This window comes from Homarus americanus, unplaced genomic scaffold (genome assembly GCF_018991925.1).
Source record: "Homarus americanus isolate GMGI-L3 unplaced genomic scaffold, GMGI_Hamer_2.0 scaffold9553, whole genome shotgun sequence".
In the NCBI taxonomy this organism is placed as follows: domain Eukaryota; kingdom Metazoa; phylum Arthropoda; class Malacostraca; order Decapoda; family Nephropidae; genus Homarus; species Homarus americanus.
Window position 1 is genome coordinate 69,321 of NW_024756809.1, and position 72,089 is coordinate 141,409.

The 72,089-nt window shown below is 43.8% G+C and overlaps 3 protein-coding genes across 3 annotated transcripts; all 3 read right to left on the reverse strand.

Annotated features, from left to right (window-relative positions):
• Nucleotides 1-47,836: 47,836 nt before the first annotated feature.
• On the reverse strand, nt 47,837-48,220 carry LOC121856904 (histidine-rich protein PFHRP-III-like). The gene has a single exon (XM_042352668.1). It carries the CDS (start codon nt 48,218-48,220, stop codon nt 47,837-47,839), a length of 384 nt encoding a protein of 127 aa, XP_042208602.1.
• Nucleotides 48,221-48,635: 415 nt separating this feature from the next.
• LOC121856906 (small histidine-alanine-rich protein-like) lies at nt 48,636-49,211 on the reverse strand. Its single transcript, XM_042352669.1, has one exon. It carries the CDS (start codon nt 49,209-49,211, stop codon nt 48,636-48,638), a length of 576 nt encoding a protein of 191 aa, XP_042208603.1.
• A 1,147-nt stretch (nt 49,212-50,358) lies between these two features.
• LOC121856907 (small histidine-alanine-rich protein-like) lies at nt 50,359-50,937 on the reverse strand. Its single transcript, XM_042352670.1, has one exon. The coding sequence runs from the start codon at nt 50,935-50,937 to the stop codon at nt 50,359-50,361; it is 579 nt and encodes a 192-aa protein (XP_042208604.1).
• Between the last annotated feature and the right edge of the window lie 21,152 nt (nt 50,938-72,089).

The following is a 72,089-nucleotide window of genomic DNA, read 5'->3' on the forward strand; positions in this document are numbered from 1 at the left end:
TACCTCCATCACCCTCCACCTCTCACACTACCTCCATCACCCTCCACCTCTCACACTACCTCCATCACCCTCCACCTCTCACACTACCTCCATCACCCTCCACCTCTCACACTACCTCCATCACCCTCCACCTCTCACACTACCTCCATCACCCTCCACCTCTCACACTACCTCCATCACCCTCCACCTCTCACACTACCTCCATCACCCTCCACCATACACTTTCATCCTGGAGGGAATTTAAAACACGTTAGTTATTTTCTTCATTTTATCGATGACATTTTACATATGTGAACTGTTCCATCTTACACCACCGCCACTGAATTACTTGCTGTTTGTTAGTGACTGATGTGAGTTGTATGAGATAGTGATGTATTCTGTGTGTTTGTTGATAATAGTGAAAGTGTTTGTTTGTTAGTGACATATTCTAAGGTTTAATGATACTGTTTCTTTGTTTTGATGATGGTGATATTCTGAGGTTTAATATTGCTGACAGTTTTAATGACAGATGTGGTGTTAATGTGTCATTGATATATTGTGAGGTTTGGTGTAATTGAGTATTAATGATAGAAGATATAGAGTGATGTATCGTGTCATGTACTGAAAATATGTAACTCTCTCTCTCTTGCGTGTGTGTGTGTGTGTGAGAGAGAGAGAGAGAGAGAGAAGGTGATAACACGATCAAACAGTAATGGGTTGTAAGCAAACTTTATATGTAGATGTATCACAAGATCTGGGACGAGTTCAATAGTCAGTATTTTCCGTCCTTATCGCCGGGGTTTATGGCTTCTTGGACCTTGGTGCCGCGTGACGGTGATTTTGGCCAACTTTAGCGACAAACTGAATTTATTTTCTGTATATAGATTAAGAAACACTATTTATCACAGGGAATGTGATTGGTGTTTGTGTGGTCTGAGACGTTAAGAAGAGAATAATGTAAATACAAGTATGCCTGCCGATTATATACACTAATGATTACTTGTATATTCAACAAAACACGACTTATCTTGTGACAAAATCTTTATGGCCGATCGTTCCCTTATATTACTGCTTGTTTAAGTGAGAGTTGTCACTTAACATGCAGCTGTGAGCACACCAGAGTTGTGTACCCTTGGCGGCCTCTGTGATTATGTAGATCTGTGATAGATAACTCCACTACTTGTCCATATGGATGACCTCCATGTGGCTGACTTAACAGGTGTTATCCATAACAAAGGTACACCGACCTGGCAGCTTGTGGTAGTGCTGTACTGTATACTACTGCATACGGCGGTCCTTGCGAAGCTGGTGTACACTTTGTGCACAATCCCGTGACTGGCGTGCACCGTGCACATAACCTGTGGTGTTAGGCAATATTTATTGCCTGGCCATAAAATATTATTTATATTAATGTGATTTGTATCAGAGGAAAAGATGCAGGAAAAGATGCAGCGCACATCTGTCATAAATGTCTTTGCCTCGTACCCAGTCCACCCTCAGTCTTCCCAGCTGTGAATGGGTACCCAACTTTACGGTTGGGGAGATGGAGGTAGTCGAGTCCAGTGCCTGACACTGTGTACGGAAGGTATAATAGACAGTGTGTTGTATTTGCACTACCCTATAACAGAACTGCTGCCCAGTGGATCCTCAGAAACTGTAGAATCGTTGAAAACATCTTTATCTGAATAGTAATTTCAGTGAGCATTAATAAGAAAATTGTTGTAGAGTATTCTAAAGAAGACACAGAACGCTACTTAAGGAAGATTGTAATAATTTACCGAGCAAAAGCCTTTAGTTGTTGTCTGGAATATAACCAATAATTGGAGGTTATAAATTGAAAGGATGGCCTCTGTCGGGTGTTGACTTCACCCAACCTTTCTTTGACAATAGATAAAGAGTGGGAGGTGGAGCTCAGAGCTTCTCCAGCATCACCAGGAACTTTATATGATCTTGACCACAATCAGACTGTTTCGTGATAAAACTCGGGGAAACTTACCGGAAGGTTTAAAGGCTGTTCTGTTGTGCTAAAATAACATCCCAAAAATTAAAATAGTAGACATATTAGCGATTTTCACCAAGGAGTAAGAGGGGGAGGGTGTGTGTTACAGCTTGTGTTTTGCGAGAGGGTCATTAGTGAACCGTGGAAGTGGGTCCCATGGAGACACGTGGACAAGGCTTCACAAGGAGGCAGTGTGGACGGCGTTGTACTCGACTGCCTTCAGCCTTTCTTGTAATATAGGTTCCCATTCTCAGCTCACCAATAGGATAGCAGGCGAGCTCTGTATCCACTCAGCCGCCGCATGCACTAATACACACCGTTTAAGGATCCACCCACCGCAGTTTAAGGATCCACCCACCTCACTAGCACTCACCGTTTAAGGATCCACCCACCGCACTGTTTAAGGATCCACCCACCGCACTGTTTAAGGATCCACCCACCGCACTGTTTAAGGATCCACCCACCGCACTGTTTAAGGATCCACCCACCGCACTGTTTAAGGATCCACCCACCGCACTGTTTAAGGATCCACCCACAGCACTGTTTAAGGATCCACCCACAGCACTGTTTAAGGATCCACCCACCGCACTGTTTAAGGATCCACCCACCGCACTGTTTAAGGATCCACCCACCTTACCGTTTAAGGATCCACCCACCGCACTGTTTAAGGATCCACCCACCGCACTGTTTAAGGATCCACCCACCTCACTGTTTAAGGATCCACCCACCTTACTGTTTAAGGATCCACCCACCGCAACTTTGAGTGGTACGTGGAGCCTTATCATGATCTCACGGTGTTTGTATGGGATTGGTCGGCGAATATTGACTGAGAAGACGACTGGCTGAGAATGCCTGAGCCAATATCAACACAAACAATGTCATTAGTGATGTATTTTGACTAATATTTGATACATCAGTCTTGGCTGTGTGGTCCACGACTTTCTGTCAGTCAAGTTAGTTGGTTAATACAGTAAATAACTTATTGTGTGTTCACTTTCACCCCGGGGAGTGTCAGAGGAGAGGAGACAGCTCTTTCATATATTGTTTTATAACTCAATATAGTATTTTAAATTGTCTATGAAGAATTATGAGCTATTTTAATTTACGTGCGAGAGTTAGAATAGATAATAGTTAGTTCTTATGTTTGTATGTCATAACTACAACACTACTAACGAGGCCTCTCCGTACACTGTGTCAGGTATTTGGTGTATCTACAAACCCCGCCTCTGTTGTTGTTGTTGTTGTTGTTGTATTTTAGTAGTTTATATAAGGAACATTCCCGAGAGGCTGTAAAAATTTTAATTGAAGGGTCGGAGTGTCACACGGTACCGAGGTGGAAGTGGTTTTGGCTCCACAGGTGAGGTTAATAGTGGAAGAGGGGAGGACCTTGGGTATGATAACAGGAGGTTGTCTTGACCACCAAGGTATGATAACAGGAGGTTGTCTTGACCACCAGGGTATGATAACAGGAGGTTGTCTTGACCACCAAGGAGACTGTAGGAGAAAGGACTACCATTACCTTTGTGACGACTCCCTGAGGCTCTCCTTCATGATCAACGCCTCCCTCTGTGTCAAGTGGTGCTTCTCCCTCTTTCCTGCTGTGTCAAGTGGTGCCTCTCTCTTTCCTGCTGTGTCAAGTGGTGCCTCTCTCTTTCCTGCTGTGTCAAGTGGTGCTTCTCTTTCCTGCTGTGTCAAGTGGTGCCTCTTTCCTGCTGTGTCAAGTGGTGCTTCTCCCTCTTTCCTGCTGTGTCAAGTGGTGCCTCTCTCTTTCCTGCTGTGTCAAGTGGTTCTTCCTCTTTCCTGCTGTGTCAAGTGGTGCTTTCTCCCTTCCCTGCTGTGTCATGGTGCTTCTCTTCCTGCTGTGTCGGCGGAAGCTCTCTTCCTGCTGTGTCATGGTGCTTCTTCCTGCTGTGTCAAGTGGCACCTCTCTTCCTGCTGTGTCAAGTGGTGCTTCTCTCTTCCTGCTGTGTCAAGTGGTGCCTCTCTTCCTGCTGTGTCAGTGGTGCTTCTCTTTCCTGCTGTGTCATGGTGCCTCTTCCTGCTGTGTCAAGTGGTGCCTCTCTTCCTGCTGTGTCATGGTGCTTTCTTCCTTGCTGTGTCAAGTGGAGGCCCCCCTTTCCTCTGCTGTGTCAAGTGGTGCTTCTTCCTGCTGTGGGTCAAGTGGTGCCTCTCTCTTTCCTGCTGTGTCAAGTGGTGCCTCTCTCTTTCCTGCTGTGTCAAGTGGTGCCTCTCTCTTTCCTGCTGTGTCAAGTGGTGCCTCTCTCTTTCCTGCTGTGTCAAGTGGTGCCTCTCTCTTTCCTGCTGTGTCAAGTGGTGCCTCTCTCTTTCCTGCTGTGTCAAGTGGTGCTTCTCTCTTTCCTGCTGTGTCAAGTGGTGCCTCTCTCTTTCCTGCTGTGTCAAGGGAAAAGGCCCTTCTTTCCCACTGTGTCAAGTGGTGCCTCTCTTCCTGCTGTGTCAAGTGGTGCGTCTCTCTTTTCCCACTGTGTCAAGTGGTGCTTCTCTTCCTGCTGTGTCAAGTGGTGCCTCCTCTCTCTTCCTGCTGTGTCAAGTGGTGCTCCCCCTCTTCCCTGCTGTGTCAAGTGTTGCCTCCTTCCCTGCTGTGTCAAGTGGTGCGTCTCTTTCCCACTGTGTCATGGTGCTTCTCTCTTCCCTGCTGTGTCATGGTGCTTCTCTCTTTCCTACTGTGTCAAGTGGTGCTTCTTCCTTGCTGTGTCAAGTGGTGCCTTCTTTTCCTGTTGTGTCAAGGGTGCTCTCTCTTTCCTGCTGTGTCAAGTGGTGCTTCTCTTTCCTGCTGTGTCAAGTGGTGCCTCTCTCTTCCTGCTGTGTCAAGTGGTGCCTCTCTTTCCTGCTGTGTCAAGTGGTGCCTCTCTCTCTTTCCCTGCTGTGTCAGTCAAGTGGTGCCTTCTTCCTGCTGTGTCAAGTGGTGCGTCTTTTCCCACTGTGTCAAGTGGTGCTTCTTCCTACTGTGTCAAGTGGTTTCTCTTTTCCTGTTGTGTCAAGGTGCTTTCTCTTTTCCTGCTGTGTCAAGTGGCGCCTCTCTTTCCTGCTGTGTCAAGTGGTGCTTCTCTCTTTCCTGCTGTGTCAAGTGGTGCCTCTCTCTTTCCTGCTGTGTCAAGTGGTGCCTCTCTCTTTCCTGCTGTGTCAAGTGGTGCCTCTCTCTTTCCTGCTGTGTCAAGTGTTGCCTCTCTTTCCTGCTGTGTCAAGTGTTGCCTCTCTTTCCTGCTGTGCCACATGGTGCTTTGCTCCTAGTGTGTCTTCTGCTCTTTATCCCTCGTGCTGTGCCCGCTGTTTCACTCTCCTGGTGTGGCCTCGAGTCTTTATTATAAGAGTACAATGAATCTCTTTTGTAATAACTCATCAGAACTTAATCTCCTGACTTGACCAAACTTAACGTGACCTGAACTAACCTAACGCGAGCTGGTTTAACTTAATTTAACGTAACCTAACCTAACCCCTGTGTACCTCCCACCTCTACACTGTCTCACCTGGAGGTACACTATAACCTCTGTGTACCTCACCCTGCCTCCTCGGTTCTATACACTAACATTCTCAGAATCCTTCTGCTTGATTTTGTGGAAACCAACTTTTATCATGGTCCCTCGTTCATGGAAGTCACATGATGCAGCAGTTGTCGTATACCGTAAAAATGTCCCATTAACAGCGCGATTTACAACAATTTACAAATCTATTTTTATTAACTTATTATTTTCGGGATATTTTTTATTGTTTGTTTTAATTGAGAACAAAATCAGGGACAATATATCGGGAAAAAATATATATTGTTTTCACATTCTGAAATACGTGGAAAACAATTGTGCGTTTTACTCGGAGAAGCTGTGAGTTGACACCTACCCATCACCCGGCCACCTACCACCACTACCAGCTGTTGACACCCACCCATCACCCGACCACCTGCCACCACTACCAGCTGTTGACACCCACCCATCACCCGACCACCTGCCACCACTACCAGCTGTTGACACCCACCCATGACACCCACCCATCAACCTGACCACCTGCCACCACTACCAGCTGCTGACACCTTAACGATCACCTGACCACCTGCCACCACTACCAGCTGTTGACACCCACCCATCACCCGACCACCACCACTACCAGCTGGGTTGACACCCACCCATCAACTCCGACACCTGCCACTACTCTACCAGCTGTTGACACCCACCCATCACCCGACCGCTTTCACCTACCACCACAACCAGCTGTTGACACTCCATCCATCACCTGACCACCTGCCACCACTACCAGCTGTTGACACCCACTATCACCTGACCACCTGCCACCACTACCAGCTGTTGACACCCACCCATCACCCGACCACCTGCCACCACTACCAGCTGTTGAAACCCACCCATCACCTGACCACCTGCCACCACTACCAGCTGTTGACACCCACCCATCACCTGACCACCTGCCACCACTACCAGCTGTTGACACCCACCCATCACCTGACCACCTGCCACCACTACCAGCTGTTGAAACCCACCCATCACCTGACCACCTGCCACCACTACCAGCTGCTGACACCCACTCATCACCCGGACCACCTGCCACCACTACCAGCTGTTGAAACCCACCCATCACCCGACCACCTGCCACCACTACCAGCTGTTGACACCTGACCCATCACCCGACCACCTGCCACTACTCACCAGCTGTTGACACCCACCCACCACCGGACCACCTGCCACCACAACCAGCTGTTGACACCCACCCATCACCTGACCACCTGCCACCACAACCAGCTGTTGACACCCACCCATCACCCGACCACCTGCTGCCAACCAGCTGTTGACACCACCCATCACCCGGACCACCTGCCACCACTACCAGCTGTTGAACCCACCCATCACCTGACCACCTGCCACCACTACCAGCTGTTGACACCCACCATCACCTGACCACCTGCCACCACTACCAGCTGTTGACACCTGACCCATCACCCGACCACCTGCCACCACTACCAGCTGTTGACACCCAATCTACTCCACCCGACCACCTGCCACCACAACCAGCTGTTGACACTTCACTCAACAATTCGACCACACTGCCACCACAACCAGCTGCTGACACCACCCATCACCCGACCACTGCCACCACTAACAGCTGCTGAAACCCACCCATCACCTGACCACCTGCCACCACTCACCAGCTGTTGAAACCCACCCATCACCTGACCACCTGCCACCACTACCAGCTGTTGACACCACCCATCACTCCGACCACCTGCCACCACTACCAGCTGTTGACACTCCATCCATCACCCGACCACCTGCCACCACTACCAGCTGTTGAAACCCACCCATCACCCGCGACCACCTGCCACCACTACCAGCTGTTGACACCCACCCATCACCCGACCACCTGCCACCACTACCACAGCTGTTGACACCCAATTCATCACCCGACCACCTGCCACCACTACCACAGCCGTTGACACCCACCCATCACCCGACCAACCTGCCACTCACTCAACAGCTGCTGAAACCCACCCATCACCCGACCACCTGCCACCACTACCAGCTGTTGAAACCCACCCATCACCCGACCACCTGCCACCACTACCAGCTGTTGACACCCACCCATCATCTGACCACCTGCCACCACTACCAGCTGTTGACACTCCATCCATCACCCGACCACCGCCACTCACTACCAGCTGTTGACACCAACTATCACCCGACCACCTGCCACCACTCTCACCAGCTGCTGACACCCAACCATCACCCGACCACCTGCCACCACTACCAGCTGTTGACACCCATCCATCGTTCGACCACCTGCCACCACTACCAGCTGTTGACACCCACCCATCACCCGACCACCTGCCACCACTACCAGCTGCTGACACTCACCCATCACCCTGACCACCTGCCACCACTTCACCAGCTGTTGAAACCCACCCATCACTCCGGACCACCTGCCACCACTACCAGCTGTTGACACCCACCCATCACCCGACCACCTGCCACCACTACCAGCTGTTGACACCCACCCATCACTCCGCTGACCACCTGCCACTCACTACCAGCTGCTGACACCCACCCATCACCTGACCACCTGCCACCACTCACTAGCTGTTGACACTCAATCTATCACTGACCACCTGCCACCACTACCAGCTGTTGACACCCACCCATCACCTGACCACCTGCCACCACTACCAGCTGTTGACACCCCACCCATCACCCGACCACCTGCCACCACTACCAGCTGTTGACGCCCACCCATCACCCGACCACCTGCCACCACTACCAGCTGCTGACGCCCACCCATCACCCGACCACACCTGCCACTCACTCACCAGCTGTTGACACCCGCACATCACCCGACCACCTGCCACCACTCACCAGCTGTTGACACCTATCCATCACCTGACCACCTGCCACCACTACCAGCTGTTGACACCATCCATCACCCGACCACCTGCCACCTACCACCAGCTGTTGACGCCCACCTGTCACTCCGACCACCTGCCACCACTCACCAGCTGTTGACGCCCACCCATCAATTCGACCACCTGCCACCACTACCAGCTGCTGACACCTGCACATCACCCGACCACCTGCCACTACCACCAGCTGTTGACACCCATCCATCACCCGACCACCTGCCACCACTACCAGCTGTTGACACCCATCCATCACCCGACCACCTGCCACCACTACCAGCTGTTGACGCCCACCCACTCCGCTGACCACACCTGCCACCACTACCAGCTGTTGACACCCATCCATCACCCGACCACCTGCCACACTACTCAATAGCTGCTGACACCACCCATCACCCGACCACCTGCCACCACTACCAGCTGACGCCCACCCATCACCCGACCACCTGCCACCACTACCAGCTGTTGACACCCACCCATCACCCACCTTCTGCCACCACTACCAGCTGTTGACACCCGCCATCACCGACCACCTGCCACACTACCAGCTGTTGAAACCCACCCATCACCCGACCACCTGCCACCACTACCAGCTGTTGACACCCATCCATCACCCGACCACCTGCCACCACTACCAGCTGTTGACACCCACCCATCACCCGACCACCTGCCACCACTACCAGCTGTTGACACCCACCCATCACCCGACCACCTGCCACCACTACCAGCTGTTGACACCTCCGCTCATGGCACCTCCCACCTTTAAATGGATTTCTGTACTATATGACATCACAAGTTTGGGAAGTGAAGGTGGTGGAGTGCAGTGCCAGCGACCACACTGCTTCATTGAGTGCCTATGATGTATTGTATGGTGTGCTGTATCAACACTCTCCCCCACGAGCAGTCATAGGTCCCACTGTCACTCCTGTCAGGGAATAGTGTAGGTCGCACTTTGTATAAAAAATTGACAATAGCGAAATTTCAGGTCGACGTACACTCATTAAAGTCATCTATTTCAGGTACTGTAGTTGAAATAAAACGTTTGTTGTTTTAATGAAGTTTAATGTCTCAGTTCGTCTTAATGCTGTGTCGTATTGTTTTAGTAAAAGGTTTAAAAGTCCGTCTGGGTAAAATTATCAGGCTTTTATTCTTAAGTAACATTAACCTTTTATGTCCTCGTCAGTAAATGTTGATGATTGTGCCGCAGTAAACACCACGCTGTCGTAACCAGGTTAAGTCGTCGTTCAGTAACCAGGTTAATGTTCTCTCGGCTATGAAGGAAATAGTGTTTGTGTTTACTGATTCACTTGTGACTCACGCTGACTATAACAAAATTAAGAGGAAATAGTGATGATGAAACCGAAGGACTGAACATTTTATTCCCCGATAGGAGAAGCGGAGGGCGGCGTGTGTCGGTGGACAGTTATCGTCCACATCTCACCTTTAATCGTAGGATGGAGGAGCCTGAAATTATTGCCTCCATCTCTCACCAAATTGATAATTACTACCCACAGGTTTCGGGTCTTCACCAGGTGGTAAATTCCACACAGGGAAGTAAATCACAGGAGACAATGGTGAGCATTTGTAGACGACCACCATGTTGGTATGTGGGGGACGACCACCATGTTGGTATGTGGGGGACGACCACCATGTTGGTATGTAGGGGACGACCACCATGTTGGTATGTAGGGGACGACCACCATGTTGGTATGTAGGGGACACAGCTTATGTTGTTTACTGTTTGTCAGAGGTGGTGTATCGTCTGCTGGTGGGGGAAGGAGGTTGATTCTTGACCACCCTGTCTCTGTGAACGTAATGAACACGGGTAAAAGTTTTGTAGTTTGAGAGTCGATCTGGGTAAAGAATCGTCGCCGTTGGCTCTGGGTTTTTATTTAGACAAACGCTTTGACTTTTACTGAAACCTTTTATTTGATTTTTACTTTATTTTTATTTATTCGTGAGGGAATTTTTCGAGCTAGTAAAGTAAAAGATGCAGCAGTATTTGTTATATTGACATAGTTCGCCCCATCTTTATTTTTAGTTTAATTATACTTATTTATGGGTAAGTCTATTGGTAGTTTGATAATGAGTTTGTATTTCTTGCATTAGAGAGAAACTGTGTTGTATTGACAGGTAAGTGGGCAGCTACCAAACAGGGAGGTAATACCGCCTGGGAAGATATTGGAAGCATAATGTGTTGTCTAATGGTAGACCCTGCTGCCATATGGCATCACAAAAATTGTGACCAAGTCCCAGGTTACTGATCTGTCTTTCTGCCTCATTTACACACAATTGCAGGGTCTCAATTGTTTCTCTTACTTTGACAACACAATATATAAAAAAAAATATATATATAAATATAAATATAAATATAAATATAAATAAATAAATAAATAAATAAATAAATAAATATATATATATATATATATATATATATATATATATATATATATATATATATATATATATATATATATATATATATATATATATATATATATCTCGTTTCTCACTATTTTTTCTTTATTTATGGTCTATTATTATTATTATATTTTTATATAATATTTTTTTTTAATTTCTATTTATTATTATTATTATTATTATTATTATTATTATTATTATTATTATTATTATTATTATTATTATTATTATTATTTTGACCCAGCCCTGACGTGGGTCATTGACCTGTGCCTTGGGAGGACTAATCCCGTAAAAAAAAAACCAGAAGAAAGTATAGGTTGTGAAAAACTTGGGAGTGTTGTGTTGTGTTGTGTTGCATTATGTTGTGCTGTGTTGTGTTGTTTGTGACGTGTTACTGAGTATGGGGAGAGTCAGAGTAGGTTGAGAGGGGGAAGTGGTAGACAGCAGGTGTGAGAGGGGGAAGTGTGAGAGGGGGAAGTGGTAGACAGCAGGTGTGAGAGGGGACAGCAGGTGTGGAGGGGAAGTGATAGACAGCAGAGAGGGGAAGTGGTAGACAGCAGGTGTGGGAGAGGGGGAAGTGGTAGCAGGTGGGAGAGGGAAGTGATAGACAGCAGGTGTGAGAGGGAAAGTGGTAGACAGCAGGTGTGAGGGGAAAGTAGACAGCAGGTGTGAGAGGGGGAAGTGGTAGACAGGGGAGAGGGGGGGAAGTGGTAGACAGGTGTGAGAGGGGAAAGGGTAGACAGCAGGAGAGGGGAAGTGGTAGACAGCAGGTGTGAGAGGGGAAAGTGGTAGACAGCAGGTGTGAGAGGGGGAAGTGGTAGACAGCAGGTGTGAGAGGGGAAAGTGGTAGACAGCAGGTGTGAGAGGGGAAAGTGGTAGACAGCAGGTGTGAGAGGGGAAAGTGGTAGACAGCAGGTGTGAGAGAGGGAAGTGGTACACAGCAGGCGTGAGAGGGGGAAGTGGTAGACGTGGCACCACCTCTCACGCACACATGTTGGCGAGGCACCAGTTATGTAATAAATAAAATGTTATATATTGAACATGACAAGAACATTATGCAAATGAGGTGAGGCACAAACAGGTATAAACCGTTATTAACATAATACACACACACACACACACACACACACACACACACACACACACACTCAGGTTGTATTGATGTTCAGTATCTCTGTTCAACACAATTTTAGATGAACAGCCGAAGCGAACACTGGCGTTGATAGCTTTAGTAAAATTTTATTTAGTTGAGAGTAAACTATTTGTATATTGTTGGCAGCATAACAAAAAGGACAAAATCACCGGCTATTCACATTCTCTCAGTTTTCATACACTGATGGACTCGGGTGTCACTTTTTTTTTTTTGTTGGGCTTTGGAGTTTTTATATTTTAGATGGTCACAGTATATTAATTTTTTGACGTATCACCATAATAATAAACGTACATTGTATTATAATTACTTTACATTTATACTTTATTTAATGAACTCATGTGGACACACCAGTCAGATGTCACGTCATGTAATTAAATGACTTCACGGGGACCGACCTCTGTGTTATGATTGGTGCCACCCGCCCACACACCCGCCCACACGACTCATGGTCCTTAAGGCGCTGTCAACGCCACTCACACCCACCCAGGAGCATTGAACTTTATGTATCCAGGATATTGATCACCTTGATGTTGATGTTTATATTTCTTAACTACTGTGTGTCTGGTATACCTATTCATCTAACACTAGTTTTCTCTCATTACAGGTAGGTGGTGGAGGCAGGTGGAAGCTACGGTGTGCATGGGTAAGTTGGTCCACACTCACCCTGTATCTCACCCTGTATCTCACGTTGACCTTTGAATTCTCACAAAAATTATTAAAGATTAGTGGTAGTTTATTTCGTGTATGTTTAAGTTTTTAGAGCAGATGCGTAAAAGTTCTGGTAAATCTTTGACTTATAAATGGATTGAATATTACCCCCTGGGTCCTGGTGGTTTCCTTAAGCTGAGAAAATTGTGTGATAGTCGGCGGGGAAGAATTATTTGCCTTTGGACCTTGAAAATACTGTACTGTCGTCTTTAGATGAGAAAAATAAATGAGACAGTTCAGGTTGATTACTTCGACTAGGAAGGGAGACAAGTGTTCGTTTTCAGTACATTTACACTCTTAACTCCCACGAGGCTCTCCACCCGCCCGTAACTCTCCAGTCCCAAACTGTGTAAGTCTGACTATGCGTCGTTAGCCCGGAGCTCACCTCCCCCCTCCCCGTTTTTTATAGTGGAGGAAAATCGCTAGTCCTCCGGCAGCAGCTGGAGATGAGGGTTGCCAAAGTCACCACTAGTGGCTATTATATGGCTCCTTAGAAACGATTAAGTCGTGCGGGTCACATACATACCTGTACTGTATACTTCACATCTAAAAATTCATGTAAAATAAAAGACTATATTTTCCCCAGTGTCGCTCGTGCTAGAAAATTGTCAAAAACCATTTGCTTTAAGAACACGTTTGCCGTATTAAACACAGTTGTCGATCTTGCCTAGCCCAGCTTGATCTAACTCCCTGTGGCCCAACACGAACTAAACCAACCCAAGTCACCAGAAGATACGGACGAGTTCATCATTTGTTAACAAGAAAAAGGCTGGTGGAGTCATCAGCTCAAGCCGGTAGTTAATATCGTGGTAGCACATCCTCCCTACACACAGCTGGGGCATCACCCTAGCCTGGAGACCATATCGGTGTCGGCAAGTCAGCAACACCCGCGTCTGATTTACAACTTATGGGCCGCTGCCGTCACCACCCTGTGTAGTGGGCGGGGAATTTTTTTTTACATTCCGCCATAAATGTGTTACGGCATAGTGAATCTCTTGTCCGTCTGTATGTGTTTCTTACTTCGTTAATTTATCTGTTTTAGGAAGTTTCTGAGATCTTATAGGACGGGGAGGCCATGTGTGAGGAGGTGGTTATCCAGGTCTTGTGGAGGTGTTTATTAACTTCATCATATAACTCATACACAGTCTATTTGAGGTCACCTTAACTACTGATTTATAACTCTTTAAAAGTTTATTAATAGTTAAAAGAGTCTACCAGTACTTGTAGTGTGAAAATTTGTATATTGTTATGGTGATGAAGAGTCTGCCCGCACTACCCCAACCCGCGACCCATCTACAGTATGTCTGCCACAGTGATCCACCTCAGATTAAAACTTAGATGATATAAGATCACATTTAACAAGTCACAATCTAGTGAGTCCATAACGTAATACATCATAAGATTTAAATAAACAGGTAATTGTAAAATCAAACTAGTCATTGTCAACCAAAGTAACCATGTGTGCAACCTCATCCTAAATCCTAGGTTAGCTTAGTTAGCCAACAAACTCTGTAATATGTAAAACAAGGGGTGTCGTCCCCCTCTGTTTAACTCATCAAACTTCTTTTCCAACCTTTACCCCCACGACTATATGTCATGACTTCTCTATCCCTCATGTCTGACTGTGTCTTGAGTCCCAGCATGCCTTCCATCCATTCCCCATCTTTACCCTAAAAAAAAAAGGGGGGGGGGTGTACAGTACTCGTTAGACTAGCCCTCACTGCCTCCAAAGATTTCATTCATTTAACCCCTTGAGTACGAGGACCTTACAGTCATCGTACTCAAGGGGTTAAAGTCATCGTTTTCAAGGGATTAACACCATCGTACTCCAGGGATTAACACCATCGTACTCAAGGGATTAACACCATCGTACTCAAGGGATTAACACCATCGTACTCAAGGGATTAACACCATCGTACTCAAGGGATTAACACCATCGTACTCAAGGGATTAACACCATCGTACTCAAGGGATTAACACCATCGTACTCAAGGGATTAACACCATCGTACTCAAGGGATTAACACCATCGTACTCAAGGGATTAACACCATCGTACTCAAGGGGGTAAATAATATGAAACATCCGCCAGAGGTTAATCGTTCGTTATAATTTCGTTGTGTAAGGGAGAAAGTGTGTGTATCTAACCACCACTTAAGAGTTATTAACTGCCATTACAGGTCGAATGGTTGTTATTATTAAACCCGGGAATTAATCTAGCTAATGGGTGACCAAATTCCATCTTTGTTCGTCTGTGTTTACGTGTTGCTGAGTGTACAGTATTGTCTTGTCTCCAGATTTAATTCACTTGTTAATTATGTGGCACTAATTATCTTACCTAATTAATTGTGTGGCATTAATTATATTCCTTAATTAATTGTGTGGTACTAATTAGCTTCCCCTAATTAAAATGTGTGGCACTAATTATCTTCCATTAATTATGTGGCATTAATTATCTTGCCTTAGTTAATTATGTGGCACTAATTATCTTGCCTTAGTTAATTATGTGGCATTAATTATCTTGCCTTAGTTTATTATGTGGCACTAATTATATTCCTTAATTAAAATGTGTGGCACTAATTACCTTACCCTAGTTAATTATGTGGTACTAATGAGCCTCCGTAAATTAATTGTGGTAATTATATTCCTTCATTGCGTGGTACTAATTGTCTTCTTAATTAATAGTGGTATTAATTATGTTCCTTTATTAATTGTGGTACTAATTATCTGTAATTAATTGTGTGGAACCAATATAATCTTATCTTTTCTCTTTCTTTTTTTGGTAATTATTATTCCTACTCTTAATTATATTAATTTTGATTTGCTTCCCCAGTTAAGTGTCTTCCCCCAGTTAAGTGTCTTCCCCTGTTAAGTGTCTTCCCCCAGTTAAGTGTCTTACCCCAGTTAAGTGTCTTCCCCCAGTTAAGTGTCTCCCCCCAGTTAAGTGTCTTACCCCAGTTAAGTGTCTTACCCCAGTTAAGTGTCTTCCCCCAGTTAAGTGTCTTACCCCAGTTAAGTGTCTTCCCCCAGTTAAGTGTCTCCCCCCAGTTAAGTGTCTTACCCCAGTTAAGTGTCTTACCCCAGTTAAGTGTCTTCCCCCAGTTAAGTGTCTCCCCCAGTTAAGTGTCTTACCCCAGTTAAGTGTCCCCAGTTAAGTGTCTTCCCCCAGTTAAGTGTCTTCCCCCAGTTAAGTGTCTTACCCCAGTTAAGTGTCTTCCCCCAGTGTCTTAAAGTGTCCCCCCCAGTTAAGTGTCTTCCCCCCAGTTAAGTGTCTGTCTCCCCCAGTTAAGTGTCTTACCCCAGTTAAGTGTCTTCCCCAGTTAAGTGTCTTCCCCCAGTTAAGTGTCTCCCCCCAGTTAAGTGTCTTACCCCAGTTAAGTGTCTTCCCCCAGTTAAGTGTCTTCCCCCAGTTAAGTGTCCCCCCAGTTAAGTGTCTTCCCTAGTTAGTGTCTTCCCCCAGTTAAGTGTCTTCCCCCAGTTAAGTGTCTCCCCCCAGTTAAGTGTCTTACCCCAGTTAAGTGTCTTCCCCCAGTTAAGTGTCTTCCCCCAGTTAAGTGTCCCCCCAGTTAAGTGTCTCCCCTCACGTCTGTACATCCTAAACTATTTAGTGAAACAGCTCATAAATATCATGTTATAAATTATTCTCCTGGCCAGATACAGGTACCATTTAGACAGGTGCTGACTATTTTTGGACAGGAACCATGGTGACGGTACCCCCTCCTATTGTGACAGGTGAAGGACGCGTGTTCTCTTATCCTTTTGTTGATGATTAATGAAAGATATTCTCTCTCTCTCTCTCTCTCTCTCTCTCTCTCTCTCTCTCTCTCTCTCTCTCTCTCTCTCTCTCTCTCTCTCTCTCTCTCTCAGGTGAGGTTTCGTTGTGTGAGTAAGTTTCGTTAGGTTAGCGTTTGGGTTCATCAAGATCAGTTGCGTTATCCTAAATAATAATAATAATAATAATAATAATAATTAACGGTTTATTGAAAGAGCTTGGCAGCCAGAAGGCTGAAAATATACAGTTACATATTTGGGGAATGGGTTACGAATTACAAATAATATACAAGTGACATAAGTGACACAAATAAGACATATAGTAACTTAGATGGGGATCAGCTCAAAATACAGTTCATTTCAACATAGTGACAGTGTAGGGAGCAGTGTTTACTGGGAGTGAATACACTGATTTATTACATGTTATTGATAATTTTACAATGGTTGGGACTGGGCTGTTCTTATAGCGATCAGTTCGTGCACGTATGGGCTGGATGCGGTTGTGGTGTCGAACAGCAATTCTCGGACAGGGGATCTCAGGTGGTAGTAGGGGCCGGTGTCGAGGATGGTGTAGAAGCTTCTTACCAAATTTGCAGATGAGGTCGTGGTGATGGTCGAGTGGAGAGCTCGAAAAGGTCAGTGTGTTGAGCGCTTCTTGATATGTGAGAAGGGGAGAGAATAATCTTGCATGCCCTCTTTTGCACTTTTTCTGGTGTTTACGTTGTGTGGCATTTAGGAGGAAGACCAGGTGGGGAGGCATAGTGAGCTTGGGAAGTATGAATGTTGTGTAAACACTGAGGAGCTCGGGTGCAGGAACCTGAGGGACTTGAGTCGGCGGAGGAGGTGGAGACGGAAACTGGAGGATTTGACAACTTCACTGACGTGTGGTTTCCATTTAGTTTGTTGTCTATGGTGACGCCGAGGAGCTTCGTGGAATCTACAACCTGGAGTGTGTTCGGACCTAGGGTAATGGAAGGAGGTGGGACAATGTCGGAGGAGAGGTTGATGTGCATAACCATTGTCTTGGTATGGTTGATGGTGACATGGTTGTTGGTGGCCCAGTTTTGGAGACTGTTCAATAAATCCTGAAGGGCGGTATAGTTGGGAGCGGAATTGTTGACGCTGATCCCAATGGTGGAGTCGTCGACATATTTCCATAGCCCAGGTTACCGTATGACATGTAGTCCCCTTCACTAGTGCGTTTACAGGGGATCGTCAGGTTTTGTGCAGTGTGGCAGCTCTGTGTTTGTTTACATTCGATATTCAACACTATGGAATCAAAGTGAAACAATATTAAAACAAATATCTCACTGTAATGATTTGTGGAATGTTTATATATGACGACCCCCTGTAAACGCACTAGTGAAGGGGACTGTACCGTATGCGAGTGAGTTTCATTTGGACATCTGGTTAGGTGGTAGCGAAGGGAACACAGGTTTGAGGGACAACAGTATTCCTGACGTCCTGGAAAAGGTTGTGTTTGTGACCTGTGTTACCTTGACTACCACTTAACCAGAGAGAGAGAGAGAGAGAGAGAGAGAGAGAGAGAGAGAGAGAGAGAGAGAGAGAGAGAGATAACAGCGGCGTTTACAGTAAAAATTGGTTGGAGTCTGTCATTTGAACGTTTAACTTTTATTTCATTGATACGTTTATAAATAAGGTAATTGTTTGTTAAATGATATTAATCCTTATTTATGGATGATATAAATGGTGGTTTATGCCCGGGTGTGGGTGTATGGTGCTGGTAACACATCACTGTACATGACACAACCATTACTCAGTCGTGACACAGTATGGTAAATAAATAAATGCTGTGCCAAATATCACCAGTATCTATCTCCCCCGAAAAACTGTATTCCGTTTGTTAAATTGAAACTCATAAACACGACATATTCACATTTTTGCCGGTTTATTTTTATATATTTCCTTTGTTAGTATTTGATATTTTCCTGTTTGTGTTAGGGCGTGTTTGGCTGATCCTCCTGGAGATACAGTCCATCATGCAGTTGTATCTATGTCGAGGTTCTATTTACTGCATCATTTTATCTTCATATGTAACTTTGTAAATATATGACGATAATTCCTCCAGCGTTTGTCAGTCCTGAGATATAAATCCTGTAAAGGTAAGACATCTTCTTGTCTTCATTTAGATAATAAACAAAAATCTTAGATGATGATCACTAGACCGACCATTGGAAATTTTTGTTTACATAGTCGTTTTGTGAATAATAACTAAATAGCTTTGTTCTTGATTATTTCTGCGTATATAAGTATTAATTTTCTGCTCAGTGGTGACGTCTACAAGAGCGTCTCGTCAGGTAATTCAAGTTGATGACATATCTGTTAACTAATTGTTCTTATTCTCGTAATGTAACTTTTTTGCGCGGTTTAATAATTATGTTACATGAGTGGTGAGTGAGGCAGGTGTGGTGGCGCCAGGTGAGACAGTTTATTAGTTTGTATTCTACTGCGACAACACGACTCACCTGGCCCGCCTGACTCGTGTGATACAATAAATGGATCTGCTTATCTCAATACTATATCATTACAGTGCCAGCCTAGGAGTGCCAGCTGGCTCACTGATGGCACCGCCTCGGCTCTACGGAAACTCACTATATTTTGTCCGTCTGTTTGTGCGATGATTTCTTGGTGGCTTTTATGCGTTTCGAATATTAAATGAACACCTACTAGGTACACTCACTAGGTACACCCACTAGGTACATCTACTAGGAGCACCAACTAGGTACACCCAACTAGGAACACCCACTAGGTACACCCTACTAGGAACACCTTACTAGGAACACCCTACTAGGAACACCCACTAGAAACACCCTACTAAGAGCACCCTACTAGGAACACCCAACTAGGTACACCCTACTAGGAAGATCTTACTAGGAACACCTACTAGGAACACCCACTAGAAACACCCTGCTAAGAACACCCACTAGAAACACCCTACTAGGTACACCTTACTAGGAACACCCACTAGAAACACCCTACTAGGAGCACCCTACTAGGAACACCTACTAGAAACACCCTACTAGGTACACCCACTAGGACAGTTTCCACAAGTTCCTTCATGAAAGATTAGTGAGCCAAACGACCTCTTACAAACGGACAGTGTCATCACGGGCAGGTTAAAACTTCTTCCCAATCCGTTAAAAAATTCCATTCATTAACCTGCTGACCCTAACGATGATATCACGTCTATTTTGTCTTAATGAAAACAAAAATCACTAAGAAATTCCAGTTTTTACAGACATTTCTGAATAACGTAGCGGAAATAGACGGAATTTAAAGAGAATTCTGCTGTTATTGATATTATGTGAAAGTCTCGCTAATGATTTTGGTGTTTTTGTTAATTTATAAAAAAAAATCGTCATTAGGCTACATACACACAATAATGAATGAGGCTTTATGATGTAGTCTCTGGTATAATAGGTAGTCGTGATGAGCTCTAAGCCTCATGCCTCAAGACTCTTATATATTCGATAACTTTTAGAATATGTACAGAGAAGTTGGTGAAAAATTTTTGAGCTGGATTTTCCGATCTGACGTTTGTGTCACAGCTGAGAGTTGTTGGAGCTGTCCAGGATAGTGTGTGTTATTTGAAGGGGAGGGGGTGTTATCTCTCTCTCTCTCTCTCTCTCTCTCTCTCTCTCTCTCTCGCATCAGGTAGGTCACGGCGGAGAACCACACCCCCCCCCCCACGCCGCCCTTCGACACAGTAACAAAAATAAGGCACAGCATACCATCACCAGATGTCTGCCAGAGTTTATGACATGCCTGGGACTGGAGCAAGAATGTTTAGAATGTTGGGGAAAAATGTCAAGATGCGTCCTGGATGGTGCAGGGATGACGAAAGAATGATATGACGGGAAGAATGTCCATGTTTGTGTATCTTGGTGTATCTTGAAGGCTTTATTGAGGTTCATAGTTTTATATTACAAACATGATAAAAGTTTGCATGTGTTTGGGTGGATCTAGACAGTTATTTACAAATGTCCTGAAAATGCTAGGAAAAAAAAAAGTCAAAATGCGTCTTGACAAGGTATTTGAAAGTCGATTTAAGGAATTTGAAAACAAAAGTGAAAGAATTATTAAGGTATTATTAGTATTTGAATGTTGTAATAAAAGTTGAATTGAGAGTATTTTAGTGTGAAGCCGTGTCGAACCTTTCCCTCCTTCCCTCCTCCGCCTTTAACGTATCTTCTTGCTACAGTAAATTATTCTCTCGGTTCCTTGAGTCTGGTAGGAGGGGGAGACTTTCTTTTTACAAGGGGTAGCCAGGCACCACTCAGCCCTCACCGACACGAAAATGCCGTTTTAATCGACCGGTTTACAAAGAGAGAGAGAGAGAGAGAGAGAGAGAGAGAGAGAGAGAGAGAGAGAGAGAGTGTAGATATAGAGCAGAGTAAATTAATCTCTCTCTCTCTCTCTCTCTCTCTCTCTCTCTCTCTCTCTCTCTCACACACTGTATATTTAAAGGTGTGAAAGGAATTATGAGAAAATGGTCGCTAATGGCAAAACTTGGTCCATTATCTGTTAAGTTCTTTACTATAGCGCTAAGTAAGTGGAGGTGGTGGGCGGTTCTTTCCCGGGGTAAAATGTTGTTCCGCCATTTTTTTACAACTCTTATTATTGTTATTATTTTTATTGTTACTACTACTGTACTACTATTTGAGATTGTTTATTTATTTATTTATTTATTTATTTATTTTATTTAATTATCCCTGGGTGCGATGGCCTAGTGAATTGAGCGCTCGCCTCCTGGTTCGATCCCGGGACATTCCCAGTCCAGTCGCGTGTAAATGGGTTGCGTGTAGTGTTGGCCACGCTGTCTCTGTGCTCACCGAGTGCTTAGTATGCAGTGTGCTGTATCCACACCTTCCTAAACTGGCAGTCATGTCTCTGTGACCCAGTTTGACTTTCTTTTTTTCACCTGGCTTGGTTATGTGTGTGTGTGTGTGTGTGTGTGTGTGTGTGTGTGTGTGGTCTCTCAATAGAAGGATCTCCGCCAAACTGCATACACAGCTTTAGCATCACTCAAGGACGATACAAATTGATTTAATGGTCAGTAAGTCAAAGTTTGAGATCACTGACTGTACTCACTTGAATATCAGGCCCCGAACACAGTCTTGAGGTGGTGGACTAGTGTGTGGTTTCAGTCAGTCAGTCAGTCAGATACCACCATGCATGTTGATTGGGTTCTTTGTTAATCGACTTAGCTACAATATTGGATCCTGTTTGTGCCAAGTTTCTCAATAACCTGTTAAGTATTTTTATAAGTCTCTCTCTTATGTCATAAATCTCGGGAGTTTTCATAATGCCACAGCTTCATCACTCACACTACACCTTCTGTTTGTTAATCTGTTTGTACACCTTTTGATATTTTTAGTCAACAAATACGTTCAACATAACATAATTCTTCTGTGAACTTTTTTTGTGACATATATTTACAGAATAACTAGAATAATACTCACACATTTTTCAGTAAATTTCTATGATTTTTACTAGGATCGAGTCTTATGGCCTGTTCAAACATACCGGACATACATTGGTTTCAAAGTCAGCTTATATTAAATGATTCAGTCAGCGTGATATTTTAGCCTTACTGTGGAGGTCAGTCGTCAGTGATCTGGATAACGTTTCTGGTAGCCGTCTGTCTGATGCTGGAGGAACCCGGGCAGGCAGCGGGCCTTCGGATTTTATGAATGGTGGTGTGTCGGACGCTGACCCTTCCATAGAGACGTCAGTGGTGTTTGTTTACAATATTTATTGTCCAGTTATTTATGATTATTGTAGACACTTGAGGAACTAACTTGATGTTTTGTTTAGTCAACGCATTTAGCCTTTTAAATCTGTCATACACGCTAACATAAAATTGCGTCAGTTAAGTACACTAGCATTAAACCCTGCCATGAACACTAGCAATAAAATAGGAGCCCAAACAATAATTATTTGATGTTTTAAGATGGTTAATATTTTTTTTTATTGTGGTGAGGTAAAAAAAAAGGATTGAAGGAAGGCCCCAGGGAGGTCACCATCTCACAGCGCAACACGGAATCAATTTGTCAAACTTTTCCTTAATCCATTAGCGAAATGTTTTAAGAGTCGGCCCTCATGAAGCTGTATATTTTTATGGATTCGTACCCCTCAGGTCTGAACCCCAAGTGACATTGCCTGAGTAATGATCCCCATCTGAACTTGCCTCATGTCTGAACCCCTCTTGTAAAGCTGCCTGAAGTCCGAACCCCATACAAAGCTGCCTGAAGTCCGAACCCCATATAAAGCTGCCTGAAGTCCGAACCGATGTAACGCTGCTTGAGGTGTTGCCCCTAAGGTTATAACACCTGCATTATCTAACTATAGTTTGTGTGGTCTTTGATGTAGGTAATAATACTTGAAGATCTCTTAACGTGTTACCTAATGCTCCATTATTTCACTATGATTGTCTTCTCGGCTTTATCTGTGAACTTGGCTATTTTACACACACACACACACACACTCCCCTGGGGGTTTATTCCCTCGTTAAGCAGACTTTATAATGGTCTCTCTCTCTCTCTCTCTCTCTCTCTCTCTTGTCCAAGGTCATTCTTATGAAATTTGGAGATCACTGGGTCAAAGGTCAAGGTCAGGGTCAATGGTGCTGATAGAAATGTAATTTAAGTTTCCGAACCGTCATTAAGATTTCCACTGAACGGGCGAGAACGATAGTGCATGCTGGCAGGTGTAGTGGGCGGGAGGTCCTTATTGATTTTACGAGCAACGAGTCATAGCTTAGCCGAACATGATTTTCTATTGAGGAGACGAACATTTTGCACTTGTACCAGAGGAGAGAATGTGTCATATTGATTTTAAGGTCACTTGGTCAAAAGGTCATTATCGGGGTCACTTGGTCAAAAGGTCATTATCGGGGTCACTTGGTCAAAAGGTCATTATCGGGGTCACTTGGTCAAAAGGTCATTATCGGGGTCACTTGGTCAAAAGGTCATTATCGGGGTCACTTGGTCAAAAGGTCATTATTGGGGTCACTTGGTCAAAAGGTCATTATCGGGGTCACTTGGTCAAAAGGTCATTATCGGGGTCACTTGGTCAAAAGGTCATTATCGGGGTCACTTGGTCAAAAGGTCATTATCGGGGTCACTTGGTCAAAAAGTCATTATTGGGGTCACTTGGTCCTTTAGGATTTGGGGTCAAAATGTCAGAAATTTCGGTCACTGGAATAACAAAGAATACTGTCAGCTTATGGTCTCTACGTTACACTTCCAGTAGGGTAGACTACAGGATATCTCACTAGGTAGAGAAAGGAAGAGAGAGAGACCACAGGGTTCTCTACTCACGTGAGGGTTTTTTTTGTTCTCTTACCATAGAGGAAAACAACATCGCCTGGTGTGTATCGTGACACGTTATAAAAGCTACGAGAGTCATAAGTTTTTATAGTCAGCTGATGTGTTGTAGCGGTGGTTATTGTAGTGAAGAAACTGTAAATATGACCGAATATTATGAGAAAAATCTGAGTCATTATATACGTTTGTGGTAAGAAATATCTAATGACAGGGAGGCACTTTAGTGAAATCAAATAAACAGCATTGAAAGTTTATGGAAATACTATGTTTTTGTGTGTGTGTGTTGGTAGTGTGAGTCCAAACTGGTCCTCGTACGACCTAAAATATTAAACTGGGGACCTAAGATGACGGAGACGGAGTAGGTGGTGAAATATTACCTTTACCTGAGATGGATGGTGTGTTAGGGAGTGTGGCTCGTTACCTACACCTGCTGTATATAGTGTGTGGGTGTGGCCCGTCACCTACACCTGCTGTATATAGTGTGTGGGTGTGGCCCGTCACCTACACCTGCTGTATATAGGGTGTGGCCCGTCACCTACACGTGCTGTATATAGTGTGTGGGTGTGGCCCGTCACCTCCACCTGCTGTATATAGTGTGTGGGTGTGGCCCGTCACCTACATCTGCTGTATATAGTGTGTGGTGTGTCACCTACACCTGCTGTATATATCACCTACACCTGCTGTATATAGTGTGTGGGTGTGGCCCGTCACCTACACCTGCTGTATATAGTGTGTGGGTGTGGCCCGTCACCTACACCTACTGTATATAGTGTGTGGGTGTGGCCCGTCATATTATAGGCGGCCAACCTTTACTTAACTCATTTTAGGGTTTTGTCCTCTGTAGTTAGTGTGTAGACAGTGACGTCACTAAAGTCAGTAACAATGAAGATGCTGAGAAAAGAGTGAGAATGAGAGATGAGATTATGATGAGGAACGAAGTGAAATGAGAAAGAAATGAGATGAAGTTAATGGAGGATTGAGATAAACGATACAAGAGAGAGAGAGAGAGAGAGAGAGAGAGAGAGAGAGAGAGAGAGAGAGAGAGAGAGAGAGAGAGAGAGCCGCAAAAGGCAATATTTTACTTTTTTTTTCTACATGTGGTGACTGCCGACTCGTTCACCTACGTGTGCTCTGACTGCAGTTGTTGACAGGCTGGAAAATTATTCATCGATTTTCAAACTTTTTCCGAGTCATAAATTTATGGAGAAATCATATAATCTCCGGCTTTATCTGCCCTGAGAGTCCACCTAAAGAAACACAGTGAAGAAACCTCCCGGAAACTACGTGAAACATTCTTGGTCTTCCTTCATATAACTTGAGGAGGAACGTGTAGTCTCTCTCTCTCTCTCTCTCTCTCTCTCTCTCTCTCTCTCTCTCTCTCTCTCATTAACTTTAGATTGACTAAGCACCAGACAACCTAAATATCACCAAGACATAACGATATCACCAGGACCACAATCACCAAATTTGTGTGTGTGTGTGTGTGTGTGGACGAGGGCAGGGCAGGGCAGGGGGAGTCATCTTGTCACTTACCAAACACAGCAATTGGCCCCTCGTATCTGTGGATTCCCTTAAGCTTTTATAATAATTCACCTACAGTACATTTTTTTTCTATTAGCGAAGTGGACGAAGGAAATGTGATTCTCTGGTTGTTATTGAAAGGTTGTACTGAGGTCACTTAAGTTGTTGTTTTATAAGTGGTGGGATAGTTAAGTGGTGTTATTGTTTTTAATTGAGGACTAGGCCTGTAGAATAGCAGGTATAGGTTCTCACGAGCGGGAAGTTCCTTATTGCCAAGCGTTGGTTCATATGCCAAGGCTGTCGTTCACGTTGATTGGCTGGGGTTCATTTAGCCAAGATAGTGGTTCATATGGTCAAGATAGTGGTTCATATAGCCAAGATAGTGGTTCATATGGTCAAGATAGTGGTTCATATGGTCAAGATAGTGGTTCATATGGCCAAGATAGTGGTTCATATAGCCAAGACGGTGGTTTACATAGCCAAGACTCTTTCACATAGCGAAGACAGTGGTTCACATAGCCAAGACAGTGGTTTACATAGCCAAAACTGTTCCACATAACCGAGACTTTTCCACATAGCCTAGAGACAGTGGTTCACATAGCCAAGACAGTAAGTGGTTAAGGAACATTTTCAGCTACCTGTCTATATGTACGACCTATCCGGACAGGTCGTACATAGACAGGTAAAGCCTCGATCCAAATATTATTTTGTGACTGTAAACATAGATTGACTTTTTTTTTTGGGTTACATGTGGGAGTGACGGCTTGAGCTCTCAGCAGTTGATATCCCTCTTGGCCTGATGCCCGGCGCCCGTGTTTGTAAATACCAGGAATACAGTGAGGCGTAAATGGTCTAACTGAGGTGGAATATGAATTTACACGTGTTATGGTATACTTATGTACAGTAGGAAAGTAAATGCTTGTGAACGTTTACCAAGGGATATGTATGTATGTATGTATGTATGTATGAGCCAACTGTGTCATGTTGTGTGATAATCTTTACTGATAACGTCGGTGAAGACTTTATCTGCTTTATATTTGAATGTTTATTTTTCGTTGGATTTAAAACACGATTATATATTTTTTTTTATGAAGTTAAAGTAGATTAATACATTATGAATGTTGTAAAATGTAATTAGTACTGCACTTTGATATATATTTTTCGTATTTATTTGTTAATTTTACCATAGCACTTTTTTTTGTCGTGACTTAAAAATTTTAGTTAATTTTTACCGTAACACACAAATGGTAGGTAGTTTCATCATAACAAATAATTTTTTTTATTTATTTGTCGCAAAACAAAACAAAATTTGTTTAATTGTCGTAAAACAAAAAAAAGTCTTAAAACATAAAAATGTAGTTTATTTGTCGAAAACATAAACAAAATTAGTTTATTTGTCGTTACACACATACAAATATACAGGAGAAATTTACAAGAGGACTCCCTGTAGCGACCTGTGACGAAAGGGTGATGTGTGTTGAGACTCCGAGACGTGAGGGGACATTAAGGGTATTTACTGTGCTCTCCTCCACCAGGTAATATGTGTTTTGAGGTGGAGGAGTTGACTCGATGCCATCTATCAGGGACCCCATCACCACCATCATCACCACCATCATCACCACCATCACTTATTACCACCATCATCACTACCATTACATACTACCACCATCATCACAATCACCACTACCACCATCACTACTATCACCATCATCACAACACAACCACCACCACCACCACTACTACCATTACCACCCTATCACAGTCAACACCACCACTATTAGAACCACCACCACAGCCACCACCACCATTACATTAACCACCGCAGTCACCACCCTCAACATTACAATTACCACCACCATTACAATCACCACCAGTCACCACCACTATCACCACCACCACCACCACTAGCACCAAGACTGTGACAACTTTTTTGCCTAAACCAAACTTATACTTAGAGATGTGAGTTATACTTAGAGATGTGAGTTATACTTAGAGATGTGAGTAATACTTAGAGATGTGAGTTATACTTAGAGATGTGAGTAATACTTAGAGATGTGAGTAATACTTAGAGATGTGAGTAATACTTAGAGATGTGAGTTATACTTAGAGATGTGAATAATCTTGGTAATGTGAAGCAGGAAGGAGGGAGGAATTATTAAGTGAATATAAGTCATCAAACTCACTCATTATACTGTACACGTTGTTGAATGATGCTCGACAAGTTTTTATTTATATTTTTTTAATAATGGTGATAATAATAATTGTGTTGATTTAATTTTGTTCCCGAAATTTTAAGGGGTATAGTATTATTACCTCTGTTCGTTCGTGTATTTGTCTCTCCTTCTGTCCGTCCGTACGTCCATACGTTTGCTCTTCCGTCCGTCCGTTTGCCCTTCCGTCCGTCCGTCCGTCTCTCCTTCCTTCCGTCCGTCCGTCCGTCCGTCCGTCTCTCCATCTCTCCTTCCGTCCGTCTTTCCTTCCGTCCGTCCGTCCGTCCGTCCGTCTTTCCGTCCGTCCGTCCGTCTTTTCTTCCGTCCGTCTCTCCGTTTGTTCTTCAGCTCGAGCGCCTTGTGTGTTCTGCAACGTCCATAACTTTGTCAAACGGTGTTGGTATTTCAGTGGAACTATAGAGTAGAGGTCTGTGATGTAATGAGGTGGGGGGGTCGTTTACTATCTGCAATGATGACTTGATAAGGTGGAACGATCAGGATACTACATTATGTCAGAGGTGAAAGTGACAGACAAGGTTGAACGATTGAAGATGACACAGCAGTTAGTCGTCTCAGGGTGTCATCTCTCACTGTCATGTCACCCCCCCCTCCCCCGTCGTTAGATTAATACCATGACGCATATATTAACTTGTAAGATAAATAATACAGGTTGATGTTGGTTTAAATAATGTCATTCTCTTTACCCTCAAGGAACATCTTACCTTTGTATTGGTTGTGATTCAGGTAAATGTAATTGTCACAGTTAGGTAGGTTGGATTATGATGCTGTCACTGGAGGGAGCTGATGTTCTTCCTTCCTTCCTTCCTTCTCGCCCATCAACCACCCTTTCCATCACACGACACACATTCACATCTCTCTCTCTCTCTCTCTCTCTCTCTCCATTATCCATTCTTTCTCCCATAAATCTCCCTTTCTCACAAACTCCCTCCCACCCCTTATTCTCCCTTCCCTCACTCTCATCACTCTCCTTCCCTCCCATCGCCCCCCTCCCCCCATAACTCCCCATCCCACCCATCACCCACCTACACACCCATCACCCACTCACCCTTCTCCCACACACACACAGGGCAGGGTTGAGACTGCTCGTCCTTCATGGGAGATATATCAAGATCTTGAACCAAAGTTTAAATTGGAAGATAATTCTTAAGGGTATTAATAGAGGCAGAGTTTGAGTACGAATATAGATCTGGAAAAAAAAATTAGTATAGTCTCCCCTGGGCAGCTGACTCGAGGGGCTTTAATATAATGATGATGATGAAAACTCTGGCGTGAAATTACAACGATTTGCTGTGGTGTGTGTGTGTGTGTGTGTGTGTGTGTGTGTGTGTGTGTGTGTGGTCGTCGTCAAGAAGAACGTGTATTATATAGAACGAAACCTTAAGATATTTTTTACATTAAGCTCAGCACATTCTTAGCAGATACTGAGAAGATATAGTGAAGGTTTTGGTTTTAGGATTAGTTTAAAAAATTATCAGGTTTTATTCAGTATATTGTTTACTGAATGTTATTGAGAAATTAGTGTAGAACTTGTTAGGGAAATGTGTATTGTGTGTTTGTTGTTATTGAGAAATGTAAAACAAATACATGGATAATAGTTTGGGGAATTTGTTATGAGTCATTAGATACAGAATGGTTATAAAGTTGGAGTGTATTGATGGAAGTGAGGTTAGGTTAGTTTAGGTTAGAGTAGATTAGATTAGGTTAGGTTAGGTTAGTTTAGGTTAGGTTAGATTAGATTAGGTTAGGTAAGGTTTGGTTAGATTAGGTTATGGTAAAAAAAATTGAACATTTATTAGAATTCTACGTTATATAGTTATTAGAAATATTAAAAACATCAGTGCAATGTTACTTTTCCATCACTCTGTAGAAACTAAGGAGATATTTACCATCAAAATCCTCACATGATGAAAGGATAATGGGAAGAAAATGAGCTGAGAAAGTTTTTTGTTATGGTTTTAAAAAATAGCGGAGTGACTTAGTTTTTTTCCTATTTTTTTTCTTCGCGATTATTACACATACACCAAGGAAGAACTCTGTAGGTGAAGAGTAAAAAGTGTGCCTACGATTAGTACCTATGTTAGTCAGAGTTAATCTAGGGCTTCGTACAGTCGGGGGCAAGAGTTTTCTACCGCCCAAAATGAAGCAGCATCGACCCCAACACTCAAGGTAAGTCAGTTCGGAGACTCATTCACGTGACTCAGTTTTACGACGGAGAGCGAACTTTTGTCCCCGACTGTACCTGATCCAGGCTCCAGGTGACGAACATTGACGCCCATAGCACACCTCGTCAACACTATAACATGTTTAAGTGATGTTTTTAAGGTTATATGACATGATATACACAGGGGAATGAATAGGTTATATGACATGATATACACAGGGGAATGAATAGGTTATATGACATGATATACACGGGAATGAATTATATGACATGATATACATAGGGGAATGAATAGGTTATATGACATGATATACACAGGGGAATGAATTATATGACATGATATACATAGGGGAATGAATAGCTTACATGACATGATATGCGATTCAAGAGAGCAATAAGTCCAACATTAATCAAAATACTTGGAGTAAGAGTGAGCGAGAAGGACCCGGCAGGCAAGATACTGCGACAGACAGAGAAACCCATCTCCAGTATGTGGGGTTGCCAAGCCTTACAACACAATACGTAACTTCCCTCAATGTGATTAAGTTTTCATATCCAAATACAACGAACAACAGAAATGACAAAAGAAGGTCATATTAAGCGGATAAAAATAAACAAATATTTATGTAGGACAGGGAAAATGTGATGTGGTAGTTATGCATGCATCTTGGGAAGCAGCTCAAATATGTCAGGATATTTTAATAAAGACGAGATATTATTGGTGAGCAGAGCAATGTTCGTCTGGGGTATTTATGAGGTAATATTTTGTAGTGTCACTTATACTTGGTGTTGCTGGGGGTTCTGGTGTGTGTCCCAACCTAACGCCGTCGTCCCGAGAACACCTACTCACCGTGAAGATAACGTCGTACTGGTCACTTTTGGTCAGCTTATCTTGTGCTAACGGTAAGCACTGGAACGCTGGGTAGACATTCTCAATATTGGTCGACCACACGAGCGTGTGGTGGGCAAACACTCCATCCTCAGGCTACACTGATGTCCCAGTTGGTGACATTCGACATTTTCGCCACTGCTGAACCGCAGGTTGGACCTCCAGCATTCACTGTACACCTCCTCTTATATGTAAAAGAAAGATGCAGCAGTGGCCGGGTCCACAGGGCTCCCTTATGATAGAGCGGACGGGTGTTAAGGGAACGTCAGCTTAAGGGAACGTCAGCTTAAGGGAACGTCAACTTAAGGGAACGTCAACTTAAGGGAACGTCCGTTTAAGTTGACGTCCCCTTAAGCCGACGTCCCCTTCCTTGGTGATATTCCTTTGCTGACGTTCCCTGAAGCAGCTTTCATAGTCCTCCACCACTGTTGTCACCTCCTCCCTTCACCACTTCTTCACGTGTTAACTAGTGTGTCTCGCCTCCCCGTCGAGTTTGTAAAGCTGTACTGTCCTCTCCTGCAGCAGTTCCTGAGTCGACACTTGATCTTAAAGTATAATATTCTGTGTTGCTCTAAAATTTCAGATTTCTGTTGGTTCATATCCCAGTGTTCAGTTTTTGTTCAACTCACGAGTAAAATTGGATGTGATTTATGTTACTGATCACCGCCTGTTCATTCCTGCTCACTGTGGGGTTAAAATGTCATATTTGTGGAGTTTATCACTAAAAAAGATTTCCATTATAATTATCGGTTTCATAATTACACGCTGAAACGATTACTAAAGGTCAGGTGTTATCAAGGTAAGAAGAATTAATCGGAAACTATGTAAGATAACCCCAGTATGTGTCCCAGTTAATGTGGCGTAACTCTGAAGTTATGACACAACCTGGAACTATTGATGATGTTGTCAAACTGCAGCCACACCTGCCTGGGGGCTGGGCAGCACTGTGTTTAACTTAAATGTTGAGTGAAATTTATTATTGAAATTATGAATTTTAGATGCAAATGAATCTTACGATTTTGGAGGATGAAAGTGTGTTTGTGTATAATTATAAAGTTTAAATCTTGCATATAAGAGGAAGTGCGAGGTGTGCATAATGGACTCGGTGTGAGATGGTGGATACGGATCACACGGGGACAAGGAGACACAGCGTGGCCGGTACTGCACTCGACCACCTCCACTTTGCCATGTGTGAAAGTTAATCACCCATTTAAACCTCGTTGGAACTGGAATGCCCCGGGATCGAATCAACAGCCTTTAGGAGAGGGAGTGAGCATTGTATACACTCGACAGCCCGCACCCTGTAAATCACTAAACAAGAAACAAACGGTGTAACTCTCCCATTAACGGTGAATTGAAATGCACAAGTGACTTTTGACGAGTTGTTTTGATGACAAGTGAAACAGAAATGATTTAGAGAAGAGTTGGTGTTATCTCAGAGGATTTTAAGTGTTGCTAAGTGGACACGTCATCTGTGTAGGAACAGTGCCAGGGGTAAAGTGACTGATGATGTGTAGGAAGAGTGCCAAAGGTATTGTGTAGGAATAGTGCCAAGGATAAAATGACGGATAATGATGTGTAGGAACAGTGCCAAAGGTATTGTGTAGGAATAGTGCCAAGGATAAAATGACGGATAATGATGTGTAGGAACAGTGCCGGAGGTAAAGTAACATACTCGTACAGTGCCGTGAGTTGAAGCAGGAGTCTTGGAGCTGGTTATCTTCTGCCCAACACTGCTCCCTAGACGATAACAAGTGTCTAGTCGTCATCGTTAACGTGGCCACAACTCATTGTCACACGTGGCTGGTAATTTCCCCAACATGACGCACATCGCTGAATTTATTGTGACGTTTTACCCTCGTACGTCAACAGGTGTACCGGTGTGCTGTTTGTCTCGTGTATCGTTGTTAATGTTTACAACTTCTTGTGTTTACTAACTTTACCCCCTCCCCTCCCTTCCCTCTCCTTCCCTTCCCTCCCCTCCCCTTCCCCCTCCCCTCGTTCCCCCTTCCTTCGTTCCTCCTTCCCCCCTCCCTCTCCCCTCCTTCCCCCTTCCCCTCTTCCCTCTCCCCTCCTTCCCCTTCCCCTCCTCCCTCTCCCCTCCTTCCCCTTCTCTTCCCCTTCCCCTCTTCCTCCTTCCCCTTTCCCCTCTTCCCTCCTTCCCCCTTCCCCTCCTCCCCCCTCCCCCCTTCCCTCGAGTAGTCAAGAATCTCTAGTCCAGGTGATAACTGGTCCTCCTCACCTGTCACTCCCTAAGCTGGGTCGTCCCTGATCCGGTCATCCCTGGAATAAGCCGAGTCATCCCTGGAATAAGCCGAGTCATCCCTGGAATAAGCTGAGTCATCCTTAGAATAAGCTGGGTCGTCCCTGGAATAAACTGGTTTAAACTGGCCACTGTGCTTGTGAATAATAATTATTATTTTCTAGCTGTTAAAATAATTACAGTTTACAATGTCAATATATTTTGGTCAGTGAGGTTAACAACTTTTAATGATTAATAAATGTGGTATAAAAAATTAATTGTGATTAATTTAGTTCTCGTTTACTGTGACTGTGTGTTATAGGGTTACAGTCATTATGGTGGTTGACTGTGACTGTGTGTTATAGGATTACAGTCATTATGGTGGTTGACTGTGACTGTGTGTTATAGGATTACAGTCATTATGGTGGTTGACTGTGACGTGTGTTATAGGGTTACAGTCATTATGGTGGTTGACTGTGACGTGTGTTATAGGGTTACAGTCATTATGGTGGTTGACTGTGACGTGTGTTATAGGGTTAGTCATTATGGTGGTTGACTGTGACGTGTGTTATAGGGTTACAGTCATTATGGTGGTTGACTGTGACGTGTGTTATAGGGTTACAGTCATTATGGTGGTTGACTGTGACGTGTGTTATAGGTTACAGTCATTATGGTGGTTGACTGTGACGTGTGGTATAGGGTTACAGTCATTATGGTGGTTGACTGTGACGTGTGTTATAGGGTTACAGTCATTATGGTGGTTGACTGTGACGTGTGTGTTGACTGTGACGTGTGTTATGAGGGTTACAGTCATAATGGTGGTTAGCTACGTGTGGTATAGGGTTACAGTCATTATGGTGGTTGACTGTGACGTGTGTTATAGGGTTACAGTCATTATGGTGGTTGACTGTGACGTGTGGTATAGGGTTACAGTCATTATGGTGGTTGACTGTGACGTGTGGTATAGGATTACAGTCATTATGGTGGTTGACTGTGACGTGTGTTATAGGGTTACAGTCATTATGGTTGTTGACTGTGACGTGTGGTATAGGGTTACAGTCATTATGGTGGTTGACTGTGACGTGTGGTATAGGATTACAGTCATTATGGTGGTTGACTGTGACGTATGTTATAGGATTACAGTCATTATGGTGGTTGACTGTGACGTGTGGTATAGGGTTACAGTCATTATGGTGGTTGACTGTGACGTGTGTTATAGGGTTACAGTCATTATGGTGGTTTACTGTGACGTGTGTTATAGGGTTACAGTCATTATGGTGGTTGACTGTGACGTATGTTATAGGATTACAGTCATTATGGTGGTTGACTGTGACGTGTGGTATAGGGTTACAGTCATTATGGTGGTTGACTGTGACGTGTGTTATAGGGTTACAGTCATTATGGTGGTTTACTGTGACGTGTGTTATAGGGTTACAGTCATTATGGTGGTTGACTGTGACGTGTGTTATAGGATTACAGTCATTATGGTGGTTGACTGTGACGTGTGTTATAGGGTTACAGTCATTATGGTGGTTGACTGTGACGTGTGTTATAGGATTACAGTCATTATGGTGGTTGACTGTGACGTGTGTTATAGGGTTACAGTCATTATGGTGGTTGACTGTGACGTGTGGTATAGGGTTACAGTCATTATGGTGGTTGACTGTGACGTGTGGTATAGGATTACAGTCATTATGGTGGTTGACTGTGACGTGTGTTATAGGGTTACAGTCATTATGGTTGTTGACTGTGACGTGTGGTATAGGGTTACAGTCATTATGGTGGTTGACTGTGACGTGTGTTATTGGGTTACAGTCATTATGGTGGTTGACTGTGACGTGTGGTATAGGGTTACAGTCATTATGGTGGTTGACTGTGACGTGTGGTATAGGGTTACAGTCATTATGGTGGTTGACTGTGACGTGTGGTATACAATCATTATGGTGGTTGACTGTGACGTGTTATAGAATTACAATCATTATGGTGGTTGACTGTGACGTGGTATAGGGTAACAAAACATTATGCTATTGGGATCGTGATGTGTGGGTTACAGCCATTATGGTGCTGACTGTGTTGTGTGGGGTTACAGCCATTATGTTGGCTTGACTGTGTTTAATATTATTGTTAGCTAAAAGTCAATCAAGGTAGTATATACATGTCACTTTATCCACAGAGAGACAACAGGAAATATACCATTGTCCTTCCATTCGTTCCTGTCAAATGTTTTTCCGCCGAGTATATTCATTGATGTCCATTTGTGTAGTATGTTTAGTATGCTGGAGATTATCGCGTATACTGGTAAATCTTAGTCATCTCAGAGTTTTAACCCCCCGACTTAGGTCAAGCACAGGTAGGTAAGGTCAAGCACAGGTAGGTAAGGTCAAGCACAGGTAGGTAAGGTCAAACACAGGTAGGTAAGGTCAAGCACAGGTAGGTAAGGTCAGGCGCAGGTAGGTAAGGTCAAGCACAGGTAGGTAAGGTCAAGCATGGTCTTCGTATCCCGTATTGTCTGTGGATGGTGTTAATTTTTGTCGTGAAGTGAACCTATGAGGGTTTTTTTTCTTTTTTTTTTCTTTTTTTTTTCTTTTTTTTTGTGGCTGAGTAATTTTATTTGTAGTCGTTTTCGGTCGTATAGGGATGAGTCGTTTCCGTCGGTTGTTGTTGTATATAAGAGCCACTACCTCCTAAGATGTCCCCACACACAACGCTTCCGTGACGCCTGCTGGACCACCACTCCACGACCCCCTGACGGAGACACGATGATCCTCCCCATACTGGCCAGATACTATGTAAATAACATTGATTATGTGTTAAAGGAATATCCTTCCTTCCTTAGGCTTTAGTGAGCCCCTTTATAATATTTATACTGTATATACTTGTGACACTTGCCAGATGCTTCTGGTGTCATTGTACAGGGGTACCTAGTGACAGCACTAGGATCCCGCTTCCTCTATCAAGGGATAAACAATTGAAATTGAAATTGTATATAAGAGGTCGTTGCCACGCTCGTTCATATACCTGTTGTCGTTGAGGTTGATTTACATACAGAAGAGATATTGTTTATTTGTCGCGTTTTTCAGGTGTGTGTGTGTGTGTGTGTGTGTGTGTGTGTGTGTGTGTGTGTGTGTGTGTGTGTGTGTGTGTGTGTGTGTGTGTGTGTGTGTGTGTGTGTGTGAGCTGATAATGGTTCGTGAAATAATCCTAGTAGGATAAATGTGTTGTGTCGCTCAACTCAATTTCATTATTCCTTTGGCGTTTAAATGTTTTATATGAGGATGTTGTGAAGTGTTCCAATAAATACACAACGCAACGCAACACAACACAACACAACACAATGATAACTGATGTACAAATATATTTCAGATTTAGTAATGAGGAATTTTGTTTATCTATGATTGAACTTATTAGTGTTGATTAGTGTTGTTAATAAGTCTGTGAATATTACCGTTGTTATTAACTGTAGTTGAATATTAATGTTATTGGTCTATGAATATATTAACGTTGATGAAGAGGTGTCACGGCGGTGGGGTAGATGCAGTCACACTTCATTCTGACCTAAGGTTCATTGGTTCCTATATGTGGGGCGCTCCCATTCGATCCAGCTGTCAATGTGTACCTGAACTGACTTCGGTTGAGGGAGGTGAAGGTGCTTAGTTGTGATGTCGCCTACTCTTCCTCCTTGATGATTGGTAAGTGTTAGTGGGATGGTTTATTACAGGTTGATATTACTACACACACACACACACACATTTTCACACTTACATACGCACATACACACACCCACACACACACACACCACCCAAAACATCACCCAAATTTAAGGTTGACTCCCCTGCTGTTATGTATGGGACAATATAATACACGTTTAAGATGTCTTGGTAGTGGAAGACGTACTGTACTGTAACTAAACCTTTCAACACCGTGATGAAAAAACTTTTGTCTCGTTCGTCCACAACAAGTGACTGTTTACATCTCAGTGGAGGAGAACGCAGGGTGATGTGTTAGTCTGATGCTGGTGTGTGTGTGTGTGTGTCTCATGTGTTTTGTGTCCTCATGTGTCCTGTGTCCCTCATGTGTCCCTCATGTGTTTTTTTATATTTACGTGTTATCAATTGTTCTGCGTTATAGCCAAGACACTGGTACCTGAGTGTTATACCAAGATTATAGATAACAACTATAACCTGAATGTTATACCAAGTTATAGATGACACAACGAAATGGCTGAGAGTTTAATATCGAGGTTTATCTGTTTTAATTATGTTGTTGGGTTATATTGAAGTAGGTTTAAGGATTAGCTTACTTAGTAGAAGTTATTGGATATTATTATGATGGTATGAAGGCCGATGATAGCTGAGAGGTATTTTAAACTTGAGAGAGAGAAGGAAAGAGGGAGGGAGGGAGGAGGGAGAGAATGAGGGAGGGAGGGAGAGAATGAGGGTGGGAGAGAATGAGGGAGGGAAGGATGAGAGAATGGGGGAGGTGAGAGAATGAGGGAGGGAGAGAATGAGGGTGGGAGAGAATGAGGGAGGGAGGGAAGGGTGAGAGAATGGGGGAGGTGAGAGAATGAGGGAGGGAAGGGTGAAAGGGAGGGAGAGAATGAACGAGGGAGGGAGGGAGGAGAGAGATAATTTTTATATACATTTCTGAAGTTTTCTTTTCTTTGGTAATGACATAAAATAACTGCTAAATCATTTGGTTTTTAATTGCCAGTTCGCTCGTTAACAACCTTGGTGACGCTGGATGAAACACGAATCTTGAAAAAATAATTACATGCAGAAAAAAAATATATATATATACATACCATTAATTACCATTTGTCTTTCACTATTGATCTTGTACATGGAGGTTCTTACTTGGTTGGATATACCATAATTCTCTAAGTAATAATTGGTTAGGTTAGGTTTTAGATAGAGTTGTTCCATGGGTTTCTCGAGGTCAGAAATTACAGTAAAATGTAATGTTAGTTTTTTCTCGTAGTCACTGACCATTAAAATCAGAGGCGTCATTTACCTTCTTTTTTCTCGTACGTAAAGCTGAGTTGGGTGATCACCGTAATTAAATATTAATAACCAGTGGAGCCTCCTGCATCAAACGCTGCCTAAGATATACTAGTCCTTAATTAATTACCTCTCGCATAATTGCTTTCATAAATTCAGTAATGGCTGTATCTGGTGCCGTGCTAGAGAGCCAGCTGTGTTGAGGACATTACTCCAGTCTTCACCAAATACCGTCTATTGTTTGGGTCTCGTTTATTATGACAACAAAACAGTATAACATGGGTGGCAGCAGTGTCAGAGCCATTTATAAGATTAGAAAAATATATTATCACACTTACGTTATACTGTGTTGTGATGTTTTTTTAATAGATAATGATTAAAATGTTTTATATATAATAAGAGGATTTGTGTCCACCAGTATGTCAACAAAGTAGTCACCAACAACAGCACTTCATAATATCCTCACCTTCTCGCTCCTAACTAATAGTTTACGATGATATATGTAAATTGGGGAACATATTGGGGGATATATGACCGTTTTATTGTTATATATTACTCCAAGTACCGTTAACGACCACCAACTCTCTCAAGTTGTGCGTCAGAGTTGACTGAGGAGAATAATTGTGAACTGTGATTATTACTGCAACTAATCTGTGTGTGTGTGTGTGTGTGTGTGTGTGCGCGCAATAATAATAATAATAATTAACGGTTTATTGAAAAGGGTTCTGTAGCCCGAAGGCTGAAAATATACATTAGACAAAAATGACTCTACATACAAAGACATGGGGTGGGTGGGTTTCATCACTAAAAAGAGAAGGAACATGAATTGAACATACAAATTATTATAGTTTGCCGTTGATGGCCCGGGCTGGTCTCTTGCCATACTGTGTGAGGTCACGTAGGCCTCGTGGTGCAGTGACTCGTCCTCAGTTGTTGATATGGAGGACCTCACGTGGTCATGGAGACGCCGGGTGGTGTGGTGTTCACGTGGTATAGTGACTCGTCCTCGGGTATTGATATGAAGGACCTCTCGTGGTCATGGAGACACCGTATTTCCCCTTTAACTCTCTCCAGCTGCCTCCCCGCAAGAGGTGTTCAGGGGCTGTAGGGGTGAGGAAGACGTGTACTTGTCGCTCACTTTATAATGATGGGGTGACACGGTCAGGTTGACGTGTGTGTGTGTGTGTGTGTGTGTGTGTGCATGTGTGTGTGTGTGTGTGTGCGTGTGTGTGTGTGTGTATGTGTGTGTGTGTGTGTGTGTGTGTGTGTGTGTGTGTGTGTGTGTGTGTGTTTTTGAGAGTTTGGAAATCTCGTGTGATCGTTTGCATTTTTCAACACCAAGGGTGGAATTTAGGAATTTGAGGTCCTCATGCCACATCATCAGGTCCTCATGCCCACACATCATCAGGTCTCCTCATACCCACACATCATCGGATCCTCCTCATACCCACACATCATCAGGTCCCTCCTCATACCCACACATCATCAGGTACTCCTCATACCCACACATCATCAAGTCCTTCTCATGCCCACATCATCAGGTCCTCCTCCCACCCACACATCATCAGGTCCTCCTCATACCCACACATCATCAGGTCCCTCCTCATACCCACACATCATCAGGTCCCTCCTCATACCCACACATCATCAGGTCCTCCTCATACCCACACATCATCAGGTCCTCCTCATACCCACACATCAATCAGGTCCTCCTCATACCCACATCATCAGGTCCCACACACATCATCAGGTCCTCCTCCTACCCCACATCATCAGGTCCTCCTCATACCCACACATCATCAGGTCCTCCTCATACCCACACACATCATCAGGTCCCCCTCACACACATCATCAGGTCCCCCCTCATACCCACACATCATCAGGTCCTCCTCATACCCACACATCATCAGGTCCCCCTCATACCCACACATCATCAGGTCCCCCTCATACCCACACATCATCAGGTCCCCCTCATACCCACACATCATCAGGTCCCCCTCATACCCACACATCATCAGGTCCTCTCATACCCACATCATCAGGTCCCCCCTCATACCCACACACATCATCAGGTCCCCCCTCATACCCATATCAGGTCCACACATCATCAGGTCCCCCTCATACTCATGGTCCCACCACACATCATCAGGTCCTCCTCAGGTCCCATAGGTCCCCCCTCCCCACACATCAGGTCATACCCACACACATCATCAGGTCCTTCCCTCATACCCACACATCATCAGGTCCTTCCTCATACCCACATCATCAGGTCCTCCTCCCCACATCATCAGGTCCTCCTCTCACACATCATCAGGTCCCTCCTCATACCCACACATCATCAGGTCCTTCCTCATACCCACACATCATCAGTCCTCCTCATACCCACATATCATCAGGTCCCTCCTCATACCCACACATCATCAGGTCCTTCCTCATACCCACACATCATCAGGTCCTCCTCATACCCACACATCATCAGGTCCCTCCTCATACCCACACATCATCAGGTCCCTCCTCATACCCACACATCATCAGGTCCCTCCTCATACCCACACATCATCAGGTTTTGGATAACGTCAATAGATTTATCAGTTGACACCTTAGCTATTAATTGGTGTTATCTGGCCAGTGTGGTCGTTTATTACGGGAACCTCAACACGGTGTAGGCAATACAGCACCTGGCAAGATCTAGCGCTGCGTTAATATCTTCCCGGCGTCGATAATGCCAGGCTGTGTGAGTATATCCACCTGCTTGTGTGTGTGTGTGTGTGTGTGTGTGTGTGTGTGTGTGTGTGTGTGTGTGTGTGTGTTTGTATATATATAACTAATAGCTTTTGTGTGTTTGTGACTACTAGCTTGTATGTGTCACTAATATGTGTTTGTGTCGTTTCTAGCTTGTGTGTATGTGTGTCACCACTTCCCTGTACGGGCTGTCAGGGTGTTTTTCAGCTGCAGGGTTGTGGGAGGGTTGTGTCAAGATTAAGGAGATTCACAGGTGTAAGTTAAGACACAGGAACAGCTGGACATGAAAGGTGAGAAGTTGTGGCGCCACCTTCACGAGAGTCAGTGTGTTGTGGCGCTCGAGTATGGCAGGAAATGTGTGTGTGTGTGTGTGTGTGTGTGTGTGTGTGTGTGTGTGTGTGTGTTCCTTCCTTCCTTCCTTCCTTCCTTCCTTCCAAGACGTAATTTGGGTTTCAGATATGACAAATTCCTTTATAGAAACAAGACATATACGGTACCTACCTGCACCTTCATTAAGAGATTAGGTATAAAAGTTATAGTTTAACTCAACACCACTTACTGAACAAGGGATAATCCTCTTTCGTAAGGCAGTCGAATCAGATGATGAATTTAGTTTTAAATTACTGTGGTGGAGATTGCAGCAGGTAGATAGAAGTAAATGCAAGTTAGGTGAAGGTGTGGCGCCTGAACAAGGAACAGTGTCGATGGTGTGAGTTAGGTAAAGGTGTGGCGCCTGAACAAGGAACAGTGTCGATGGTGCAAGTTAGGTAAAGGTGTGGTGCCTGAACAAGGAACAGTGTCGATGGTGTGTAATTTATAATATGGTCGAGAATAGTGTTTCTTATGATGGATATTTGAAAGCAGGTTGTAGGCAGGCAGTATTATTAAATCAAATTACTGAGACACACACACACACACACACACAATTGGAGACTCGGGCTACAGTGTCTTTAGTAGGACGTCGGTCTGAAGTTTAATGTATTCTTATGATTGTACAGGTGTTGGTTTGACAGGTGTGTGGTTGTGCAGGTGTGGGGTAAACAGGTGTGTGGTTGTGCAGGTGTGGGGTAAACAGGTGTGTGGTTGTAAAGGTATGAAGTAAACTGGTGTGAGATAGATAGGTGTGGGGTTATCAGGTATGAGAAAGACAGGTGTGGGATTGTCAGGTATGAGGTAAACAGGTGTGGTGGAGTGGGAGGGACAGAGGCCAAACAGGGTCGACACCTATGTTGTAACACTTAACGTCCACTACTACACTGACACTGTTAAAAGTTCTCTCTCTCTCTCTCTCTCTCTCTCTCTCTCTCTCTCTCTCTCTCTCTCTCTCTCTGTCGATGTAAATAGAGAGAGAGAGAGAGAGTTGAGCTGGTCAGGTGACGTTGCTGGAGTGTGGGCGGTCTAGTATTAAAAGATAATAGGCAGGTGATCCTGACCGGTCCTGTGGGGAGGGGGGAAAGGGGAAGGGGAAGGGGGTAAGGGGGTGGGGAGAAGGAAGGGGGGAAAGGGGGTGGGGAGGTGGAAGGAACAATGAAGAAGAGAAGGGAATGGAAAGCAAGAGATAGTGAGGGACGAACAGTTGAGATATAAAAGAAAAAAAAGAATAGAATGGTGATAAAAATAAATTGAAATAGATAAAAGAGAAGAAAAAAAAGTTGTTTGGGAAGAATGAAGAGGTGAAGGTAGTGAAAGAAGTAGTGATTGACCTTCATGTAGGGAAGGTCAGGTATAATGAAGGGAAACAGAAGATAATGTATATAGAAGACAAGAAGGTGAAGGATTGTTATAAGGGAGGAAGAGGGAATAATGTGGTAAATAAGAGAGGGAACGAGAGGGAGGAGGTGAATAATGGAGAGGGAATGAAAGGGAGGAGGTAAATAACGGTGTGGGAATGAGAGGGAGCAGGTAAATAACGGAGGAGGGAGGTAAATAACGGTGTGGGAACGAGAGGAAGGAGGTAAATAACGGAGAGGGAAAAGAGGGACGAGGAAAATAAAGGAGAGGGAATGAGTGGGAGGAGATAAATAACGAAGAGGGTATGAGAGGGAGGAGATAAATAACGGAGAGGGAATGAGAGGGAGGAGATAAAGCAAGATAATGAAAGGTAAGGAGTGGTGAGGTGCAGTATGTGAAGCAAGAGGCAGCCAGGCTAAGGAAGTGAAGTTATCTTGTGTTTACGTCGAGAGATAATAAGGTGAGCTGCTAATGAAGGTCTCGTGTCAGGTGCTGCTCAGGTGTAACTGTAGCCTATTTGGATTGTGTTGGTGGGGTGGTATGGTGGTGGTTAGTGGGTGTATTTCGTATTGGCGGGGGTGATGGTGGGGTGGTGGTGTTGAGGGTAGTGTGTGTGTGTGTTTTATTGGTGGGGGTTGATAGTGGTGGCGATAGTGAGTGTATGCTGTATTGATTGGGGTGGTGATGTTATGCATTTTCCTTAATCCAACAACAAACTTGACCCTTCACATCCTCAGACATCCTCTGGCACCGTGTCGTTCACCTGCCATCATTTTGGGAATTTTTATATCTCCCATTGAGGAAATATCGTCACATAAATGTTCCTCTACTTAACAATATAGTGTTTGGAGGTCCTGGGTTTATGGCTCTCCTCATGTGTAGGTGAAGGCACAACGACTTAATAATAGTGCCACTTTAATAATAGTGCCACCAATTCCCAATACCAGCCTAACGTTCTAACTCAACCAATTGAGTTCATGGGAGCAAATTGGATTGTAATATATGAAGCTGTGAATGTCCAGCCTTGCAGTAGACCCGAGTGAGGACGGGATCATGTGTGGGTGCTGTGGTGCCAAGAGGTAGGGGTCACATGTGGGTGCCAGGAGGTAGGGTTCATGTGTGGGTGCCAAGGGGTAGGGGTTACGTGTGGGTGCCAAGGGGTAGGGTTCATGTGTGGGTGCCAAGGGGTAGGGGTCATGTGTGGGTGCCAAGAGGTAGGGATCACATGTGGGTGCCAAGGGGTAGGGGTCATGTGTGGGTGCCAAGAGGACTAGATCACATGTAAGTACCAAGATAATTTGATCATGAGTGGATGCCAAGAGAACTAGATCACATGCGAGTGCCAACAAGACGTCTTCGTATACGGGTGCCAAACATCGTCAGGGCCATTCCATCTCCCTGGCACCGGACAGTCTCCAAATATCCTGCAGTGGACTTGGTCAGTGGGGGGTCCTGGCTGTCCCCGGTAATAAACTCGGTATGGACGGACCTTCAATATAGATGAAAATGTTTGTCCACGACTGATATTGAGTTTGGTGATGGACCCCTCGCTGAGAATCCCTTTGTCCTTTTGCTGGGAACTATTGGATCACTGGACTGCTGCGACTGAGCTGGAAATATACCGAACAGATGAAGGAGACGGAGGTTAAAGCTGATTCCTTTACAGGCATTTAGAATTCCTTAATACATATGAATTTGAAGTCTCGTGTATTCTATTGCACTTGGAAAATGCCTTATGCAGTCCCCTGAACATCCAAGTGAAATGAAGGCGGTCAATTTCACTGTCGGTTTCTCTGTCTCACTGTGTATTGACGGATTAGTTTACAGTGAATTGTATCGCTGTTTTTTACACTAAATATGGGACCCATTTTTCACCTTCAAGTTAAGTTTGTTCAGCGCCGCACCGGGAGGACGAGGCAGAATATACACCACTTGTTAACACCACTGTGATAAACTTCAGTAACAAGTATTTATTACAGGTACGGTAACTATAGGTACAGGTAGAGAAATGTGTTGATAGTGTATTAAAACTCGCACCGACACACACACACACACACGCACACGCACACACACGCACACACACACGCAGTACACTCAGCACCTTAATATGAAGTGAACTGTTTATTACACTCGATTAAAGCGTAATTAATATCATGTTTTCTGTGTGTGATTCATAACCCTGAGTAAATGTTTTCAAGGGTCGTACGTTAAAGTTTCCTCGTCGTTGTACAGGTAGAGAATGTAATTAACTCTGACACATACGAGGTAAGACCACAGTCAAAATGGCGACAAAATTGCATTAAAACTGCCTTAAGTAGGTGTCGTTTGGAACTTGATTCTTGTATATAATGACTATAGCACGTTAGTCAGGGGGGGGGGGCGCTGTAGACTCTCCTACCGTACTTTATGGTTTGACATCTTCAACAACTATGTCAGTTATTGATTACAATGAGAGAGAAATTGGAATTTTTTTTTACTACCAATTGTTACCTATATTTCGTAACTGGACCTTTTTTATATCCTTGATTATTAATCCTGTTAATTCTTGTTCATACTTAAGTGGATTTTTATAGACACACTAAATATATGTTGACAGCCAGGGCAGCAGTGTGGACCTCCATGCGCCAAACTTAGCGAAAAATCAGAGCTCAAGACTTGGGCCACCCACCACATCACCGAAAGAAGAGCCATGGTTCGGGGTCTCATGTGGGCGCTGTGTACGGCACCTTGTTCTCGGTAACATCAGTGCTGTTAATCCGCTGTTAACAGGTTCGACTATACAACTCGTAACATGTTAAATCTCTGTGTTCCTTCTCACATTGGAAATTGCAAACTGTGACGGTGTTGGTAGTCTCGCTAAAGAAACAACACAGGAAGACACATGAGACCTCCCCCCTGTTCGCTAATCTCCTTATATATCGGTTTTACACCTTACAGCTGAAGGTCTTCGACGAACATTCGACGAATCTTAAAATCTAGGGCAGCTTCACAGTGCTCCATTATGACTCAGTTGTCTGTGACGTCAATCGTGCCTCTTAAGACTATTTACCCAGACTCGGCCTCAGTAAATAGTGTATTCGAAGCTGCGAGTTGGATATCGATACTACAGGATGTATGTTGACAACCTGAGCCACATGTAAAGTCTACGGGCACCTCAACCACTGTGTCTTTCCTCACTATTTAACTACGTCACCTGAAACCAACCTCCTATTACACCAGCCATCACCATCACCTTCGCTCCCTGTAAGTTGCTACTGTAATCATAAGCGGCTTTAGGGCGCCTGTAACGTTCTACGCCTCATCGTGTACTGGGGGTGAATCTTAAATCTGTAGCCATGTGTGTGTGTGTGTGTGTGTGTGTGTGTGTGTGTGTGTGTGTGTGTGTGTGTGTGTGTGTGTGTGTGTGTGTGTGTGTGTGTGTGTGTGTACAAGCTTTATGTTGTAATTTACCGTACATATTTTCATCAGGTCTGAGGTTAGAATTTATATGGCTGCACAGTTGGCCAAACTTGGTGAGGTTACTCGATAGTATGTAGTCGTTTTTTGAACTATTTAAGATATGAAATACTGTGTCTAAACCATACACTAATTAATAAGATTACTATTAATAGAATTGAAAGAAAAAGTGCATATATTACCATATATTCTAGGTATAACGGCAAGGATTAATACTACTCTAATATAGATAATATTAGAAGTGAGTAAATACCAGGTGGCGTCTCAAGATGTGATAAGGATCGTGATGGAGGAAGAGTGACTTGATCATGTCTTGCTGCCATAGTTGTTCACGTAAACACGCTCACACCGGGATCCAAGCAAAGTCATACGTAATACTTTATAAATACAAGCAATTTCGAGTTCCTTACACACACACACACACACACACACACACACACACACACACACACACACACACAATTTGTGATATATTGTAATATTTTTTCACAGCTGAAGTCATTATTTAACTAGTAGAGTTCAATGTCATAATACAAGGAAATAAAGAAAAGGTTCATGAGTGTACCAACACCTCGAGATAAGGCTCACGACTCAGCCATATGTCCTTAACTGTCACAAGTCCTTGAAGACAAACTGTTAGAACTGAGGTGATGACTTATCTATTTAATTATTGTAAGTTGTCGTCATTATGTGAGAATATCATCATCTGATTAAGTTGATCATCAAACCTTGTTAATTAATACATTTGTTGACGAAACATTGCCTTTGTTGTCTTGCCCTGCACAATACTCCTGGTTCTGGCCCGTGTACATAACATAGTGTCTGAGGACCCAACAGCTGCCTGTACTTTGCTCATGTGAGAATATTTGATCTATACTGCATCCATCGCTGAGTCTATGGAGGGTTTCACGCTCTCTTGGTACACAAACAAACTGGGACTGCTATTGGGAAGAGGAACATATACGAGGCAGCGTCACTGTGTGTGTTATAAAAGCACAATACAAACGGCAAACGACATAGTTTCATGTATCACTGACTTCACGAATTTTGTTTACTGGGCCAGACGACACGAGCTGTATGGTGACGGGTGAATATTACTGTGCCGGAGGATGCCTGGAATGATAGACACTATATAATACCTTCAGCATCTCTCCTGGAAGCTACACAAGAGGGTGGGTCTCGGGAACGAACGCTGGACCCGAGCCATTACCTCCAGCGCGTCTCCTGGACACTGCACTGGAGCGCGAGGAAGTCGAGGAACATTGGACAGAGTGAGTCGTTTGTTTTTACGGTGACGTGGTCAAGGGTGTGCGCGGGACTGTCTCTTTATTGATGTTGTTTTTGTTCTCTTGTCTTGTCAGTTTTCTTGTCCGGCGGCTGTCTTGGGAACTGTTTGATGACGGCATTGTCTTTTTTATCCCTTAACCGGTTCTGTCTTGTGGTCACTTTTATCCTTCTGCACCATTTAATAAAAAGAGAAGTTTGCCTGGACAATCTGTGCGGACACTGAAGGGTTTTGGAGGCGAAACTGTGACTGTATGGCTGAAATAACTGTGTGACAGGAGAGCGGCGCCATTCATGTATTTAAGGTGTTAGGATGTGTGAATGTTTTGTTGTGTTGGGATGTGAATATATTTTATTTAAGATACAATATGGTGTGATGGTCAGCCTCCATTATGTTGGCAGTGTGATGGTCAGCCTCCATTATGTTGGCAGTGTGATGGTCACCATCCATTATGTTGGCAGTGTGATGGTCAGCCTCCATTATGTTGGCAGTGTGATGGTCAGCCTCCATTATGTTGGCAGTGTGATGGTCAGCCTCCATTATGTTGCAGTGTGATGGTCAGCCTCCATTATGTTGGCAGTGTGATGGTCACCATCCATTATGTTGGCAGTGTGATGGCATTATGTTCAGTGATGGTCACCATCCATTATGTTGGCAGTGTGATGGTCACCATCCATTATGTTGGCAGTGTGATGGTCACCATCCATTATGTTGCAGTGTGATGGTCACCATCCATTATGTTGGCAGTGTGATGGTCAGCCTCCATTATGTTCCAGTGTGATGGTCAGCCTCCATTATGTTGCAGTGTGATGGTCACCATCCATTATGTTGCCAGTGTGATGGTCACCATCCATTATGTTGCCAGTGTGATGGTCACCATCCATTATGTTGCCAGTGTGATGGTCACCATCCATTATGTTGCCAGTGTGATGGTCACCATCCATTATGTTGCCAGTGTGATGGTCACCATCCATTATGTTGCCAGTGTGATGGTCACCATCCATTATGTTGGCAGTGTGATGGTCACCATCCATTATGTTGTCAGTGTGATGGTCACCATCCATTATGTTGCCAGTGTGATGGTCACCATCCATTATGTTGCCAGTGTGATGGTCACCATCCATTATGTTGTCAGTGTGATGGTCACCATCCATTATATTGTCAGTGTACTCATCCATTATGTTGGCAGTGTGATGGGCTCATCCATTATGTTGCCAGTGTGATGGTCACCAACCGATATGTTGGCAGTGTGATGGTCACCATCCGTATGTAGGCAGTGTCATTATATTTGCCAGTGTGATGGTCAGCCTCCATTATGTTGCCAGTGTGATGATAGTGGTCCACCATCCATTATGTTGGCAGTGTGATGGTCACCATCCATTATGTTGGCAGTGTGATGGTCACCATCCATTATGTTGGCAGTGTGATGGTCTGCCATCCATTATGTTTGCCAGTGTGATGGTCACCATCCATTATGTTGTCGATGTGATGGTCACCATCCATTATGTTGCCAGTGTGATAGTCACCATCATTATGTAGGCAGTGTGATGGCGTTCTGTCCATTATGTTGGCCAGTGTGATGGTCACCATCCATTATGTGTTGGCAGTGTAATGGTCACCATCCATTATGTTGCCAGTGTGATGGTCACCATCCATTATGTTGTCAGTGTGATGGTCACCATCCATTATGTTGCCAGTGTGATGGTCACCATCCATTATGTTGCCAGTGTGATGGCCACCATCCATTATGTTGGCAGTGTGATGGTCACCATCCATTATGTTGCCAGTGTGATGGTCACCATCCATTATGTTGGCAGTGTGATGGTCACCATCCATTATGTTGCCAGTGTGATGGTCACCATCCATTATGTAGGCAGTGTGATCGTCACCATCCATTATGTTGCCAGTGTGATGGTCACCATCCATTATGTTGTCAGTGTGATGGTCACCATCCATTATGTTGTCAGTGTGATGGTCATCATCCATTATGTTGCCAGTGTGATGGTCACCATCCATTATGTTGTCAGTGTGATGGTCACCATCCATTATGTTGTCAGTGTGATGGTCACCATCCATTATGTTGTCAGTGTGATGGTCACCATCCATTATGCAGTTGTCAGTGTGACGGTCACCATCCATTATGTTGGCAGTGTGATGGTCACCATCCATTATGTTGTCGCAGGATGGTCACCATCCAGCTATGTTGTTGTCAGTGTGATGGTCACCATCCATTATAAAGTTGGCAGTGGATGGTCACCATCCATTATGTTGTCAGTGTGATATCACCATCCATTATGCCAGTGATGGTCACCATCCATTATGTTGCCAGTGTGATGGTCACCATCCATTGTTATGGTGTGATGGCTCACCATCCATTATGTTGCCAGTGTGATGGTCACCATCCATTGCGTTGCCAGTGTGATGGTCACCATCCATTATGTTGCCAGTGTGATGGTCACCATCCATTATGTTAGTTGTGTGTGATGGTCACCATCAATTATGTTGTCAGTGTGATGGTCACCATCCATTATGTTGAATAGTGTGATGGTCAAATTTCATCCATTGGTGTTGCCAGTGTGATGGTCACCATCCAGTATGTTAGTGCCAGTGCGATGGTCACCATCCATTATGTTGTCAGTGCAGATGGTCACCATCCATTATGTTGTCAGTGTGATGGTCACCATCCATTATGTTGCCAGCGGATGGCTCGTACCATCCATTATGTTGGCAGTGTGTGATGGTCACCATCCATTATGTTGTCGTGTGACGGTCACCATCCATTATGTTAAGGTTGCGTGATGGTCACCATCCATTATGTTGGCAGTGTGATGGTCAGCCTCCATTATGTTGGCAGTGTGATGGTCAGCCTCCATTATGTTGGCAGTGTGATGGTCAGCCTCCATTATGTTGGCAGTGTGATGGTCAGCCTCCATTATGTAGGCAGTGTGATGGTCAGCCTCCATTATGTTGGCAGTGTGATGGTCACCATCCATTATGTAGGCAGTGTGATGGTCACCATCCATTATGTTGGCAGTGTGATGGTCACCATCCATTATTTTGGCAGTGTGATGGTCACCATCCATTATGTTGTCAGTGTGATGGTCACCATCCATTATGTTGGCAGTGTGTTGGTCACCATCCATTATGTTGGCAGTGTGATGGTCACCATCCATTATGTGTGCATGGTGTGATGGTCACCATCCATTATGTTGGCAGTGTGATGGTCACCATCCATTATGTTGTCAGTGTGATGGTCACCATCCATTATGTTGTCAGTGTGTGATGGTCACCATCCATTATGTTGCCAGTGTGATGGTCACCATCCATTGTTGCCAGTGTGATGGTCACCATCCATTATGTTGCCAGTGTGATGGTCACCATCCATTATGTTGCCAGTGTGATGGTCACCATCCATTATGTTGTCAGTGTGATGGTCACCATCCATTATGTTGCCAGTGTGATGGTCACCATCCATTATGTTGGCTGTGTGATGGTCACCATCCATTATGTTGCCAGTGTGATGGTCACCATCCATTATGTTGGCAGTGTGATGGTCACCATCCATTATGTTGCCAGTGTGATGGTCACCATCCATTATGTTGCCAGTGTGATGGTCAGCCTCCATTATGTTGTCAGTGTGATGGTCAGCCTCCATTATGTTGCCAGTGTGATGGTCACCTTCCATTATGTTGCCAGTGTGATGGTCACCATCCATTATGTTGTCAGTGTGATGGTCAGCCTCCATTATGTTGCCAGTGTGATGGTCACCTTCCATTATGTTGCCAGTGTGATGGTTAGCCTCCATTATGTTGTCAGTGTGATGGTCAGCCTCCATTATGTTGCCAGTGTGATGGTCACCTTCCATTATGTTGCCAGTGTGATGGTCACCTTCCATTATGTTGCCAGTGTGATGGTGTGATGGAAATCCAGCAGGAAGATCTCTTAAGTTTGCTAAAACTACTTAAACTCTTTTTATCTTAACCTAAAACCTTTTAGGTGAAGCGAAAGTTTGGCTACGCGTTTTTGTGTTAGAAAGAGCCTCTCGGTGAACGAACATCAGGTTGGGGGGGGGAATCGTCGAACAAAAACTCAATTAAAGGTTGAAGTATTTTTTGGGCTTAAGAAATGTATTACAAAGGCGAAGAGGCAGCTAAGAGGAAGACGGAAAGGAGTAAAGAGGTTTTTTTCATCTTCTTTTAGCAGTTTTGTGGAATTATTTTTAGTGAGGCAAGCTTGTTCTGAGTTAGTCTTCTTGCCCCGTGTGTAGACTGACCTCCTGGCAGTGTGTGCATCAAGGTAGTGTGGCAAGAAAGAGGACGAGGAGCCTGGGTGTAGTTAGGGCCCATTTTGTACAGTGTGTGGGAGAAGGTGGTAAGAAGACCCAGCAATAGGTAGATAGTTAAGTTTATTGACCACAAGTTTGGAGTGGTAGTGTGTGTGTGTGTGTGTGTGTGTGTGTGTGTGTGTGTGTGTGTGTGTGTGTGTTGTTTGTTTTCTATATATTTTGTTGATCGGGTGTATTTGTCTTAATGAAATACTGTTATGACGAAAGAAGGTTTTTTTTGCATAATTTAGACCAGACATTTTCCGCGTTTTGTAAAGTGATGGAGGAATTAATGTGAGTGTGTGGGGGGGGTTGAGTGTGGGGGGTTGATGGGGGGGTTGAGTGTGTGTGGAGGGGGGGTTGAGTGTGTGGAGGGGGGGTTGAGTGTGTGTATATGGGTTTGTGTCTGTTTGTGTGCATGTGGGTGTTTGTGTGCATGTGGGTTTGTGTGTGTGGGTATGGTGGGTTTTGGTGTTTGCAAGAAAGAGAGTAACTAAAATATTTGGCCAAGTTAACATGATACAGCGACTGATGTTAATATAAATGTTTCTGTTAAAATTTACATGTTAATTATCGTATGTCTCGGGTTCTTGTCAGGTCTTAACTCGTAAAAGTAACTCCGTATAAACTTTCAACACCTCACCTCTTTAATGTCGTTCAGGAAGTATAAAGCGAGTGTTTTTGTCACCTCTGATATAGTCGTGTCACATCATGTTGATAAAGGATATACCATGTTATTCTTATAGGTTTTGGAGTATATTTCGCCCTGAGTTAAGATTGTTAGCATATTTTTGAATATAATGTGTGTTGTTTAAGCTTCATGATCTAATGGGATTTACCATTATTGCCTCATTACTTCACGTATATAAGAGGCATATTGACTTGAACATGTCCGACTTTATCGTTCGTTCCTCCCTAGTTTGTGAGCGAGATTACTAATGGTATGTCCAGCCTAGAATCATATCCTTGCATTACTTAATAAAATTGTCATGCTTTTATATATATATATATATTTGAAGTAATGGGCACACATATGTTGAAGGCCAATTAATATTTACTTCACGCTTTATTTACAGGCAACTTCATGATGTTTACAATAATATTTTTATTTTGTTTTCCATTTTGTTTTGGCTGAGACAAATCCTTTTATTAAACTGTTGAGGTGAGTGTTAGGGTTGTATTTATGTAATGTACGATGCAGTAGATGTATTAGTTTGTATTACGTTACAGAATGTCTCCATCATCCTTGGGTGAGATGAACACTGGATAACTGTAGTGACTGTGTAGCGTTATATTATTTACAACAGCAGTGCCTCTGATGGTCATATCCTGTGTATAAGAGCGCTGTCCTCTGTATAGTTGTGTGTACTGGCAGTGTTCCTTGTATTATGAAGGGTCGTTTACAGTGGTACAGTGAAATGCTGTTCTATTCTGTCATTATGGGTGGTCGTTAAAGGGTTAGGTGGTCGATTTTTTTTATTCATAGTATTAGATTATTTTGTATTACTATTTATATAAAGCTCTTGTGGTATTGGCAAGTCACATGAACACAGGTGAACCTCTCGTACTCGTTACACCAACACTGTTACCTGTAGAACCTCCTGGAGGCTGGTGTGTGGTGGTGGGTCAGCTTCGTCACCTGATGCACCACACTGTCATTCATCACTATTCGGTTGTATGTTGTTTCCATCCCTTGACGAGTGTTGCTGGTGTGCTGGTCAAAAGTTTGGTGATGTAGTGTGCACGAGTTTGGTGATGTTGTGGTGAGGGTCAGCTAGCATGGTGATGTTGTGGTGAGGGTCAGCTAGCCTGGTGATGTTGTAGTGAGGGTCAGCTAGCCTGGTGGTGTTGTAGTGAAGGTCAGCTAGCCTGGTGCTGGTATAGTGAAGGTCAGCTAGCCTGGTGGTGGTGTAGTGAAGGTCAGCTAGCCTGGTGGTGGTGTAGTGAAGGTCAGCTAGCCTGGTGGTGGTGTAGTGAGGGTCAGCTAGCCTGGTGATGTTGTAGTGAGGGTCAGCTAGCCTGGTGATGTTGTAGTGAAGGTCAGCTAGCCTGGTGATGTTGTGGTGAAGGTCAGCTAGCCTGGTGATGTTGTAGTGAGGTCAGTTAGCCTGGTGATGTTGTAGTGAAGGTAGCCTGGTGATGTTGGTGAGGTGCTAGCCTGGTGATGTTGTAGTGAAGGTCAGCTAGCCTGGTGATGTTGTAGTGAAGGTCAGCTAGCCTGGTGATGTTGTGTTGGTGAGTGAGGGTCAGTTAGCCTGGTGATGTTGTAGTGAGCTAGCCTGGTGAGTAGTGAGGGTCAGCTAGCCCGGTGATGTTGTGGTGAGGGTCAGCCAGTGGTGATGTTGTAGTGAGGTCAGCTAGCCTGGTGATGTTGTAGTGAGGGTCAGCTAGCTTGGTGATGTTGTAGTGAGGGTCAGCTTGGTGATATGGTAATGCGGGTCAGCTTGGTGATGTTGGAGTGTAATGTGGATGAGCTTGGAGATGTTGTAGTGTAATGTGGACCAGCTTGGTGATGTTGTAGTAGTGATGATGTTGTGAGGACCACTCCACCAACTAGATGCTGTTCGTAATTTTATTTGTATCTTTATAGGTGAGTTTGATGGCGTTGTCGTGTTTACATAATTATAAAATGGATGTGATGATTTTTTTTCATAATTTGATGTAATTTTATTTATTTTTATTTATTTATTTATTAATTTTACATGATGGGACAACCTTTGATAATTTAATTGAGTACTTTATGGGTTAAATAGTCTTGGTGTTGCTACCGTGTTTATATAAAGTATGGAAGTGACCAACTACGGTAACCACAACAAGCATTGTTACCAACCGCGCTAGGTAATCCCATCCGACCTGGTATTACTCCCCAGCTGAGCTTCAACAACACAACTAACTAACTAACTGGTTGACCTCAGATAAAGAGTCCAGGGCTGATGTAGAAACAGTACTTTTGACTCGATCACGACCTTACTAACAGCCAGAGACTAATTACTTAGATTCTAGTTCTATCTTTTATTTATTTATTTACTTATTTTGATAGATTAGTGTACCAGCTAACCTCGTTACGCATTTAAAGAACTTAATTGTTGAAGCTTAGAAATAACATTATAACGTGAACGAGTCTTGCTGGTCAGTGAGACAATCTCCTTGGGAGGTAGTCGACGAAGCTATACTGTGAGAGAGAGAGAGAGAGAGAGAGAGAGAGAGAGAGAGATGACGACCAACACACCTACTTGGGGGGGGGGGGCGGAGGGGTTATGTGTATGTGTGTTTAGGTATGTTTTTGCCTGTGTATGTATATAGTACCAACAGCACGCTAAAGAACATCACAAACAACATGACAGCATCAGCAAGAAGCAGAAAGAGTAACGATACGCACAAGAACATTGAGTGCGAGAGTCCCGTTGACACAGTGTATCTTTTATCACCCATTAAACTAGAGGTGGTGTGTTGTGATGGCTCCTCCGTGTGTGCCTCCCGCTGTAGTAACTCCATGGCCCACTGATGGCTCTAGTGGGTGTTGATAGTTCCAGGAAGTCATGTTCTCTGTCATCTTCTGTTGAGTAGTTGTTGTGTATCAGAGCCAGCGTGTACAGGTTAACCCTTTGAGGACGATGGTTGAGTGGACGATGGTTGAACCCTTTGAGGACGATGGTTGAGTGGGCGACGGTTGAACCCTTTGAGGACGATGGTTGAGTGGGCAATGGTTGAACCCTTTGAGGACGATGGTTGAGTGGACGATGGTTGAACCCTTTGAGGACGATGGTTGAGTGGGCAATGGTTGAACCCTTTGAGGACGATGGTTGAACCCATTGAGGACGATGGTTGAGTGGACGATGGTTGAACCCATTGAGGACGATGGTTGAGTGGACGATAGTTGAACCCATTGAGGACGATGGTTGAGTGGACGACGGTTGAACCCTTTGAGGACGATGGTTGAGTGGACGATGGTTGAGTGGACGATGGTTGAACCTTTGAGGACGATGGGTGAGACGATGAACCCATTGAGGACGATAGTTGAGTGGACGATAGTTGAACCCATTGAGGACGATGGTTGAGTGGACGACGGTTGAACCCATTGAGGACGATGGTTGAACCCTTTGAGGACGATGGTTGAGTGGACGATGGTTGAACCCATTGAGGACGATGGTTGAGTGGACGATGGTTGAACCCATTGAGGACGATGGTTGAGTGGACGACGGTTGAACCCATTGAGGACGATGGTTGAGTGGACGATGGTTGAACCCATTGAGGACGATGGTTGAGTGGACGATGGTTGAACCCATTGAGGACGATGGTTGAGTGGACGACGGTTGAACCCATTGAGGACGATGGTTGAGTGGACGACGGTTGAACCCTTTGAAGACAATGATTTAAGCCCATGAGACTATGAGTTTAAACCACCATCCTCGAAGGGTTTAATGGCTCGTAATGGTGCTGACGAAGATGCTGAAACACGGTACCATTATTACTGTCAAGGGGGGGAGGGGGGAGGTAAGGATTGGTTATTTCGAGGATTAGAAAAGTGACGTTAATTTATAGGGTTGGGTCTGTCTGTCTGTCTGTGATTAAGAAAACGTGATATATTTTTATTTTAGTTTTTTTTAGTTTTTGCATTAAAATAATTTGATAGAAACGTATTAATGTATTAGTTTGTATATTGTGTCCGAGTCCTTCATCAACTGAGTGCTTCTGGTCTCTCTCTCTCTCTCTCTCTCTCTCTCTCTCTCTCTCTCTCTCTCTCTCTCTCTCTGTCGTAATATTTGAGTAAGGAAATACAAGTTACTTATATCCTCTGCCTCTGCGGTTAATCGAAATATTATATCCTAGAAAGCATAAAGTTTACTCCTGTGTGATATTTACTGTGGAGGTAAAGTTGTTTCTCGCATGTTATGTTAAATGTGTTTTTGATGACGGAGATGTTGGCTGCAAGAAACACCACAAAGACAGAGTGAACACCACCTTTATTTTGGTTGTGTTCGTGTCTCCTGCTTTACGTTCATCACTCACGTCGATTACCGCTGGCAGATGGCAGAACAGAGGTCGGATTTCTAAAGTTGTGATGACAATTTGATTAATGTACTAAAGCCTTGTTATATGAGCTCCCAACACCTCGATGGGGAGGAGGGGGGTATCCGAGACTCCTACACGTTCAAGTTGGTGTATAATGAACTCTCGTCGTCCTCCCGTATATAGTTCAAGAGGATTATGAGGAATTTAAGATTCCTATTGACTGTAAACCACCTTATGTGGAATCTATATTTATAAAGAACCATCTCCTTGACACACGAATACTTAAAGGCTCTTGACCTCAACGTATATAGTTTGTAAAAGGTCAGAGAGCATTGTTCCTGAGGCCTTAATGGACCATTTACAACGGAATTGTCATTTTAAGGACCGCAAACACGGATTTATGTCTGGTCGCCCCTGTGAGATAGTTTCTGGAGCTCCGAGATGTATGGTCATAACTTTTAGAAGTGGATGGTACAACAAACAGCTATATTACCTTGTCTTCCTCGAGTTGTTGACAGTGGGCGTCATGAATAGTAAAAAAAATGACCAGGTTGGATACTGTGTGGGGGAATATTTTATACCAAGTTAGTGGCATCGTGTGGTACTTGTAGTGTGTTGTGGTAAATAGTACAATACCCTTTGGACTATATCTTTTTAGTAAATTAGAATATTGACAATTTACTATCTTGTTATGTCGTAAATTCAATCTAGATTAGTATAATTTTATGTATAAATAAGAAAATAAATTGATACCTAAAAAGAGTTTTATTATTTTGTATTTGAATCAATATCGTGAAATTAATGACATTTGTTTTTTCTCTTTTTACAGGTAAGTTGTAAGTGAAATCCTCAAGATGGCAGCACTACTCAAGCGCCCTCTGCCAGTGCTGTCATGTTGTGAGGTTATAAAGCAGACCCAGCAAGTGTGCCATCAGGTTGGTATCAATGCCTGACATAACCACATCGAAGGGTTGGTAATTCGTAACACTCGTTTAAGGGAGCGTAGTGGAGGAGGTGATGATGATATTAAAAGAATAGTGAAGACAACACCAGAGACACCTATCCCTACCCACCTACCTACCCACGCACCCATCCACACCCAACTACCCACATCCACCCACCTACACGCTTCCTTTGCTTACCCATGTCTGAGGTTAAGCTGCATAACAGTAGGTGTCGGATATAAGAGACGGGAGATAAAGGGAATTGGGGGTGAGAGGGAAGAGGAAAAGAGGGGGGAAGGGAGGTGAAGGGAAAGGGAAAAAAGAGATTGAGATAAATAAGAGAGAGGGGAGAGATAGAGTGGGGGGAGAGGGAGAGGAGGGGGGGGTGAGAGGGTGTGATACCTCTCTCAGACAGGAAATACCAATGTTAGAGTAACGGTACACCCTCAAGCGATTCTCCTTACTTCCTTCCTCTCACTTTTCTCACCTCCCCCTCCTCTCCTCATTATCATCATCTTCCTCCTCTTCATCCTCCTCCTCCTCCTCCTCCTCCTCCTCCTCCTCCTCCTCTCCATCCTCCTCTTCCTCCTCTCCATCCTCGTCTTCCTCTCCCTACTCTCCATCCTCCTTAACACGGATATATCGTAGGGTTACTCAAGTACTTAGGCCAGGGTCAGGTCCCTTGGGTCCTGACCCTGGGTGTGTCAACTTGGAACCCCCTGTTATATGTGTTGTAATTCTCTGGGCTGTAAGCTGTGGTCAGATAATCAGTCATTACATCATTGCTATACTATAATTATTGTTCCTGTCGGAGGTCGTACTTATCGTTTTTACGCCCACACTGCAAAGCTGGGGCGTGTGTACATCTTTCCTTCTTTATTTCTTTCTTTTATCGTGTGCGCATCCATCTGTCCATTCGTCAGTCCGTCCTGATTTTATCTACACAACAGCTTTCGTCAACAATACTAAGCAAGTACAAGAGAACATTGTAATAGAGGTGCTCTCATCCTATTGGTCTCTCCCCTCCCTCCCCCCATATTGTGGTCACTATCACGGCGGCCAATCACAGGTCTGAAATATGTAGATTTTCTGTTTATATCGGCAAGTGTTGATGACGACACAGCCGCCCTGACGACCAATCATGGTGCAGGAGACGGGTATGTATCGCCATTATACGTGAAAAAAAAAAATGTGTGCTGAGAGTTTTATCGACACATAATCTGGGGTGAAGTATAGAAGTGATCAGTTACCGTTTATGGATTTGCTAGAGGGAGCCAGGTTATTGAATGATTACGCTGACATTTACACAGACAGCGATAGTGTAAGTGTACTGTGTCTAGGGCGTGTTTATCTGTGTAGTGATGACTGAGGTACTGTATGGTTACTCCTGTGATAGTCCTTGTTGCAGCTCTTGGTAATGTTGACAGTCTTTTGGTATAAGTCAGTCTCTCTCTCTTTATCATCCTCTCTTCCTCTTCTCTGGCGACTGTCCCCCCCCCCTCCCCCAGTCCTGGATATTTCTCAGGTGTCTTTGTGTAGTATCTTTCCTTATCTCCTCAGTCCATCAGGTAACATGGATCAAAGTGTTGTTCTTCTGTTCTCGTGGTGATGACCCTCTGGTGCCTCTCAGTCGTCAAGCCTGAAACAAGATCCTCGCCTCCCCTGACACTCCTCCCATCCCCATAGTCACGGGTGTGGGTGCTTGACGGTACACATTCTTCGTAATCTCAGCGTTTAGTATCTTAGTCCTGGAGCGTTAGAGGCGGGATTCTGGCGTCCCTTGGCACCCCTTCCTTCCATCCTGGTAATGGTGACACTGCGCGAGGAAGTGAACTCCCTTGAGGCACTTGGATCGTAAGGACGAGTGCCACCAGCTGATGCAAATGACCCGAAAAAGCCATGAAGGAATTTTCTTGACAATAGAAACATCATTCTCAGATTTTACTCAATTTTTTTCTTAACCAGATTATTTTCATATGTAAATGAAGGGGTGTGTGTGTGTGTGTGTGTGTGTGTGTGTGTGTGTGTGTGTGTGTGTGTGTGTGTGTGTGTGTGTGTGTGTGTGTAAAGATTCACTCTGGAGGGAAGCACAAAGACTCGTACACCTTTTACTGTACTCTAGTGAAGGAGTGCGGAGGTTGAGTGGATACAGTGCTCGCTTCCTGTTCCAAAGAGCTTTGATCCTCTAGCACTCCCACTTCACTCAGTTGCAAGTGGGTACCGAAGTTTACTGTTGGGGAAGTGAATGCGGTCGAGTGCAGTACCGGTCATGCTGCCTCCTTGTGCACCGAAGGACTCAGTATACAGTATCCACACAGTCCCAAACGGGTGACGTAGTGGGCGGTAATATGATCCACGATGGAGATATTGTAGAAGGTCTTCACGCCGCCAGGGAAGTGGCCGGAAATTTGGCTTTCATCTGAATTGAAAAAGATGAAAAAGAAAGTAATGATATTTTTCCCCGTGGAAGATATTAGTGTCAGAGCCAAATATAATTTAATTCATTCATATACTCGGAGTTGTTCAAAGTTCACTCATGTCTCGCTGGAATGGTGATAAATATTTTCGTCGTCTGCATTTACATTTAATTTTTTCGTTGGTATTTATTAAGTGGTGGAGGAGCAGAGTTGGTTTATAATATATTAGTAACGTGTGAAGTTGTCAGGTCGGAGCTGAGATAAGGTGTAGTGTTTCCCAAGGTCTATAGAAGAGGTCATCCCACACCGAACTCAAAATGTGACCCAGCTCGCGCATGACGTCGGCAGATAGAGAGGTCGACAGACCACCCTGTCTGTTGGCTGTAGCCACAACTGTGAAAACTGGTGTCCTCTAACACACAATGAAACGAGAGGGGCTTATACACTTCCATGAATATTGCTAATGCTCAGATATGCTCGGTGGGCATTGAACAGCGTTGCCAGGGGCTGACAGTATCTGCAGTCCATTATAAAAGTAGTTTGGTGACTATTAATATGAATTTTATATATTTTTCATTAGTTCACCATAAATTTAACACTAAAGGTTCCGTTTGATTTTGGGTGGGCCTATGGCCAGCCATCCTCGTACACGAGGGGCAGCCATTATTGTTACATGATTAAGTATGTTCTAAGTATTTACTGCAGTAAGTATATAATAAAAAAACAAAACAAAGAACATCGATATATACACACACACACACACACACACACACTTGCACTTATTACTGGTATTTGTTTTCCTCTCGTCTGTATAGTTCAAGTCTTTACTGTTGTTTTGAGCAACTTTAGATTTTATTGTTGTTCTCCGAAACTTATGTTCGCATTTACTGTTTCCTAATATATCATATTGTAATATCACCCATGATGATCATCCTGTATTTAAAACGAAATAATAATTAATTACTCTTCGGTAATATTCGTTAAGGTTATTTTAAGTTTTCTGTTAAACACTTCATTAAGGAGAGGATATATTGGCATGGGCAGATAGAAAATGCTTTTATTAAGGCCACTGTTGCTGCTAAAGATATCTTAGTAGGACTTTTTTCCTCTTCTCAAGTGTATTTTTTCTTGACTAGTGTCCCTGTAATATACTGGTCTGAGGAGGGTATCAGTCCAGCACTGACCCTTGCCTGATAAAACTAAATTTCCTTTCCCGTGAACCATTACACTGCATCATTGAATTTCTGAGCTCAATGTGGAACCAGGGGTGTTGCATGCAGTTCTGCAACTGTTGTACCATAAATGTGAGTCTGTGGATGACTGTGGACGTCTACGAGTTTTATATTTTGATGAAACAAATGTCAGTGAAGGTAACCCTTGTCATGTGGTTTCATGACTCTTGTCTCCTCACCTCACACCTGGAGGCAAAGGCAGCACCTGTGATTACTTCCCCTAACTCCCACTCTCCCTATAACCTAGCATCAGTGGCGGTAACACTTGTCAGGTGAGGTCATAACTCATGTCACCTCAAGTCTACATTATTAACATAATTGACACAGGAAAGGAACTCCTGTAGATGATAGTAAAACCTGAAATGCATTGTTCTTTTTTTAAACTTTCCTTCTGTGTATCACCCGATGCACTGATTGGTGTCCTTAGCAAAAGTTATATGCAAGATCAGACACTAGTAGTAGTATATGTGAGATACTGAGATAACATAGTATGGTATGTAGAGCCATAAAATGTTCTGTTTATAAAGGGTAGAGCTTGGCGTTTCCCAGCCAGGGTGAGGAGCACAATTTGACTGCCGACTGACGGTGTACAGTAACTTGTAAGTGTTATGTGAGATTATTGTTTTAATGTAAGATTTTAATAGCTAATTAAGATTTAGATGTGTTACTACCTTGCTTACACACACACACACACACACACACACACACACACACACACACACACACACACGCACACACACGCACACGCACACACACACACACGCGCACACACACACGCACACACACACACACACACACACACACACACACACACACACACACACACACACGCACACACACGCACACACACACACACACACACACACACGCACACACACACGCACACACACACACACACACACACACGCACACGCACACGCACACACACACACACACGCACACACACACACACACGCACACACACGCACACACACGCACACACACACACACACACACACACACACACACACACACACAGTTAAATGTAGTTCACATAGTCATAGTCAGTCATCCCTTACATATACCAACACATTATTATCTTTTGTTCTTTCATCTGCCAGATAACGATAAAAACAATAGTTGTTGTTGTTGCTGATAATGACAGGTAACGCAGCCGGTATGATTAAGCAAAAGGTAAATATTTTTTTTTTATCATGTACAGAATGGTTCATTAATGGATTAACAGCTGTTTAATTATCACGTTTAGACCTGGGTATAATGATGGCCGCCAGGTATATCAAATATTGGCCGAGACTGAATTACCATCTTGTGGAAAAATCCTTTGTGTACTCGACCTTGTAATTATCGCGTTACAGTGGCATTATGTGTCTGTAAGTTCAGCAAATTCGCTCTTATATTTGACTTAATTATATACATTGGCAACACATATTAAAAAAAAAAGGTTTATCAATAGTTATGAGAAATAAGAAGGATTTATTTTTAACTTAAGTTTTTTACCGTTGAGTAGTAAATAATAATAATAATATTCACACTCTGATAGGTTGTAGAATTTCCGCTCGCGTTATATCAAAAAAAGTGGCCCAAGAGTTAACCTGGATCAAGTGGCGCCAAGTGGTACCAACGCTACGAGTGTCCTTAGTTAGAACTCTCACTTCATCTTTGATACTTGTTAACTCCTACGAAAAAAATTTGGTAACGTTCACTACTAAGAGACGCTGACTAAACGGTAGTAAATAGGAAATAAAATACTGACTTTTGGCTGCGATGGCCGAGTGTATACGATACTCAGTTTTGTCCTTTGGGTCATCGGTATACTGCCCGGGTTACCCCTAGTCCACCCAGCTGTGAAGGTGGGGAGTGGAGTGCGAGCTCTACTACCTCCGTGCTTACCTATGACTTAGTTTCCAGTGTGCTGTATCCGTCTTGCCCCTAACTATGGTAACAGGCTAACACACACGACTCACTGGTAACGTGTGTCAGGTTGTCAGGCTCTACCCATGTAGGTGTTGATGATAACAAAGAGATACCTTATGTTAGTTAGTATCACTCACTTCCCAGTATCACCAGAGGGTACTGTAGAATGGCCCCCCAGTGTTTTGGTCTGCCTAGTACTGCGTTACCTCTCAGAAACCATTGAAAAATATTAGAACTTGGCACGAGTCTCGAGGATACCGAGAAAAATATGTAAATTAATTTTTTTTTTTTAGGGGGGGGGGGGTCAGGTAAAGGTAGGAGACTGGCGGAACGTGAAAACAAAATCTAGTTTAGTAGTACAGTATCTGGTCCTATGTAAAGAATGACAAAGTGACTGATATGAGTAAGTGTGTGTGTGACGCAGCAGGGATGAATCAACTCACAACTGTATCATTTCAGCTGGGGGGGAGGGAGGGAGGGGTAACTCGGTACGCACATGCTATCAACAATCGGACTTCTATGAGAGCGAAACATTGTCAAAACTTTTCTTTCATTTTCCGCTCATTTACTTCAGGAATTATGATGCGATATTGTGTAGTTTGTTCTCAGGAGGGGAGAGAGAACGTGAACAAGGGATAAACATAGAAATCTTTTACCTAGTGAGTCGGAGTTGTTGGTGTTGATAATACCTGTATGTTTTCTCACCTGTCTCTCACCTGTTGGGGTCTTTACGTGTTGTGTACATTGTTTGATGATGTTTTGGACTGAGAGACACAGCGTTAGTGAGTCTTAAGGTACATTATTGGCTGTGCTCGCTACATGGACTTCATTTTGTCTCACTGCCTTCACTCTTTAGAAACTCAAGATTAAATTTCGAAATAATTGCCTTCATTATGAAACCCTGCCTTCACTAGCAAACACAGTCTTCATTCTATAAACCTGTCTTCATTCCTCAACCTGCCTTCATTCCTCAACACTACCTTTGTACAGGAACACTGCCATCATCCTGAAACGCTTCCTACATTCCGGGAACTTGCTCATTATATATCACACACACACACACACACACACACACACACACCTGTCCTGGCTTCATTGTTCTTCCATTATTATGTGAATTGTATCATTTTACTCCACTATATAATAATTTTCATCCCAGGACAGATTTAACATATTTTTCGTCTCGTGTTAAATTACTCTTCTATTGATCCAAACTGAAATGCTCCCCCCACACTGTCTAGTCACGCACAGATCTCATTATACTGGCTCGGAGTGGCTTGTAGTCGTCATAATGTTTATGTCGTGTTTACCCTGGTGTTAATGTTTTTGTTGTGTTATGTTATGGGGCGTCTGAAGTATTGTATATCTTTGTAACATATGAGAGAATTTGTCATAGGAAGGTAAGATTTGATGGTGTTGGTCTTGGTATACAGTAAGCTATCACCTTCTGTGTACATTCTTAAAGGTTCAGTGAGAAATATGTTGGTCAAAATGATGTCGAAATTGTCCCCGAGTCTCGACTGTTTTATTGAAAGCTTCGGGAAAGGATTATTTTTTTTATTTTTTTCTCCTCCAAGAATCCAAACCTGAGTGGGAAACTGTATATTAGACTGTTACTAGTAGACGAATACCAGTTTATAACCGTAATTTTATTAAGTGACTGGAAGATAAACGAGACTTTAACATACAAAAGAATGACTGAGCAACTAGGGGGGGGGGGGAGGTAATTTACTGAGGAACTGTAGGATGTAAATCAGTAAAATATCCTTGGGAATATTCCATCAAACTGGGTAGTGAAAGTAACCTTATTTGTTCTTCGTCTTTTGTCGTAGTGATGTTAGTTAAGATAATTCGTGTTAACTCTTGCATCACATTACTGGCTTTTGTAGGTTTAATAATGATTATACTTCAATATTGTACAGTCGACCAAAAAAACTATCTGTACTCGGGGTGATCGATGAATTCCAGAATGAACACTATGCCTCCTGTTGTCTCGGTAGGGTTGTCAAAATCCTTCGTCCGTTGTGTCATATTTTTTCAACACAATTTCGTAAAGATAATTTTTTTGAGCGACTGTATCTTAAAATATACTAGTGGTGACAAACATACGAACATATTTGGGGGGGGGGAGGGTTATACTGAAGGTGGTACAGTGGAATATATCACAGAACCAATTCTTACAGAGGCACAAATATATTACATAAAGGAAAAAGCGTTTCTTTATCTATTGAGCTAAACACAACGTAAATTTACTTTCATTCTCTGGATCCCCCAAATGGTTCAAAGGAATGAATAATAAGCCTTCGTCAGGCGGTCAGAGGCTGTGGTTTTGTGATACATTTTTTTTTTTTCTGTTTTTGTTTTATTTACCAGAGCGTCGGTGACCAGTAGACAGTAGCGCCGGGAAAAGGATTTATTTCACTAATCTGGTTTGTTTTCACGCGCTGGAGCTGTCGTGCAATATTGTGTGTTGGTTTTTACGTTTATGTAGTTATATTGTATTTTTTTCTTATGTTTGTTTTTATTTGAATGCCATCGGTTAATTTTGCTGTTGCTGTTGTTAAAAGAAAGTAGTAGTGGTAGTAGTAGAAGGTAGTACTGTAGTAGTATAGTAGAAGGTAGTAGTAGTATAGTAGAAAGTAGTAGTAGTATAGTAGAAGGTAGTAGTAGTATAGTAGAAGGTAGTAGTTACCGAAAAGTGCAAATGGTTTCAGTCTCAATAAACAAGAATTTACAGATGCCATTGCTCTAAGGTCCGGTCGGCCAGTAGAAGGGTTGCCCTCCCAATGTGTGTGTGGCTCTTCCTATGACGTCGATCACGCCATGGTGTGCAAGAAAGGGGGCTTCATATGCATGAGGCATGACGAAGTAAGGGATCTCACAGCAAATATGGTGAAGGAAATCTGCCGTGATGTCATGGTAGAACCTACTCTCCTTCCATTGGACAGTGAGATCTTCCAACATAGGACTTCAAACACATCCAACGAAGCCCTTGTTGACGTCAGTGCTCAAGGATTCTGGACACGGGGACAGCGAGCCTTCTTCGACATCAGGATTTTTCATCCCATGGCCGCATGTCACCGTAACTTAGCTCTCGATGCTGCACACAGGAGGAACGAGAACGACAAGATAAGGGCATATGGGGAGAGAATTCAGAACATTGATCAAGGCAGCTTCACTCCTCCTCTGTTCACAACCTCTGGTGTTCACAACCTCTGGTGGGATGGGACCAAATGCAAGATGTTTCTACGCCAGACTCGCGGAGGTGATCTCCGAACAGAAGCAGCAGTCCAGAAGTTATGTTACAGCCTGGATGAGATGTCGACTGTCCTTCTCTCTCCTTCGGTCAGCTTTGCTCTGCCTCAGGGGAACGAGAGCTTCGTCCCCAAAGCCGACAACAGCTGCAGATATTGACTTTGAGGCTACAATCACTGAATGCCGCATAGATCTGCGGCTCAACTAATTCAACACAGCGAGGATAGCTACTTATATATTAGGATATTTAATATTAAGGTAATAAAATGGCGGCGAAGATGTGGCTATTGGGGGAGGCTGGAGGCCACGATTAAAAAAAAAAGTAGTATAATAGAAGGTATTATTATTATTATTATTATTATTATTATTATTATTATTATTATTATTATTATTATTATTATTATTATTATTATTATTGTGTATATATCCCCCTATTGATTTATCTCAGACTGAAACAGATGGACTGACATAGGGTAAAATTATATCTTGTAATAGTGAATAAATTGTGACAGTTTTACCATAACAATGATGAAGGTGGACACAGGTGCAGTTATTTAACAACCAGCTGGCGCACAGTGAACCCTCTCTTTAACGGACTAGATGGGGAGGAAAGTCCGTTATATCGAGGGACCATTAGATGTGAACCCCCCCTCTAACGGACTAGATGGGGAGGAAAGTCAGTTATATCGAGGGACCATTAGATGTGAACCCCCCTCTAACGGACTGGATGGGGAGGAAAGTCCGTTATATCGAGGGACCATTAGATGTGAACCCCCCCCTCTAACGGATTATATGGAGGGGCCACTGTACTCGTTATACGTGTTGATTAAATTCCAGGAAAGTTGTCAGTTGAGTTGATTTGTTGGTACAGTAAATATAGGAGACAGGTGATAAAGGGTGATAGGGGGAGGACGGGTAAAGAAGAGACGAGTGGGAGAGACAGAGAGAGGTGAAGATAGTGGAGGGAGAGGAGGAAGAGAGAGACAGAGAGAGGTGAAGATGGTGGAGGGAGAGGAGGAAGAGAGAGAGACAGAGAGAGGTGAAGATAGTGGAGGGAGAGGAGGAAGAGAGAGAGAGAGAGAGAGAGAAGAGAAGGACGGGTAAGGAAGAGAGAGACAGAGAGAGGCAGAGATAGTGGAGGGAGAGGAGGAGAGAAGGACGGATAAAGGAGAGAGAAAAAGGGGAGACAGGCAGGAGAATGTCGAACAGGGAAGAGACAGGAATGGAGAGATAAATAAGAGAAGAGGAGGGAAGAACAAAGAGTAAGGGAGAGAGAGACTAGAATAGGAGAGAATCGGATAAAAGAGAATTAAGAGAAGTGGGTAGAAGAGAAGAAGGGAGATAAGCGGATAGAAGGTAATGGATATGGATAGAGGAGAGACAGACTGTTTACTGTGTGTGTGTGTGTGTGTGTTCCGTTTCACCTGGCAATAGTCACCATCACTTGTTCTTCACCTTCAGCCTATTTAAAGTTCCTAACCTAACCTAACCTCACCTAACCTCACCTAACCTCACCTCACCTCACCTCACCTCACCTCACCTCACCTAACCTAACCTAACCACAATACATCAAGTGCATCACCTCCATTAGTCTTCATTTACTGTGAATAACATCAACATCAAGTTAACGCAGAGAGAAAAACCAAGAGGGAGACGGGAGGGGGAGAGAGAGGTGAGGTGGGGGGAGAGGGAAAGGGAGGGAAGGAGAGGGGAAAGAGGGAGGGGAGGGGAGGGGAGGGGGTACTGTAGGCTTTATGATGGTAGCCATACAGAGAGTTCATTTTAAGGGAAGGATTCTGTAGGTGGGTGTAGGAGGTGGCTTGGGTGGGTCATCCTGTAGGTTAGTGTAGAGGGACTTAGGTGGGTCATCCTGTAGGTTAGTGTAGGGGGTGGCTTGGGTGGGTCATCCTGTAGGTTAGTGGGTCATCCTGTAGGGGTGGCTTGGGTGGGTCATCCTGTAGGTTAGTGTAGAGGGGCTTGGGTGGGTCATGGGTTAGTATAAGGGGGTGGCTTGGGTGGGTCATCCTGTAGGTTAGTGTAGAGGGACTAAGGTGGGTCATCCTGTAGGTTAGTGTAGAGGGACTTGGTGGGTCATCCTGTAGGTTAGTGTAGAGGACTTAGGTGGGTCATCCTGTAGGTGCTTGGGTGGGTCATCCTGTAGTGTTGGCTAGGGTCATCCTGTGGGTTAGTGTAGGGGTGGCTTGGGTGGGTCATCCTGTAGGTTAGTGTAGAGGGACTTAGGTGGGTCATCCTGTAGGTTAGTGTGAGGACTTAGGTGGGTCATCCTGTAGGCTTGGGTGATCCTGTAGGTGTGGGGGGTGGCTTGGGTGGGTCATCCTGTAGGTTAGTGTAGAGGACTTAGGTGGGTCATCCTGTAGGTTAGTGTGGGGTGGCTGGGTGGGTCATCCTGTAGGTTAGTGTAGGGGACTTGGTGGGTCATCCTGTAGGTTAGTGTAGGGGACTTAGGTGGGTCATCCTCTTGGGTGGGTCATCCTGTAGGTTAGTGGTGGGGGTGGCTTGGGTGGGTCATCCTGTAGGTTAGTGTAGAGGGACTTAGGTGGGTCATCCATCCTGTAGGTTAGTGTAGGGTGTGGTCATCCTGTAGGTTAGTTGGGTGGGTCATCCTGTAGGTTAGTGTAGAGGGACTTAGGTGGGTCATCCTGTAGGTTAGTGTGGGTGGCTTGGGTGGTCATCCTGTAGGTTAGTGTAGTAGGTTAGGTTGGGGTCATCCTGTGTAGGTAGTGTAGGGGGTGGCTTGGGTGGGTCATCCTGTAGGTTAGTGTAGGGGGTGGGGCTGTAGGTTAGTGTAGGGGGTGGCTTGGGTGGGTCATCCTGTAGGTTAGTGTAGGGGGTGGCTTGGGTGGGCCATCCTGTAGGTTAGTGTAGTGGGACTTAGATGGGTCAAAGGTTTAAATATATATGTCCATGTTATTATATATTCATTTTAAGTTCTTCACATATATATTTTTTGAGGAGGTTTTATATTCTGATAATCTTGGTCGTTAAAAGAAAATATAGACCTATTTCACATTTTTGTAATTTTTTTTTTTAGGTAGCGAAGGGAATTCAAAATGGCCATCATACAAAAAAAAAGAGGAAAAGTCTCTGTACTTTGAGGCACCTTGTATGTTATTCTGACACAAACTTAAGATGATGGCCAAGGAGGAACTTTGTTGTTTTTTGTGACCATGACCGCGGAAAATTAAGGCTTTATTGTAGATAGTTAGATAGATAGGTAGATAATTACACAAATAGATAGATAGATCGATAGATAATTACTCAAGTAGATATAGATAGATAGATATAAATAGGTAGATAGATAGATAATTACACAACAAACACAATACCGCATCATGAATTATATCGTCCTGTACAGCAAGTTAACAAGACAACATTTTCAGAGTAATTATCAAACATAAAAAAAAAGTGAATCTAGGTGAAAAAATAAACCCCAAAAGGCTGTGATGGCTGCCACGTACACACACAGCCTCTTAAAAAATATATATATATACAGCTTTAAAGGGGTGTTCACCATGAAGCGTTAGTGCAGCACTCACGTTAACAGAGTCTGAGGATGATCACTATTAACATCTACCCTCTCGTCTCCTGTGAGCTGGAAATTGACAAAAAACTGAGCATGGTAGTTTAGTTGAAGGTCTTGTCTTAACCTAACCTAACCTAATCTGACCTGACCTGACCTGACCTCTACTTTCCCTTCTCCTGTGAGCTGGAAATTGACAAAAAAAATCAACATGGAACCCCAGTTGAAGGTCTTGTCTTAACCTAACCTAACCTAAGCTAACCTAACCTAACCTAACCTGACCTGACCTCTACTTTCCCTTCTCCTGTGAGCTGGAAATTGACAAAAAAAATCAACATGGAACCCCAGTTGAAGGTCTTGTCTTAACCCAACCTGCACAGCTCACAGTATGCGTTGCCCATCTAACCTGACACACACAGATTACGTTTTAAATATACTGATTACAACACCAAGCTAGCTAACAAAGGCCTCATTTTGCATAATTGGCCTATTATAGGTTAAGCTACATTGTGTGCGTTTATATATTTATTTTTTGTGTAAGGAAATGTAAATTGGTTTAGAGTTTATTTTGTGTTAATATTCTGGTATTTCTGTTTATAATCAGGTATTTCTGTTTATCTGATATTTGTCTATAAAGTGATATTTCTGCTTATAATCTGGTATTTCTTTCTACAATTGGTATTTCTGTCTATAATCTGATATTTCTCTATAATCTGATATTTCTATCTATAATCTGTTATTTCTGTCTAATCTGATATTTGTCTACAATCTGATATTTCTGTTTAAATTCTGATATTTCTGTCTATAATCTAGTATTTGTGTATAATATGTTATTTCTGTTTATAATCTGACCTCTGTCTACAAGTCAGGTGGTAGAGTTAGTTGAGATAGCTGAACTGCCACTATAGCACCAGGTCTTCCGGATATATTGGGTTCATGAAGCTTTAACCAACTGCTTCAGGAACATGTAGACCCGAACTGCCATGACACAATGTAGGGTCATTAATAACAGTGTACAGTGCAGCCATCCAGGGCCAGATATACCTTGGTGTTGGTGAGGCAGAGGTCACACAACATGCCTTATTGTAGTACAAGTTGAAGCATAATTAACCAACATAGTCATGCCGTCCTTACGTAAATAAACCCAATGTTACCCTTGATTAATATCCCCGTGGAGAAGGGTGAGGGTCATTTAACCTCCACTACCTCAGTCACCCCTCACCTCTAACCCCTCACAGTCACCCCTCACCTCTAACCCTCCACAGTCACCCCTCACCTCTAACCCCCCACAGTCACCCCTCACCTCTAACCCTCCACAGTCACCCCTCACCTCTAACCCTCCACAGTCACCCCTCACCTCTAACCCTCCACAGTCACCCCTCACCTCTAACCCTCCACAGTCACCCCTCACCTCTAACCCTCCACAGTCCCCCCTCACCTCCAACCCGCCACAGTCACCCCTCTCATCCTCTAACCTCCACAGTCACCCCTCACCTCTAACCCTCCACAGTCCCCCTCACCTCCAACCCGCCACAGTCCCCCTCACCTCTAACCCTCCACAGTCACCCCTCATCCTCTAACCCCTCAGTCACCCTCACCTCTAACCCCCAGTCACCCTCACCTCTAACCCTCCACCCCTCACCTCTAACCCTCCACAGTCACCCCTCACCTCCAGCCCTCCCCTCACCTCCAGCCCTCCCCTCACCCCCCCCCACCAGTCCTCGCTAAATTAAAGTCTTCTGGGTCATGTTTCAGGGGAGGTGAGATGATCCTCCCTAAGAGTGACCGACAACTTCATCTCACATACTCTTTTATTTTCACTCGAGGAGGAAAAGTCTTTGTGATAAGAATTTTGACAGTAAAGTTGGCGCCAGTTTGATACACCAGAGTCCTTGTCTCGTGTGTGTGTGTGTGTGTGTGTGTGTGTGTGTGTGTGTGTGTGTGTGGTTACGTCTTATGACCTCACCTCCTGGTCCACCATCACAGTACCTTAAAAAGCACAAACCCATGACATGACACCATACAAACAAATCAATTTTCTCGTATATGTAGTGTGTGACTTTGACCTGACCTTAACTTTGACCTGACCTTGACCTGACTTTAACCTGACCGTGACCTGACTTTAACTTTGACCTGACCTTGACCTGACTTTAAGCTAAGCTAACCTTGACCTGACTAACTTTGACTTGGCTTTGACCTGACCCTAACCTGACCTTGACTGACTTGACTTTGACCTAACCTTAACTTTGACTTATTACTTGACCCTGACATTAACTTGACCTTGACCTGGCCTTGACTATGATTTGACCTTGACCTGACCTTGACTCTGACCTTGTCTCAACATTTTGGGAATAACTTGTGGGAGGTTTATTTTATCTCATCTTTATCATCCATATTTGAACGAAAC

What these genes read in the sequence shown, in the direction of transcription:
- LOC121856906 (XM_042352669.1), bottom strand. Translation starts at nt 49,211, where the DNA reads ATGGATGGTGACCATCACACTGCCAACATAATGGATGGTGACCGTCAC.
- LOC121856907 (XM_042352670.1), bottom strand. Translation starts at nt 50,937, where the DNA reads ATGGAAGGTGACCATCACACTGGCAACATAATGGAAGGTGACCATCAC.
- LOC121856904 (XM_042352668.1), bottom strand. Translation starts at nt 48,220, where the DNA reads ATGGATGAGTACACTGACAATATAATGGATGGTGACCATCACACTGAC.